This window comes from Crocuta crocuta, unplaced genomic scaffold (assembly GCF_008692635.1).
Source record: "Crocuta crocuta isolate KB4526 unplaced genomic scaffold, BGI_CrCroc_1.0 scaffold562, whole genome shotgun sequence".
Classification (NCBI taxonomy): Eukaryota; Metazoa; Chordata; class Mammalia; order Carnivora; family Hyaenidae; genus Crocuta; species Crocuta crocuta.
The window spans coordinates 73,582-138,201 of NW_027531012.1; the positions used below are offsets into that span (position 1 = coordinate 73,582).

At 38.9% G+C, this 64,620-nt stretch overlaps 2 protein-coding genes and 1 long non-coding RNA gene across 3 annotated transcripts; 1 reads left to right on the forward strand and 2 right to left on the reverse strand.

The window, feature by feature from the left end:
- Positions 1-2,187: 2,187 nt before the first annotated feature.
- NUS1 (NUS1 dehydrodolichyl diphosphate synthase subunit) lies at positions 2,188-32,514 on the reverse strand. Its single transcript, XM_077770850.1, has 5 exons — positions 31,980-32,514; positions 16,054-16,179; positions 15,007-15,156; positions 8,767-8,866; positions 2,188-5,226 (listed from the first exon to the last, which is right to left on the reverse strand). The coding sequence occupies exons 1-5, from the start codon at positions 32,389-32,391 to the stop codon at positions 5,136-5,138; spliced, it is 879 nt and encodes a 292-aa protein (XP_077626976.1). The 5' UTR covers positions 32,392-32,514; the 3' UTR covers positions 2,188-5,135.
- Positions 32,515-32,740: 226 nt separating this feature from the next.
- On the forward strand, positions 32,741-60,469 carry LOC144237183 (uncharacterized). Its single transcript, XR_013336777.1, has 5 exons — positions 32,741-32,804; positions 46,492-46,664; positions 47,637-47,830; positions 59,615-59,669; positions 60,271-60,469. It is a non-coding gene; the product is annotated as an uncharacterized LOC144237183 (long non-coding RNA).
- On the reverse strand, positions 41,439-57,610 carry LOC144237182 (nephrocan-like). The gene is made up of 3 exons (XM_077770863.1): positions 57,422-57,610; positions 51,221-52,122; positions 41,439-41,886 (listed from the first exon to the last, which is right to left on the reverse strand). Exons 1-3 carry the CDS (start codon positions 57,608-57,610, stop codon positions 41,439-41,441), a joined length of 1,539 nt encoding a protein of 512 aa, XP_077626989.1.
- Positions 60,470-64,620: the final 4,151 nt, after the last annotated feature.

Below are 64,620 nucleotides of genomic sequence, written 5' to 3' on the forward strand. Positions count from 1 at the left end.
TAATATATGCCACATAATAGGACCTAAATAAATGAAAATTACATTCAAATTAATGGTCCCAAAGAGATGCATTTAGAATAAATGACCTTTNTTTCTCCACATCCTCGCCAGCATACAGATTCAAATTTAAACTTGATTTGTTTTTTAAAGTTATGTTACAGCTTATTTTATGCACCATCCATCACCACCCCTAGCTTTGCCTCTTTCTACTTGATATCAACAGTATGCCCTGTGTTGTGACAAATAATGTCCCCCAATGTTGTCACATGTCCACTGGGGGGTGTAATCACTCCAGCTGAGAAACGCTGCTTTAAACAAATGCTGTCAAACATCTGTTAAGTAACTTCCACGTTTTTCTTGATGTTCCATGTTTTAATTATCTGAAATCTAATTAAAATATTGGTTTCTTCTAGTGAAAACAGTTGGTTACTATTCCCATTATCTATTTCCTTTTCCATTAAATTTTGTAAAAATAAGAAACTTAAGGGGCGCCCGGGTGGCTTAGTCGGTTAAGCGTCCGACTTTCGCTTAGGTCATGATCTCACGGTTCATGGGTTCGAGCCCCGCGTCGGGCTCTGTGCTGACTGCCAGCTCAGAGCCTCGAGCCTGTTTCAGAGTCTGTGACTCCTTCTCTCTCTGACCCTCCCCTGCTCATGCTGTCTCTCTCCTGGAAATAAAACATTTAAAAAAAAAAAAAAGAAAGAAACTTAAGGCAGTTATGTGTAACTGTTAACTGAGGAATAACCTTGCAAAATATACATTTGCTAAAAAGAAAGGAAGGCTTCATAGAACCAGATCCATAAAAGATACAGCAGTTGAAATAAATCTTTATCAGAATGGAAATATTACTCTGTACACGTAGAACTATGCTGTTATGACTGCCCTACATTCAGATCTTTTCATTCTGCTCAGGTTTTCCTTCTCTGAGCCAAACAACCTATGCTTCTTCCTTGTCCTCATTAAGGCAACTTAAACTATTACTACTAATGATGAGAAGTATAAACATGGTCAATAGCACATAATGCAAATAGTTTGTCCTGGGAGTCTATCTAATTTTTATTTTTTGCATTCATCTGGATGGATGAATCCAGAGGCCAAAATTTATGCATAGTCCTTGAATCTCTACAAGACAGATGGAGGGAAAAAAAGAAGAGTATAAAATTACTTGAAGAATTTGGACTAAAGTGAAATACTCATTAAGGGTAACTGAATGTGGACTGTAACTTCTCCCAAACATTTTATTTTCATGTGCTCATGTGATTGTTATATCCAGACACAATAACTAAATACAAAACAGAATGCAAGACTCTCAATTTATAGTTTGTAGCTTAAAAAGGATCTCTTTATTAAACCTGTTACAGCAGAATTCATTTTTTTCAAATAGAAGTACAAAAAAATTTGATTGTCACCAAAAATGTAACCAATGAATGATGGTATTAGAAATTATTTTCCTTTACTTAGCTTTTTTGAATTTTGCTTTTTTCCCTATAATTAATGAGTGTTTTTTAAAACCACAAGCAAAAAATAAAAAATAAATAAATAAATAAAACCACAAGCAAATTCTTTCTGCACTCCCTTTTCCCACCAATTTTATCAGTTTATGGACTATCGAGTAGGATTCTGGGACAACTGCTGACATTACTCTTGTTTCCTGGGTTTTATTTCAAACTATACTGAATTCTTCCTACACTAATTTTTGTTAAATGCATTTCCTATTAACCAAAGTTAAAAATGTGCCCTTTGATAAACTTGGTTTCAGGTGAAAATCTGTCTTGCAATTAGATACATAGAAAGTGAATATTCTATGCAATGTAAGACAAACCATAGTTCTTACCTTTCTATTTCCTAGTTTGACAAAGACTGTCAAATTTCTGAAAAAAGTACACACATACATTTTTAACTTGGCATTCCATGTTCAGTAAAAACCAATTTGATCTTAATTACTGTGGAATTTTGACAACTCTAGCAATGGCAAAGCTGAATTTTACCTTGCTGTTATCTAGCAAAAAGCAAATACCATTAAGATTCCAAATGTTTAACCTGGTAAAAATGAGAATATATTTCAATCAGGACCATACCATTGGAAAAAAAATAGTATTGCTATCTAGTCATGAGTTTCTTAGTACATTACTGCAGGCCCTAGATGTTTAGAATAAATGTAGCATTCACATAATACTATAGTCCATGAAAAGAGTATATTCTTTTATTGTTTTTGTTCATACATGTTAAGTTTCAACTTTCAATAATAAAATTCAATAAATTTGATTCCTCAATCATAAAAACTTGCTTTACACATTATGTACATGTTGCCAAAGTCTACAGCCATACAAAACATCACAAGGATTTGACTCTATGCGTGGTGCCATCACACAGGAGGGAGCTGATCAAATAATATACATTCAAAGGTTAAATTGTAGATACGCACAGTGTATTTGGCACTGTTCATTAACATCAGAACACCTTCCACTCAGAGACAGGTATTCTTAAGCTTTAGTCCCAATATACCAGAATTTTGTTATTCACATCAAAAGCAGCTTTCAAACTCTATTGTAACAGTAATCAGTTTTAAGAAACAAAATACAACCAGAATTGGGACTGGAATTCGAGCACTCAATCTTTTTGCTATGCTCCAACCTGTCATCCTTAAAGTAGGTAACTACTTTCTATCGTCAGGGGTGTCGGGAAGAAACAATTTAAAGACAAATACCTTGAGTACACATAAAGACAAACAACAGTTTGATTAATCTTTAAGATTATCAGTTCTTCTTGGGAATGCAAAGAGAGTCCTGATGATGCAGAACTTGTGATGATTTTGGCAGGAATTCCAGAATGACCAATGCCATTCAAGTTGTAGAGAAGATACAAGCAGTTAAACTCATGAGGAGAAGGATCTGGAATGCTTACATCTGAATTCAGAATCCTTAGCAACTTGTTTTAAGCGTCTCTTTCTAGGACTATAACAGACTCAAGTCACAGGTCATAGATGTACTTTGACGTGTAATACTACACTGCCATGAAATGGAAGGAGAAAATGAAAGTACAAAGACTCAATCATTACTTTTAGAGAATTTGGCCACATCCCAGTGGGTGGTGTTTGATTAACTTCATTTAAGAAATATTAAATCCCTTCACTTCAATCAGGCCCGTCAAATTTATTCATTAAAGCCATACATATTCCAGAATGTTTATAAAAGACACACACCATGTTTATAAAAGACATAAATTCAGTCTCAAACTAAGGCAAAAAAACCTCAACAGAACATGGATCACAGTACAGGGGAGCAGAAATCAGAAACTGGTAGTTCAGGGATATGCTATAGTTTCACACAAAACTTGCAGCAATACATTAAGACTTAAAAAAAAAGTCTTATAATGTACAAAGGACTATGAGGTGCAAAGTAATCTCACTGAACCAAAATTTAGTTTAATCATTTTATTTCAAGTGTAGTTTTAAAAATCATAAATGGGGTTTTATAGTCCAAAGTTCAAACATTCATTCCTCCTCACAGCTTTAGAATACGACAAGCAATTTCAGACCTTGCTTTCCAAACCCCATCTTCTTTGCCATTTTTCAGATTTCTGAGACCTAGTATTTAAGCTACTCCATCCTAAATGAGTATTTTAGACAACTATTGTACACTTAAGATTTTTCTCTAAACTGTCCATCAAAGATAAAGAATGGTTTCTGTCCAAGGATCAGGAGTGAGGGAAGAAATATTAAACATCAAAAAATCATTTATTCCTTTAGGGGCGCCTGGGTGGCTTAGTCGGTTAAGCGTCCGACTTTCGCTTAGGTCATGACCTCGCGGTTCGTGGGTTCGAGCCCCGCGTCGGGCTCTGTGCTGACTGCCAGCTCAGAGCCTGGAGCCTGTTTCAGTCTGTGACTCCCTCTCTCTCTGACCCTCCCCTGTTCACGCTGTCTCTCTCTCTCTCTCCTAGAAATAAATAAAAAACATTTAAAAAAAAAATTTTTTTTTAAATCATTTATTCCTTTAAAAATAACAGAACCAGTGCTATTCTCTGTCATCAAAGAGAACATGTAAGGTTAACTTAAATTACTTTTGTAGACTTTGGTAGTATTTTAGTACCTACACAGGCCTCAATCTTACTTAAAGATCATTTAGGCAAAGTCCCCCACCATCAGGATTGACTGAATAAAACTCCTGGGTACGAACATAGCCCTAAATATGCTGTTCCAAAGGGGAATAGGTTACTGCTTTTGGGGAAAAGAGCTGCCTTGATAACTTCCCTCAGATGCTTATTTTAAATAAAAAGTTAATGGGAATATTTTTTAAACCAATTTTGGGTACACACTGCCTATCAAATAAAAAAGGAAACTGAACTTTCTTTCCTACTTTAGGAAATTTTCCAACTTTACCTTTAAGATTATAACTTTTTCACCTTTTTTGGACTAATACAGTATTTAAATTTTTTTAATTCTGCATTTCAACATAGTAAGAGTTCTTTTTCAAATGATCTTCACAACTCAGAACACAGACATCAGAGCAACACTCATAAGTCACACTGTTTAACTATAATGAGATGAAAATGGACGGATATCTGAAAATAGGTATTCCCTCTGCTCCAAAGGTGAGCAAGCTTTTAACATGTGACCAACACAGAACTCCATTCCTCTGGAGATCCCTCAAACTCAAAACGGTTCCATTTAATAAGTCAATATATTATTCTTAAAAATTAAGTTTGGTCACTAGGAAAGACTGAACAAAAATTATTCCCCTCCCCTCAAAACAACCAAATAGCTCTAGTCATGCCCTGCCCTCCCCACAAAAACTGGGAAGTAGTTGAGACTGAAGCCTTTAAATCTGAAATCTCAGCTCCTAAAACATTGCTGCTATTTGCTCAAAGTTGCAGGTCTATGAATTTCCTTCTCCAATACTTCCCCCATTTATAAATTTATTAACACACATACACATACATACACACACACACACACACACGCATACATATTCACACATACCCTTACTCTCAAGTAAGACACTTTTTTGTGTTTGTTGATAAATTATGAGGATTATGAACTAGGTGTGTACAGGGTTTCATAGGTGCTTTGTAAACATCAGAGTCACTTGGGTCCTTTTCTCCAAAAGCCTGAAATCAAAATAGACAACCAGGGATCACTACTTTCCCAGACGCTGTTCACAGGCTGCATATTGACGAAGGGCAGAGAAAAAGTCCTCATAACTGATGTTTAGGTGGGAAGGCAAAGAGCTGAAAAGAAAGCACAGGGGAAAAAAGCAATTAGATGATATACTGTAATGGGGGGGGGGACCAGAAGGAAAAAAAAACAAAAGACGTTAAAGACAGAAGAAAGTGAATGATAAAAATAGAGTATGTCAAACCATTTCTACAAATGACTGCTAAACTCACTGTGAAACACTGCAAGTAAAAAACCATCTCTCCTTCCTTCCCCAAGGACAGAAAAGCAACTAGCAAGACAGAGATTCAGAACCCGTATTAAAGCCTAAGTCTAAGTGAATGCAAAACCGGAGACTGTTTATAAAGGATCTCATTCACACTCACTTTAAAAGTCCTCTCTGTCAGGGTAAAGCCAGCACTGCGCAAAGCGGTCTACGACAGCCAGACTGGCCACCGCCAGAGCAGCACAGCACGCTCACACGGCTAGTTGCTGAAGCCATGCAGAGAGCAACCGATAAATGAATGTTTACCTCTACCATTTCTATTCGCTCAAGGAGGCAATTACAGGGTGACGTGAAGACACTTTAGGGGCAGAATGAATGTATAGTCAGAGGGTTCCCTGTTAGGTACTTTAAATACTTAAAATAATTTTCAATAATTGACATAAACAATTCTCTAGTGTACACAGCTTTATTGTGAGGCTTTGGGAATTCCAAACTGTACCAGAGCCAAACACCTGGTGAGAGTAGAAGTTGCACTATGAGCTCCGGGCACGTACATCACAAAAAAAGACTAAACAAAACTACCGTGAATGGACTCCTGACGGTGTGCTGGTTCTCGTAGCTGGGCCTTCTTTATCCTTCCTTTCCCCTCCCTAGCTTTACTGAAATATAACTGACTTTCCATCTCTTCCTTTCAACTGCCAAAAGTTCTGACACATGCCTCCATTTCCTTATCTCTTATTAATTCTGCCATCAGCCTTTCATCTGATTCATTCCACTGCAGCGATAACCTCACAAGGCATCCTCAAAGGACAAAGTCAATGGCGCTCTTCTTGCTGAAGCTTGCTTCACATGTCCTCCTCAAACAACCCACTTTACTACGTCTTTCTCATTTTATCCTCTTCATCAACCGCTTGCTCCTATCACTCCTCAAGAAGCACTTAGCACCACTCCCTCCTCAGTGCCCCAGAGTGGCACTGTCTTGTCATTCCTGTCTGTTCTGTTAGTGCTCTGCCCTTCTATTTCTCCACATTATGATTAAGACATTAAGACACCAGGTGCTTATGGTCTGGTGGGTGGTAGACAAATTCAGAGTAAACCTTAACAGAACGTGATAGGTCTATGATGGATATATGTACAAAGATCTATAGGAAAGCTTATTATGTGCTCAGTATCTCATGTCCATTATCTGACGTAAATCCTCAACTTCTTATTAAAATACCTATTTTACAAATACAGAGAAGTTTAAACAGCTATCCAAAGTCATGTTATTGAACTGCATAGCCAAGATTCAAACTGAGATATATTTGTTCTAAAACACACTCTTCCCTCCAAACTACTCTCAACCTCACAAGGCATCACTGTTACCTTTCTTGGAGCCCAATGCAAAAGGCACCTGAAATGAACTCAGAAAACTGCTGGAGAAAAAACAACAACAAGAGAAACATAAATCCATCATAAGGAAATCCAGAGTTTGGAGATTTGGGTTCTAATTCCACTTTACTACAAGCAATTATTAAGAAGAGCTACATCTCTTCCCCATTTTCCTCACACCTATAAAATGAGGTAGGGCCATATGATCTACAGCCCTTTCTGACTCTAAAATGCTACATGTTTTTTTCTGCCTTTTTATTTGACAACTTTCCCTGTCTTGCCCCTGAACTTGAAGCATTTAGTAAAAGGCCAAAAGATCCCTTGATACTCTTATATATACACTTGAGAAAGTTCCTCTATTTCTCACAGACTCAACTACCATCACTTCTAAGGACTGTCAATCTCCAACTATCCATTTTTAGCCCTGACTTTTCATCCTGGACCAATTCTGCATCTTCATCTGCTTTCCTAAGTGTTTCCATAAAAGAGACTATGGCCTCAAAATCGTCTTATCCTTGAAATTAATGTTTTCTCTTCAAAATCAATGTTCCCTTGACTTTGTAGTTTCTCTCAATAATGTCATAATTTACCCTATTAGGCTTTATAGCTTAGGAGTCATTTCATTTCTTCTCTAACTTTTAGCAGAGTTTTAAACTACCAAGCCTGCAATTATGCTTAGTAAATAATTCTCATTAGAGATAGAATTTATAGTATGTTCCTCTTTAAGACTCAGAATTGAGATATATTTTAAGGCTACTGAATCTCTTTAAAATCAGGGGTCACAACTCATGAGCCTATCACCTGTTTTATTACAATACAGCCACACACATTTGTTCATGCACCATCTGTGGCTGCTCAGCTATACTCCCTATGCTGAGTAGTTGCAAGAGGAATAGCTACTAAGGGACTGTATGGACCACACGTTTGCCAAAAATCCTTACCATCTAGCCTTTTGTATAAAAAGTTTACCTGTGTTCTAAATAAGCAATTTCATTCTCATCACTGTATTATCCCCTAAATTATAGCTATGGCCTCTTCACTTGTCTCTCTACCAGATCCTTTCCCAAATCTGATCTACTCTAGTACACAGGTGCCAAACAAATCTTCTAAAATCACCATTTCCACACGATCTACAGGCTCAGTTGTTTCCTATTTCCTGTCTAAACCGTTATGCATATTCTTTGTGCTGGAACTTAAAGCCTTCCCAACATCAGTACCCCCAAATTATTTGTTTTCACCTTACAGAGTTGACCCTTGAATAACATGGATTTGAACTGCCTGAGTCCACTTGTACAAAGATTTTTTGCTTTTTGTTTTTGATAAATATAGTACAGTACTATAAATGTATTTTCTATTCCCTATAATTTTCTTACTAACATTTTCTCTAGCTTACTTTATTGTAAGAATACACCATATAATACATAGAACACAAAAAATATGTATTAAGTTAGACTTCCAGTCAAAAGTAGGCTATTAAGTTTTTGAGGAGTTAAAAGTTATATACCGATTTTGGACTGCACAGAGGGTCCACACCCCTCATGCCCACATTGTTCCAGGGTCAAGTGTACTACCATATAATGTTATAATACTAACTTTGCTTTGGTAGGGCCAGTTCCCTCACAATTTCTTTAAAATGAGATGTTCATTCCTCCCTTCCCAGCTTTTCTTTTTTCCTTGCTCATCATTCCCTACACTTCTCAGCTTTTCTGTAATTACAAAAATTCTATCCATTTTACACGCCCCAGAGTATGTCATACCTTTTCTTTAAAATCAACAACTCTGACCCACAGGCGTATCTCTCTCACTCCTGGTTTCCTATGACAATGTGTATCAATACCAGGTATCTGCCACAACCATACTCTCTTGTATCTGAGTCTTTATCTTCCACTGATACTGTGAAATACATAAGGGAAAGGACCAGTATTATAAGTCTTTGGGAATTCTCACCATACCTACTGCTAGGCTCAAGGAATACTTGCTGAATTGAACCAAAGTCAGTACACTTTTAATTACTTACACAATCTCAGTCAATCTGATGTGCCAGGGAAGAAAGCCTAGTGTGCTCTCCACAGGACCAAACTTCAGTACTAAATCAGGATCAGGGAAACCTTTTGAACCTTATAAAGAAAGAAACACATAGGAATTTAACATGCATTGCTTATAAATAAAATGACGATGGACAAAATTTGTTCATCAAATTGGCTTTTTATGCTTTATCTGTTTTCTTCAGAAGCTTTACTCATATGTTTCCATACCACCACCCCACTACCCAATATATACTTTAGTATCTACTCGGTTTTTTCTCTAAAGTCCATTTAACTGAATGGATTACCTGATAAGATAAGGTAACTCCACTCCCATCCTAAACCCTATAGACAGCCCCCAAATCCCATCCATCTTTCAAGACTCCAGAGTTCTCCTGGCACCCTGAGAACCACACTGCTTTAGGGGTTCTAATGCTTATTCTAGCCATAGAATCCCAGAACGTCAGAGATGAAAAAGAACAATAAAAGTAACTACAATCCTTCCTTCCCGTATGCCCCTTATTTTATAGCTGAGAACAAAAAGATCAACTCCTAGCCATCCAGTATAACTGTTTTCTCCAGAGCCCCAGCCTAGGGAGGGAAAAGACTATACATCTGCCTCAACAAAGGCATGGCCATTCAGTCTCACAAACTGGTTTCCATAAGAGACCTAGTTTGAGGGAAAAAAAGGAGATAAGGATAGTTCAATTGCTTAAAAAAAAGTAAAATAAATATTAAAATAGTCACTGGTAGAACATAAAAGATGCTGTTATCCAAGAAACCCAGGCTCCAACAGTTTCTAATACCTCAATTCTGCCACTAACTTTTGGTCACACAACCTCTCCAGGGCTTGTTTCATTTGTTAAATAAGGAGACTAATCTAGATTTGACTAACCTAGATTAGACAGGCTCATACACAGGCAGTAATAAAGAATTATTTCCATAAAAAAGTGGCTTTAAAGTCCATATTGGTAGAAGTGCGTGGACTAAGAAGAATATATATTCCCGTGACTGCTGAAGTACAAATTCTCTTTAGTTTAAAAAAATTAAATCAAATATGGCAAGAAGGAACTTCTGGCTAATGGTAGTGTGAAGAAGGTGATGAATCCTCCCCCCCAAAACATGTATTAAAACTGATAAAACCTAACACTTAAGGGTACTGGATACCAACCAGTATAAGAAGCAATTATTCTTTTAATAACAAAAAAATGAAACACCAGCTAGAGCTTCAGGTGAGAATAGTAAGGGTCTTTGTCTTTCCTGCTTGGGAATGGTCCTAACTCCCATGCCTCTCAGCCAAATCAAATGGAAAGAATTATAGCTTTACCAGCATGGAGCTGATAGCAAAACTGGTAGATTTGCTGCTTGTGGCCAAAAGATACAAACTCAATTTGGAACTGGAGACTGTGGGCAGGAGAGGGCAATGATGAAAGCCCAGGGATTTGCCAGCTAAAAGCGGGAAACTCAAAAGGAAACAGATGAGGAAAACACACAGTTTATTGGCCTGATGTTGTGGCCCTAGTTAGGGCAGACAGTCCAATGGTCAGAAATTTACCAGGCAGATCCTGAAAACAAAGGCTCAGCTAAGCCCTCCACATATCCATAGCTGATGAGGAAACTGCATACATGCAAAGGCTGGAAAGAGGGTAAAGAAAGAGGTCAGCAAGGGAGCCCAGGGAAAACTAAACACCAAGAAGACTTGAGAACTGGTGGGAACTCTGCACCCAGCCGCCAACATCACACAGACCAAGGGAGCCTTCTAAACTCAAGCTGTTTGAGCACAACCAGTGTGCAAATCACGGTCCAACACAAAACTAGACAGACATAAGAAGTCACACTAAAACAAAAAATTGAAAATAGAAATTTTGAAAGAAGACAGCAGTTGTCATCTTTATGTAAAGAAAATGTTGGGGTACCTGGGTGGCTCAGTCGGTTAAGCTTCCGACTTCGGCTCAGGTCATGATCTTACAACTTGTGGGTTCGAGCCTCGCATCGGGCTCTGTGCTGACAGCTAGCTCNGACAGCTAGCTCAGAGCCTGGAGCCTCTCTTCTGACTTTGTGTCTCCCTCTCTGACCCTTCCCTGCTCACGCTGTCTCTCTCTCTCAAAAATAAAATTTTTTTTAATTAATAAAAAGTCTTAAAGACTGCAAAATGAACTACCAGAACTAGTAAGTGAACTTCAGCAAGGTGGCAAAATACAAAATCAGTATTTTTTAAAAAAGCAACTGTATTTTCACATGTTATTTATCATCAAACAATCCAAAAGCAAAATTAAGCAAACAATCCCACTAATAATAACAACATCCAAAAGAATAAAACAATTGGGAATAAATTTTGACAAAAGAGGCAAAAATCCCAAATCCTGAAATTATAAAACATGGTTAAAAGAAAAATTAGGACCCAAATACGGAGAGATATACTATGCTCATGGATCAGAAGGCTCAATATTGTTAAGATGGCCATTCTCCCCAAACTGAGGTATAGATTCAACTCAATCCCTATCAAAACCATGTGCTTTGTGGTTTGTGAAACTGACAAGCTGATTCTAAAATTTACATGAAAATGAAAGGGTCCTGAGTAGCCAAAGTTGTTTCACTTCTAAAAAGAGAATCAAAGTTGAAGGACTTAAAGGACATGATTTCAAAGTTTATCAGTAGTAGGCACTACAGTAATCAAGACCTTGTGACATTTGAAGGACAGACCATACAAACCAATGGTAGAGAATAAGAAGTCCAGAAATAAACTCAAAGATTTATAGTAAACTGAATTTCAACACAGGAGTCACAGGAGTAATTCAAGGGAGAAAAAAATGGTGGTAGAAGAACAACTCGGTTTGTTTGCCTCATACCATTCACAAAAATTAAGTCAAAATAGATCACAGATTTAAACGTAACAGGTAAAGTGATACAAATTCTAGAAGGAAATAATGGTGACTTTGGGTTAGACAAAGATTTCTTAGATATGACACCAAATGCATGATCCACAATAGAAAAAAAATGTTAAGTTGGATTTCATAAAGATTAAATATTTTATCTTTTTTTAAGCTTTTATTTATTTATTTTGCAGGGAGGAGAGGGAAAGGGAGAGGGAAGGGAGGGAGGGAGAGGGAGAGGGAGAGGGAGAGAGAGAGAGAGAGAGAGAGAGAGAGAGAGAGAGAGGAGAGAGAGAATCCCAAACAGACTTTGCACTGTCAGTGCAGAGACTAAGGCAGGGCTCAATCTCTCGAACCCTGAGATCATGACCTGAGCAGAAATCCAGAACAGGATACTTAACCAACTGAGCCACCCAGTCACCCATAGATTAAACACTGTAAGGAAAAAAAAAGTAAGTCATGGATTGTGAGAAAATATTCCTAAGTCATATGTTAGTACTGAAAAAAAGATGTGTACTCCAAGTATATAAAGACCTCTTAAAACTCCATAATAAGACAAACAACCTATTAAAGATAGGCAGAATGTCTTGAACAAATCTTTCACCAAAGAAGATACAGATGACAAATTAGCACATGTTAGTCATTAGGAAAATGTTAATTAAAACCACAATGAGATACTATTATACCTAGAATGGCTAAAATTAGGAAACAAAAACAAAAAATTGACAATCCTATGCCTTGGCAAGGACGTGAAGAACCTAGACTCCTCTACATTGCTGGTAGAAGGTAACAATACCTTCTTTGGAAAGTTTGGCAGTTTCTTAAAAAGTTAAACATTCACTCAACCACACAACCTAGCAATTCCCTTATTAGTTATCTACCACAGAAAGGAAACCATGTCTGCACAAAGACTCGGATATGAATGGCCACAGCAGCATTATTCAAACAAACCTAATGCATATCAACTGGTGAATGGATAAACAAAATGTACATCCACAGAACTGAATACTATTTACCAACAGAAATTAATGAACTACTAATACATGGAACATGGATGAACCTCAATAATATGCTGAGGAAACAGAACATTAAAGACTATGTTTTATGTGATTCCATTTATATAAAATTTGTAGAAAAGATAAAAGTATAGTCAATAAAAAGCAGATATGTAGTATCTGTAGACATGTAATGAACTTTTGGGGGTGACAGTATTCAGAGGGCCTGCTTCCACCAGATTTGTAAATTAACTTACGGACTGTGTACATTTTCACTTATCATGGGTTTGACACCCCTGAAGGCAATACCTGGGCTCAACACTTCCGCACTTCTCCACAGCCTCCTTGAATGACCACCTTTGGTCCCTCTATCACTTTTAGGATACCCTCATAAATTAGTCTATGTCTGCGGCCTTACAGAATCCGGGAAATGGTCAACACTCCAGTAACCTACAATGAGTCTCTACAATAGTCTACTTTTAGTCTATTCATTCAGCCCAAACACGGCCAGGCACTGAGAGAGAACACCAGAGTAGGGGAAGAAGGGAGTAGTCAGTGAAAGTCAGGAGTTGGTGAGACCCAAGGCCAGAGAGCGAATGCGCTCTGTGATGGACAGGTGTCAATATGAATGACTGAGTTAGACCAAAAAAAAAAAAAAAAAGCATGATTAATAAGGTAAATGGTAACTCTATTTGAATGAACAAAAAATGTGTATCTGAAATTACATGGCTATAGAAGCTATTAATGGACATGAACTTGTGAGAAGCACTTCCTTTCTTCAAAAGGATCAAGGATAGGGTGCCTGGGTGGCTCAGTCGGTTAAGCATCTGACTCTTGATTTTGGCCCCACATAGAGCTCTATCTTGGGCAAACAGCTTGCTTAAGAGTCTCCCCCCTCCCTCTGTCTCCTACCCTTCTGCCTACTTCTAAACAAAACAAAAGAACCCAAAAAACAAAAAACAAAAGGATCAAGGATAATGCCAGTATGCAGAAGGACCATAAAGTTAAAGCAAAAGCTCCCTAGGAGGTTCTACAGAGAATAAGCAAATTAAAGGCTTTTATAAATAGTTGAAGGAAAAAAACCCTATAATGTTATATTTGGCATTACATGACAAATATAGTAAGTACATTTCATATCATATAATAGAAAGAACACTAAAAATAAAGTGATGAATGCTAATAAGATTATATGAAATTCAAACTTAACAGATAGTTCAAACTAAAAAGAAATAGTAAGAAGAGTGTGATATTATAATAAAACATATGGGTTTGGTCTCTGTCCAGGTTCCAGGCACAGAGCTCCTAAAATTCTTGGAATTTCCTGAATGATAAGAGTGAGAGGAGTATCTTTTGTTATTCATAATAAGCCCCCTTCTGTTAATGGTGACTCTAGGCCGGCCTCGGCCTCTAGATAGCTTTAGGATGGGAGCTAGCTGCCAGGGAAACCAGTCATGTGATTACAGGGCTGCAACTTCTAGCCCTACCTTTCAACCTGCAGGTAGGGAAGAGGAGCTGAAGACTGAGTTCAATCCCTAATAGTCCATGATTTCCTCAATCATGCTAACATAAAGGAACTTGCACAAAATCTCCTAAATGACAGGGTTCCAAAAGCTTCCAGGGAGATGACTGCACTGTGGTGATGAGAGGATGACAGAGCCCAGAGGTCATGGAAGATGACTGCATCCCCCAACGATACCTGGCCCTATGTACCTCTTACACCGGACAGCTCCTGACTTCTATCTTTGGTAATAAACTGGTAAACATAAGTGAAATTCTTTTCTGAGTTCTGTGAGCCATTCCAGCAAATTGTCAAACCTTAGGAGACAGTTATGGGAACTCCTCCCCGCCCCCACACTCCCATTTATAGGCAGTTGATCAGGTGGCCCGTACAGGTGGCATGCACAGGCAGCCTGAAAACTACAACTGGCATCTGAAGTGGGGGCAGTTTTGTGTGACTAAGCCCTTCAACCTACAGAGTCAAACACTACCTCTGGGTGGTGTGTCACAAGTGAACCAAATTGCTGGACACCCATTTGGTGTCTGGAGAATTGGAAAATTCACTGTACAGGAAAACATCCCCCCGGAAGGCTAACAAGCAGAAGTCCGACATTCAAGAACATTCATCAGCCCCCAGCAAAATCCTCTTATATCCTCTCCTTTACCAGTAAGTCCTTTTCCAAGTGAGTGGACTACAAATTTCATTATCTCAAAATCATTTCCACATGTGGGGCTTCAAAATTTCAGAAACGTTACAAGTGTTAACAACGACAACAAAATCAGGTTTTATAGTGCAGGCTTTATAGTACATACTGTACCCTCTTAGGACAAAATTGAAAACATACATATTTGTATATATATGACTTACTAAGTAAACTGTCTAACATATCTACATCCAAATCTGTGGATCTCTTTTGCTGCTGGGCTACTAATTGGCAAAAGTCCTGAGCAGCTCTCACGATATCTGCTTTTCCATCTTCTGGGGAGAGCACCTTCACCGCCGACTGGCAATTTAAAACTGAAGGAAAAAACAAACAAGTTATTAAGAAAACAACCTGTTCCAGACATATTTCAAAATCAGCTTCAAGAAATATTAAGTTCAGACTAAAAGTATAGTTCTTATAGTAAACATAGATCATTTAAGTCCTCCAAATTGAATATAAAACATACTTATCTACTCTCCCAATAGGAACCACACATCACATTTGTGTATATATTTACACACTGCCTTCCTTTCAAAGACTTTGTATCTCTGAATAAATCCTCTAGAAAATAGGAACCATAGGCTAGTTTACACTTTTCATTCACCTAAAATGCCATCTACAATCATAGTAGAGTTAGCAGTAAAACAAAGATAAAAATGAAGAATATAGGGAAAAAATGTGTTTCAATGGAACAGGTACTGTCTAACTTATCAGAATCTGATTCTAGGGGAGCTATTTTATAATTGATAGGATTCTAGGGACCTGAGAGGAATGCCAAATTCTTGTCTGTAGACAAGAATGCAAATTCTTTCTTGTTTGGTAGAGGTTCAATTATCTTCCCTCTAACCCAACAGAAAAATCTGTTTTGCCTCTATTTACATATTCATTGCAATATTCCTGATCCGTAAGTGTGTCTATTCTTGGGACTCTCTTTTGAACTAGTTACAATCTGCCTGGTTCCTGGTTATTTATTGGTTACATAAAAATCTTCAACATGTGTTTATTTTTTAATATCTATGAGAGTCATGGTTTTATTTTTTTTGAAAATTATCTTTGAACAAGATGAAGAAAGAAAAGTCTAAATCTGATGATTAAAGAGCGTGACAATTAACAGGGCAAAATGAATAAATGAGTGACAGAATCTGCCTTGAAACACACCCCAAAAAATACATCTGTGTAAGTTAGATACTCAATTGTATACTCATGCTTACCTTGATCATCTTTGTCATTACTATTCGCAAACTCTGGTGAATATTTGGAACAATCTAAACCCAGAAGTTCCTGCTGTTGTTTTAAAATTTCATCCATCAATCTGGAATTATTTCTTTTGAAAATACCTTAAAAAGAAAAAAAACAAGTAAATCCCAACTAGTTTAATTTATGCTCTTTAAGAATTAATGGGTGTTTGCTGTGAAAACAACACTGCACCCAGAACTCAACAAACTCCATATGAAGCAGTGCCAACTACGCCTAAACTAGAGTCTAAAAGAGAAACAAAACAAAAATGTTATTAACACGAGAGTCTGGAGTCAGGCTAAAGTTAAAAAAAAAAAAAAAGGATAGGGATGACTACCTGGAGTCAATATGAATATGATAAAAATTTGGGCACAGAAAGAAATTTTAAGAGATCATTTACTTGAAATCCTCATTTACAGATTAAGAAACTTGACACCCAAAGTCCTTAAGAGACTTGTCCAAGAATCTGTAAGCTGCAGAGTGGTCTAGAGGCCTCATCTTCCCGACCCTCAGTCTGATGCAGTTTCCTTGCAGACCCACTATGTGCAATCAATATTATTACCTCTATTTGATTAGTTTGTTTAATGGTAAAAGGAACTATTATGAATTATGTAGAAAGTAGACAGAACACACAAAAGTAAAAGAAATGAAATGTAGTAAATTCAAGCAAAGCATGGAAACTGTTTTTGAGCCTTCAACCATGCACAGAAAGATTAAAACTTTTAACTGCTATTATGTCGTTGAGAAAGATGAAGGAACTATGTGGCATACATTTAATATAAAACTAACGAAGAGAGTTCTAACTAAAAACAAGGGACAAGTTTTTAGCTGTTTTCAGAGGGGCAGCTTTTTCACTGGCCATTGCCTTTTCGACCTTTACCAAGTGTTCCTACTCTGTAGTCTCAGTCAGATCTGACTTTAAAGTACTTCAAAGATTGACTGGGAAAGAGAACATAGTAAATATATATAAAATAACCCTGAATCTGCTGTAGAGATGTTAACTTGGTAGTCCATGTATAATAGCAGTTCAAAGATTTTTAAAAAACTCTCCTTTGGTAGGAAAAGCCTTGTAAAATAAGCTAGACTTGAGCTGAGCTTTCCAAAGTTAGAAAACTGAGCTTCAACCTTAGAAAGTTAAAGAAAACAGAGAGGGTATTTAGTTTGGGAAAATGTTTAAGAAAAAACACTGAATATTCAAAAGACAGACAAATGTTGCTGGTGCAAAGGATTTGAGAAAAGGGGACAGATCTAATTTTCACTTCAAGTTGCCTACCAAGTGGGTAACCAACACTTTCTAAGCAACGTGGGAATGTTGGAAATTTCTAACTTTAGGAAAACAAACCTGGAAATGGTATAGAGGTCAGGCAGCAGAGTACGGCAACAGTCCATTTGTAATTTGATGAAACAATTGAAGAAGTTCATTACAAAAGAACTGAGAGAATGAAGAGCATGACTTCATGAGAGGTGAACAGAGAAACATTCCATGTCTTTAATCCTAGCTATAAGAAAATAGTGACTTTTGTTTAAAGTGGGGAATTTCTAGCAGAGAACTGGTCTGAAGGAAAACATAAGCTTAAGTTTTAGACACCTGATGATAGAATATTTAGGCAGCAGTACTGAGAAAGTGATTAAGACACATGAGGGAAGGACACTGAAAAGAGGTCATATAGGGATGCCTGGGTGGCTCAGTCCGTTGAGCATCAAACTCTTGATCTCAGGGTCATGAATTCAAACCCAATGTGGGGCGTGGGGCTTACTTAAAAAACAAAAAACAAAAAGAGGTGATAAGCACCATGTGAGTAGAGATCTTAACTGTGTTTACTCACCAGGCTAGCACAGTGCCTGGCACAGAACAGACACTCAACAAATGTCTGCTGAAAGAAGACAACAGTCAGAGACAGACTAGGGGACTTAATAAGACCTCTTTAGGGTAAGTGACATTTCATGGAGCCCATGGAGAATTGGGAGAATTCTACAGGGGCGAGGCTGGGAAGGCAACGTAACAAAAGATAGAGATACTGACACACATTTGGGTGTCATCATCCTTAAGGTGAAACTCAAACATACCCACAAGAAGTGAAATATAGGATCTCCAAAGGTAAGGAAGCACATGGAGAAGAGCAGGGGGCTAAGGCTGTGGCTCCTTGTGAAAGCCGACAGTCATAAGACCAAAAGCTAGGAAGTATGGAAGTGAACACTGGTAGCACCCACATGCAGAGCAATAAAAACTATTTAGTCCCAAATACAAACAAAAAGTTTAACGGACGGTGATTAATATCAGAAGCTATCTGAATAATAATGCTTAGGACAGCAATACTTGTGCAACAATACAGATGTGTAGGATATAAAGATTATGTTCAAGCCAATCATAAAATTGACATGTATGACACAAAGCATGTACAAAACAGTTATAGGATATAGGCTTATTAATGTTACAAGATTTCCAGGTATTTACACAAGTAAAAAATAAAAAATAATTTAGACCACACTTTGGTCTATATCATAGATGTAAATTATGGAAGGCATAAGAATTTTAAAAACAATGCAAGATCTCCAGAACACTGCTAGAACACATGAACTTACTAGAATGTAGGTTTATTCATTTTAATAGTAACCCACCACTAGGAACCCTTGCTTTTGTCTACTTAACAGCACACTGACCCCTTCCTTTGACACTTCCTTTGGACCTATGCTTCAGTGCTCCCTAATTCACTCATCTCTGCCTTAGCTTCCAAATTAAAATGGGAACACATTTCAGGAACCCTTGTTCTCTCCAAATCAATGGATGACATTCTTTATCACCAAAATGGTCACTACCTCTTTTCAATCTATATCCTTTCCTTCTCAATCTTTCTGAAGTGTTACCATTAATGACCAAGCTCCTCAATTCTCAAAATTCTATCCTTACCCCACGGCTTAAACGTCCTTTCTCAGTTCTATTCCCAGCCTGCTGCTCCTTGAATGGCCCCTTCTCACTGTGCACGAAATCCTTCCCTCTTCCCATGTCTAACTGGAAGATTACTCCTAGAGTTCCTTTCTCAGCCTTCTCTTTCTGTCCATGTGCTCCTCCTTCTCGGAGTCTAGTCACTCATGGGACTTTAAAACCACTCAGGGCCAGGACAAGGGTAAGATGAGTGAAGCAAACTTAAGTTGGCATCAAAAACTCTAAGATAAATAATAACAACGTATTATCTTTAACAACTTAATGCAAAAGCATCCACGATGAACAAAAAATTAAAAGTTTAAGTAAAAACAGGATCAGCATTTAACAATTCCAGTTCTGGGGCACCTGGGTGGCTCAGTTGGTTAAGTGTCCAACTTCAGTTCAGGTCATGATCTCGCAGTTCATGAGTTCCAGCCCCTCGACAGGCTCTATGCTGACTGCTCAGAGTCTGGAGCCTGTTTCGGATTCTGTGTGTGTGTGTGTGTGTGTGTGTGTCTCTCTCTGCCCCTCCCCCACTCATGCTGTCTCTTCCTCTCTCAAAAATAAATAAACATAAAAAATTCCAGTTCATTCAAATATCTAATTCTACCCAGAAGCTCTATAAGCATCTAAACATCCTAAAACATGGCAGCTTATCTCTTAAAGCTCATTCTCAGGGAGCCGGAGTGGCTCAGTCAATTAAGTGTCTGACTTGGGCTCAGGTCATGATCTCACTGTTGTTGAATTCGAACCCCACCTCAGGCTCCAAGCTGACAGTGTAGAGCCTGCTTGGAATTCTCTCTCTCTCTCTCTCTCTCTCTCTCTCTCTCTCTCCCCCCGCCTTCTCTCTGCCCCTCCCCTGCTCATACTGTCTCTCTCCCTCTCTCAAACTAAACTTAAAAAAAATTTTAAGAAAACTAGTTGTTAAACACTTACATCAAGTTCTACTTTAAAATTTTTTTTAAATGTCTATTTATCTTTGAGAGAGAGAGAGAGACAAAGCACGAGCAGGGGAGGGGCAGACAGTGAGGGAGACACAGAATCTGAAGCAGGCTCTAGGCTCTGAGCTGTCAGCACAGAGCCCGATGCAGGGCTCAAACCCATGAACTCTGAGATCATGACCTGACCCAAGTCAGATGCTTAACCGACTAAGCCACCCAGGTGACCCTATAACAAGTTAAAAAAAAAAAAAAAATGGAGCAGTACCATAACTGTAAAACTGATATGCACTTAGGAACTAAGCTTGGAAGGGAAAAGGCTATAGGAGAACAGTGAATGTATAAGGGTGATAGGAGAGTAGGGGATTTAAAACGGTAACTGGGGTAAAACTATATATAATTAAAAGGGGGGGGAAGCCTTTTTTGGTTCTATTTCTTTTTTTTTTTTTTTTAAGTTTAATTTTGGGAGAGGGAAAGAGACTGTATATGCATGCAGTGAAGAAGGAGTCGAGAGAGAGGGGGACAGAGGATCTGAAGCATGCTCTGTGCTGACAGCAGAGAGCCCAATGCAGGGCTCAAGCCCAGGAACCATGAAATCGTGACCTGAGCTGAAGTCAGACACTTAACCAACTAGCCACCCAGGTGCCCCATGTTGTTCTATTTCTAATAAAGGCATCACTACCTGCCCAGTCACCCAAGCATCTTCTCTACTCTCTAGTATTTTCATGATCACTTCCAATGTGCTATTAATATGCTAAACCTATATGCTCATCTACAGCAATATTTCCCCCATCTATTTCCATTTGTCCATTGTCCCCAACTGTTTCAAGTTTTTATTTCCTCATTAAAATATTCCAATCACATGATCTTCCAATGGGTCTTCCTGCCTCTTCTAGCATGTATCACTGGACTGAAAACCAGATTAATCTTTGGGTTCATCTTCAATCCTGACATATTCCAATTTTAGTATCTTCAATGGCTCCTCAAATGCTTAATGTACTAAGAGGAAACTGCTCAGACCAGTATTAAGATTCCAGCCTATGCTTCCATACTTGGTGTATGGAAATAATGTTTATGAAACAAATGAACTGATTTCTCTGTAGTGCTGTATCCCTAGCAAATTCGAACTGTCATATGTCCCCCCAAAGCAGATGACATGAGTCCAACCTCCATTCTTCATGTTACCTCCCCAGCCCCACACCTATGAACTTTTCACAGGCCAGCTAAAATGTCACTTACTCTTAAGAGACCCTTCCCAATCCCCCAGCCGGATATGCCCCATTCCTCCCCTGACTCACCTTTACCTCCACCGAATACACACATTTTGTTCAAACTCCATAATAAACAATATTCTACTTTTTATCATAATTATAACTTAATCCCCTACTGAACTGTAGTCTTCCTTATGAATTTCTGTCTTACTTACTTCTTTTCCCCTAAGGCACCTTCCACATAGCAGGAGTTCAATGTTTATTTAATAAACTGAATTCATCAGTGCACAAAGTGCCACCTAACAACAAAACCTAAATGGACAGGTCACTAAATGGAATTTTTAAGAAGTTTCCAGGAACCTCTCACAATAAAAGCAGGTACTTCCTCACTGCATACAGGCAGAAATTCTGTTAAAAAGGAAGAATACACAAAAGCACAGTTACAAATTATTTTTTATAAAGAAGCTCATAGTTATTTTAAACACAACCTTTGTCTTCGCTAATTTGGATGGAGAAATTAGATACACAAGTATCATCTCTGAGAAGTGTATAGATAAAACAAAGTATCAGAAAGATGATTCCTGATTGTTCAAGGCTTGCCCCCTCCAGAAATCTGATTATATGCTATGCTGCCTATCTCACATACCCATAGACAATACTATCAGCTTGAGATTTTCTTCAGGATTCAAAGTCTACATACACATACTTCACATGATACACAAGAAATGCAAAAAAATGTTAAGAGTGCCTTTGCCTAAGATAGGCAATTCCTCTAATAATACCATAGTATGGTATTAGGCAAGTATTCATACTTGTGGAATTCTTTTTCTCATATCACACTTCATCTTGTTTGCCTTCACAGAATCTACTAAAGCCAAACTGGTGTAATAAAAAAAAACTATGACAAAAGTTATTGTAAAAGGAAGCTGAGATTACACTCACTCAGAAATAACTGACTTAAGAGAAAAACATTTGTAAATACTTTTTGGAGAAAATCATAATTTACAGAACTGTACAGTAATAAGATGAAATAATCATTTTAAACCATCCTTTTACAGATGAAGAGGAGGCTCAAAAAGGTCAAGCAACTGTCCTTGGCCAAGAGTCTAAGACTCTGGAACTCAGGTCTCCTGGATTCTAATTATTCAGTTCAGTAACTATTTCTAACATTGATAAACAAATGATGCTAAACCCACTTTACTAATATACCCATTAAATTCTGAATTCCCCTCCCCAAAAGTTGAACTCTCTTAAATATATAAAACTGGCCTTTTTACAAATAAGCAGTATCTTTTGAAAAAACTAGAATGGGAGATCTTTTTTAAAAGGTTCTGAAGGTTTCACAGGGCTAACAGTTATTTGAGTTAAGAAAAAATAACTCTGGGGATGCCTGGGTGGCTCAGTTGGTTAAATGTTCGACTTCAGCTCAGGTCAGGATCTCACGTTCGTGAGTTTGAGCCTCGCACTGGGCTCTGTGCTGACAACTCAAGAGCATGGATCCTGTTTTGGATTCTGTGTCTCCCTTTCTCTCTCCCCATCCTCTGCTCATGCTCTGTCTCTCTCTCTCTCAAAAATAAACAAACATTAAAAAAAGTTTTAAAGAAAAAAGAAGTTTTTGCAATAATGATTTCAAGAATTTTATATAATGTTTGCTCTACAACTTTATCTCTTGTATTCTCAATTTCATAAATGTAAATTATATATATTTATGGAAAAGATATATGAAAGAACTATCTTTTAAAACACACAAATGCGCACACACACACACACACGAACATCTACAACTTCCATAAAAATAAATAAATAAATATTACACCAGAAAAATGGGATCTCAGAAAGACGTACAATGTTTTTGGTATTTCTTGATAAACATTAGGTACATACTTTTGGGGCCAAATGTAAACTTTTTATATCCTAAGAAATACCTATTTTGAATTCTAGTATTAAAAACTACTTAAGATGCTCAACATTTAGACCAATAATGTAACTTAATGTCCCCTAACCATTCATCCTAAACTGAATGTCCCCTAACCTTAGCATGGTAACACTTCCAATTTTTAGTGTTTCCTAGTCTTTGTTCCCATGCATGTATAATCCCGGCCTATATGAACATGCAATTTTATATCTTGCTTTGGTCACTTATTTAACATGTATCCTTCCTTGGTGCTAATCTCATGATTATTATAACACTTGCATTATTTAACAGAAAAGTCTTTGCTGATTTGTTCCAGCTCTCAAAATATAAAAATCAATACTTCCAGAGCTAAGATCATTACTACTACAGCTACTGCATATTCTCTCAGCATTTAGGTTTTCGTCATATTCAAAGAAAAGAAAAATGCCAATATAACTGGTGAACACAGAAGTTAAGTGGAACGAAGGGCATTATATGAGGCCAGGCAAAGGAGTAATATGAAGGGGTCTCTGGGCCTTGGCAATGAGCTGAGAAAGCATGCCAAGTACAAAAGGAAGCCACTGGAAGGTTTTATTCAGAGATCAAATGGTGTTATCAAAAAAGATCACTTTGCTGGGGAGTAAAGAATGGACTATACAGGGGCCAGAATATAATCAGGTGGCTACAGCAATAATCCAGATGAAAGATAATGACAACTCAAACTGGGGTGGCTGCAATGGAAAACCAAAACAAGTATCCAATTTGGAACATATTCTAGAAGTAAGGCCATGGAGGCCTGTTGATAACTTATAGGTGGAATACAATGTAAGAGACTCATAGAAGACATATAAGTTTTTAGCTTGAGCACATGGCTGAAAGGTACTAGTATGTTTTAAGACGAGAAAAACTGGGGCGCCTGGGTGACTCAGTCGGTTGGTTAAGTGTCCAACTTCGGCTCAGGTCATGATCTCCCAGTTCATGGGTTCAAGCTCCACATTGGGCTCTGTGCTGGCAGCTAGCTCAGAGCCTGGAGCCTGCTTCAGATTCTGTGTCTCCCTCTATCTCTGACCCTTCCCTCCTCACACTGTCTCTCTCTCTCTCTCTCTCTCTCTCTCTCTCTCTCTCAGAAATAAATTTTTTTTTAAATTAAGAAAAGAAAAAAAATAAAGAAGAGCAAAACTGTGAGAGGGGTCTGAGGGGGGTGAAATTCAAGACATGTTTTAGACATGTTAAGTACCTGTAATGCCTAAAAAAAGTATATCTGTTAGGTAGTGAATTAGATATAGGAGTCTGGAATTATGGGAGAGATGGACTGGAGATACAAATCTGGGTATGAGCATTTAAAGGATTTTTAAAATGATAAGGTTAGAGAAATCATCTGGGACAGGGGTCAGCAAACTACTGCTATGGGAACACAACTACACCCATTCTTTTATAAGTTCTTTTTGGCCTCATTGGCAGAGTTGAGTAGTTTTAACAGCAACCTATAACCCACTAACCTAAAATATTTACCATTTGACCCTTTAAGAAAAAGTTGTTGGCCCTTAACCTAGGAGATCGCATGAACAACAGAATGACAAAGGGGTATATGCAGCACAGTACTCTAGGACACCCCAACATTCACAAGTGGAAAAAATGAGAAGCCAGAAGGCTCAGAAGGAACAAACAGCAAGACAGGAAGAAATCCAAGCACACATACATTTCAAAGACAGTGGAATTAAGTATGTTCCAGCCACCCATTAGATTATATGCTGTATTCAGCTGTACTGGAGTCCTTTGAAATCTTTACTATACTAATCAAAATTATATTTTAGAATTATAGGTTTCACTATTTAGTCTACTCTTTCACTCAAGCATGCACATGTTAACTGGCTAATACAACCATGACATATGTACTTTTTTCAAATTAAGGAAGCCAGGTAAGGAGTTTAATTAGACAAGTATTCAGTCAGCAAATCTTATCGCTATTCCTTAAATCCTGCTTCTTCTAAAATTTATGTGAAATGAATATTCAATTCCATAAAACGAAACTTTTAAAGCACATATTTAATATGTTTTCTTTTAAATCTGAAATTATGGGGCATTAGGTGGCTCAGTCAGTTGAGGGTCCGACTTTGAATCAGGTTATGATCTCGCGGTTCAGGAGTTCCAGCCCCCAAATCGGGCTCCGTGCTGACAATGTGGAGCCTGGAGCCTGCTTCCAATTCTGTGTCTCTCTCTTTCTCTCTCTCTCTCCCTCAAAAATAAACGAACATTAAAAAAATTTTTAATGGAAATTAGAATTTTTACCATGGTTATTCCCTACTTTCTACAGAAACAGACTTTAAGAAACAACGAACATCAAGTGTTCATAAGGACACAGGAAGGGAAGAGAGAAAAGTGAGATAAAGACTAAAACAATCTCTCCTAGTTATAAAGCATCTCACCAGCTACGGAATTAATGTAATACTTTAAAAATAAATGCCTGTCCTTCAAAATGGCCTACCTTTTCCCCTTTTAAACTAGACACCTAAGTAGATTGCCTAGTGGCTACACTCACTTAATTTCTCTAACAATCCAAGAGGCAATCTTCAGAGAAGAAAACATATATTTATGGAGCAATTATTTAAAATTAAAAAAAAAACTACCATCAAAATTTTACATGACTAAAGCAGTCCTAACAAAATAAATCTTATACATCATGAAACAATTTTACTTCAAGAGAGAGCCCCAGGATTAGGAATCAGCGTGTCGTAGTAGCAAAGATCTGTGTGTGACGGTGGCACAGCATAATGGAAGGAGTGCTGTGTTTCAAGTCCCAGCTCTTCAGCAGGATAGATGTGTAAAATTAACGAACCATGTGGACTCTCTCAGCCTCTGGGTACACATTTTAAAAATGAGAATATCTTCAAAGACTCTGTTCACCTGACAGACAATTCAACAGAGCAGGTGTACCATGATATTAAATTTAGTTGATTCAGAAAGTGTCCTATGAGTCATAGGATGGACATTTATATTAGTGGTATGAAGAAAATTCTATTTGCCTTCATATATGTTACAAATCATTTCTATCACCTGTAAATAAGTACCACTTAACCAAGGCTTTAAGATAACATGACATAATTAGGAACAGTATTAAAAGTTAGGATTGTAGTCCCATTCTCTTAGGAGAGAAGTCAGTATAGCAAAATCGTTAAGTATAAAAGCTTTGGAATAAGATTTAGTTCAAATTCTAGATCTGCTCCTTTCCAGATATGGGTTCTTGGCTAAGTCTCGGTTTCTTGATCTGTAAAACTGCTAAGGATTTAATGGACTTCCTTGCATAGCATCTGGTACACAGTAAGAATTCAACAAAGACTAATTATTCCTATTAAGTAAAGGTTTATTTTCATACACAGACCTAGTACTATGGTTAAACAGAAGGGCACTAAAGATGAAGAGGTCATTTCAAAAGTTAACAAAAGCTGAATAAAGCTTTTCAAAATCAGCAAAACTGTAGATGGAATAGTAAGTCAAGAGGTTATCTAGGAAGTAACAGTCAGAACAGACATTATAAGGATTGATGATAGCCTTTCGACAGGTAGCAAAGTCTCTGGCACAAAATGAAGAGGACATTCTAGGATGCAAAGATAAATGTGAAATTCTGTACAAGACATGAACTACACAAAGGTGAAGACTAGGAACAGATGTTGTCTTACTGAGGGAAAATAAGTGGCCTAGTTTGTACTGCTTAACATATCAACATGTAATCACAATACAACTGGATTTTCAACACTTCTTCCAACTCCGTATTTCAACATAAGGAGAACAAGAAGTACTTACTAAGACCATACTTCCCAATAGCATCTGTGTCAGTGTGTCAGATACATAACTAGGGGAAACTACATTCATTTCCCTCCATTATGTTAAAGTTCCTGGGTACTTATGTTAGGAAACAAATTACAGGTAGAACACCAAGCTACCTACACACTGTAAGAGAAGCAAAGATGAGAAGGATGGACAGTATCTGTGGAGCTTAAATCTAGTAAGAAAATTTACGCACATATACATGACTACTATTTCAGAAAAGAGAAATACCTTTGAAGATGTACAAAGTTTTGAGGAGATTCAAGAATAGATCAAGATTAGAAATGGAATACTCAAGAGAGACTATGTAAGAGGTGACAGGATAGACTTACAAGGATCAGTGACAGCGTTCTGACAAGTAGATAGCCATGTGTCAGGAAAAGCCATCTGTAGGAGCCATTTGTCTTGGGGAGGGGGGGCGGGGCGGGGGGCTGAGGAGGAGGAACATCAAGCAACCTAAATGTGGATGAGGCAAAAGGTATATAAAATAGTGAGAAGTAGGTTGGGGAACCCAGGAGTACACTGGGCAGACATTTTTAATGCCAGTGTGAGAAATCTGTATCCAAAAACAATTTCAGAAGACACCTAGCACAGATTTACAACCACAGAAGTAACACTAGAAAGACTAAGATGAAAGATTTGTTTCCTTGTTGTGTTGCTAGATTCTCACACAGACCGCAATGCCTTATTCTAGATCATTCCAATTTATAATAAGTAATACTAAGACCCTACCCAGATTTCCTCATTCATGAAGAGGAACATGAAGAATGAATAATTTGAGGCAAGGCAAACAGCAGAGTATCCCTCAACTTGTGTTAGGGTCAAACGTGAAGGTACAGAGGCAGTATACAGACAGATGGGTAAAAAGAGATGCTCAGGTCCCACTCCCCTAAGTCAGTCTGATCAATAACTGTGTTGAATCTGTATTTTTTATAAGTATCCCCCAAAACTCTTTCTCAGATGGTCCACAGGACACATTTAAAAAAAAATTTTTTTATGTTTTATTTATTTCTGAGAGAGAGAAAGAGAGAGCATGAGAAGGGGAGGTTCAGAGAGAGAGGGAGGTACAGAATCTGAAACAGGCTCCAGGCTTTGAGCTAGCTGTCAGCACAGAGCCCGACGCGGGGCTCGAACCCACGAACCATGAGATCATGACCTGAGCCGAAGTCAGATGCTTAATGAGCCACCCAGGCGACCCTAGGCCACATTTTGAAAAATACTGTCCTATATAGCAAGGTCCACAGCATGGCACCAATATATCTGGGCAAAAAAACAGATTTCATCATTGAAGATGATGATACACACCCAGATAATGTGGAGCCAAGCATACTTGGATTAAGATCCAAGCCAGCACAGCACCCCTCAAGTAATAACACCAAAGGTCACTGAACTCCAGGTTTTGTGTGACAAATCAGGCGAATCTCTTTACTGGAATTCTGGACTTAAGAAATCCTGTGAAAACAACTCCAATTTCTAATAGATGAAAGAATTACAGGCAGAAATTATTACAATCAAGAAATATGGCAGGTAAATGAAAATAAAAAGTTCAGTTTGTTGGCAGTCAAACCGAAGTAAATATCAATGGGTTTTTTTGGTCTAAGAATAAAATATAATCTTTTTATATTTTATTATAATTAAATTATAATTAATTAGAATGAATCCAATTATAATTAATTAGATCCAATTATAATTATCCAATTATAATTAATTAGAATGAATACTTATTTAAACTCAAATTTTTAAGTGAAAGCGTACAGGACAAGGAAAAATGTAAGAAGGTACAGTTAGCTTGTCTCCAAGATCTCTGCCATCAATCCCCCTGCCTCACCCCCATCCTTCCCACACTTGTCTCCCTTGCACCTTTCTGGACAAGTTATTATCTCAATGAGAGGTAAAGTCTAGTTCACCACTTTCTTGATTTGGGCCAGACCAGTGACTTCTCAGGAGTACAGCAAAAGTAACACTGCATGATTTCCTAAACTAAGTCAAAGAACCCTTGTAAGCTTTGGCTTCTGGTTAGGTCTTTGGGGGGAGAAGCCAGCTACCATCTGACTACCCTGAGGCCACGATTAATGAGGAAGCCCAAGCCAGTCATGTAGAAAGACTCTGTGAAGACAGACGACTAACCTGCCCTCATCTATTCCAGCTATTAGGAACCAGGTATGGGACTTATGACAAGAAATTTTTATGTCCCAGCCACTATCTGACAGCCACCTTCTGAGTGATGAATCCCAAAAAAGAAATGATCAACTGAACGGAGTCAACGTGTAATCTGTGGTTTTAAAACACTATGCCCTGGGGTAAATAACTAGAACAGTCACGCAAACCTTCACCCTACCTCATTTCTCAACTTTTCATTATAGAAACTTACTTATATTTACTGTTCCCCACAGTACTCAGCACTGTTGGTAAGGCCTGTCTAATAGGAAAGCTACCAAAAGGGAATTCCCTATTCACAGACAGAGGAGGGAGGGAGAGAGAACACTGCTGTTCATGCTAATCCAAATTCTACCCACTTTTGCAAAGCCTAGCTCAAGTGTCACCTCCTTCCTTCTCAGGAGCATAGGGGGGTAACCCTGCTTTGCAGGGATTTTTCTCTTTCCTTAAATAATGTTTCTGCCACTCACTTAGCATATTAACTTACATTAATTTTTAGTAGATATCCTTAACTTGAGAAATTTTAACTTTAAGAAACACAGTGTCTTGTATTCCTTTGTACCCCAGTGCTTTACACCATAATAAGGTACTCAATAGATGTGGCATTTGTAAAGATGTTGATAGGATTTTTTTAAACCTATAAAGAAACGGGTTTAAATAAAAATTTGTTTGGGAAAACTAAATAAAGCTTAAGTGGTCATACCAACCCTGAAAAGGACAACTTTCCTCACATATCCACACAGCTCGTTTTCTCACCTTTTTCAGGTCAATACTCAAAAGTCAAAAGTCAATGAGGTCAATGAGGCTTCCCTTGCCCATGCTACCTAACGCTGTACCCCATCATTGCCTTTCAACATTCCCATTCCCAGTTTGATTTTTCCTCATTTCATTTATGATCTAATTTACCACATGTTTTACTCTTTTATAACATTTGTCAGGCTTCCATTAAAATGTAAGTTCCATGAGGATAGGGATTTTTGTCTGTTTTGTGCACTGATGTACCCCTATGCCCAAACCAATACCTGATATTTAATAGCCAATTGTTACTGTTGAATGAATGAATGAATGAATGAATACCAAGAACAGGTCAATCAAACAATGAAATTATCCCCTAAAAAATAATTAAAACTGCTTTCATAGTGGGACACAAAGTGCCCTATGTCAATTCACTGGAAATAACCTTAAAACTCCTTTAGGTTTTCAATGTCTGGTTAGCATGACTTCTTCCTTCCTATCAACAATCACTCTTCTTTTAGCAAATATGACACGAGATATTTCTGAACCACATCAGCAATTCAAGAACAGGAATTGTCAGAACAAGGAAGTGTGGCAATATTACAATCTGTAGGCACAGTCACCAAATTAAACTATTTAGCTATACATCTGCCTTCCCTACTTGAACCATAAGGGTACTTGCTTTAAAAGACTCACTTATATATAAGGGATGCACTTGTAAGTCAATTCACCCTATTGTTTAATGGCTTTAGCTAATTTCCATTTCTGCTTCACTTCTTTCTTTCCCCACACAATATTTCTGTTGTATTGGTTTAAGCAAAGACTGTGTTGCTTCCTAACAGTCTTGTGATTTCTACTGGTCTGCTGAGTTTGGCAAGTTCCATAAAATGTCAGCCTTATTAAACTTTACCCTATGGGTTATATCATCAGTTGATGATGACAGACTACTGAGTCACTATATTCTTGCTGACTGCAAGGAAGTGAGAGGTCAGTCAAAGATTACTCTAATACTGTGCAAGAGTTACTGTCTGACCTTGACCTACCCTTTCTGAGAAAACCCTGCACTTTCACATACCTATTTGACAAAGACTCAAAGGGAAAAAATCAAACTGTAGTGTCTGTGGGACATACCGGTATATGTTACTGAACAAAGAAGATAGCATTAGTTTTCTTTCCTTCATACCAATACACCTAAAACTCTGTTACTGCCACATCTTTACGTCTAAGGAAAGGAAATTACACTACTTTCAGGATCTGACTGAAATCCAAAACTGACATTTAGAGCCTTCCTCAACCTAACCTCCTAGTCATAATTTCAGTCCAACGGAAAGCCCATTTCCTCTGCATGAACTTCTCAAACTCCTCCAGTTCAAAATTTCTCTCCCCCATTCTCATTGTTGTTACTTACTCCCAACACTTCTTGCTATTAACCAAGAAGTTACTTATGTATCTACTCTCCATAAACCTGAGAATCCATGGAGTTAAATGTAAGATTACAAGGAATGTGCGTATTAGCACAGTGCTTAAGGTTTGTAGCCACCCAATAAATGGTGAATTCTTGTACTTAAAAAATATCCCATGGTGAAATGCATTCCCTCAATCAGAATTTAAAGGAGGGCAATTACTGTATCAAGTACTGTGTTTAGCCACTGAGGATCAAGGATTGCACGCTATCCGAGACCTCCGAAGGCACAGGTGACTATTTTCATTTTGCCTATCCAATCTCTCACATACTTTAGGTAAGCCCAGTTCAGATACTACCTGCCCCCAACCACTCAGCGTATACATAAATCCTTCACAGGCTAGCAGTAATTTAACAGCAGTGCCTTGAATCTCTCGGAAGAAACACTGTAGTATTAAATGGGTGGGGGGGGGAGGGGAGGGAAAAACGTACGCGGAAAAGCGCAGATGCTGGTGACCCTCAGGTCCCTCTTTCGTGAAACACGTGTATACAAATAACATCTACCCTACTGGGACTTTACAAACAGTAAGAAATACTTTTTAATTGCACAGACAGCGACCCTACCAAATTCAGGGACTTAGCAGGTGTTAATAAAGCTTATCTCCCTTCCTCGAAAGCGCTAGCACCGTTAGGGTGCACCGCAGGGCCGTGGGACCGGGCAACTGGAAGAGCAGGGAGCGCTGCGGATACACCTGCCGGATGTGCGGGCCCCCCGGCCGGAGTCGCCCCCGTCCCCCTACGCGCGCCGGACCTCACCTTGGTGGTCGTAGACACTGATGTAGGAGATGCCCACAGCCATACACCACACCACGAGGCTCGCGATATCCGAGAAGCTGGGTTCCTGCTCTTCGGTGACCACCAAGCCCATGTGCACTGGCAGCTTCTCCAGGGAACGGCCGTCCGCGCGCCAGCTCAGCCGGGGGTGGGCGGCGGCCGGGCCCGGCCTCCCTCGCGGATGCCGGTGGTGACGGCGGTTCCTGCCGACAGCCGGGGGCTTGCGGAGCGTGAAGCCGAGCGGCGCTAGGACCGCGGCAGAGGCGGCGCGGCAGCAGCGCCGCCAGATCCAGTTCCAGGTGCCGAACCGAACGCGGAGCCAGGAGGTGAGCGTGCGGTGCAGGCAGAGCAGAGCATGCAGCACCCGCCACACCAACTCGTACAGCCCCGTCATACTCCCGTGGCGTCCAGGCGCCCTCTCCTCCCTCCGTCCCACACCCGCGGGGCGACAGCTTCTTATCCAGCCCGGCGGCCGGCGCGGGCCATTGCTCCACGTTCTCCCGCCCCCCACGCCCGAACCCCTTTCCACTGCCAACACCTCACCTCGCCCCCGCCGCCATCTTCCTCCTGCCTCGGCAGCCCCGCCCCTACTAGTACATGGACGGCTCTGATTGGTCGATGCGGAACTCTGACGCGACTTCTGAGTCCAAGGATGTGGCCTAACCAGGCGCCGCGGAGGAGAGCGCGCTCGTGCGGACTTAGCGGGCTGGGGACCGCGAGCGCCCTCTAGGCGTGTGGAGAACGGGGAGCGGACGCCACCAACCCTTGCCCGCTGGGCTCCACAGACAGGCGCTCAGCGGCTTCAAGGTTGGAATGGGCGACTTTAGGGACTCCGCGTCCCTCGAGGCCTTGGGTGTCTGATACTGCCTGTGTCCTTTCACGGCCCAGCCAGAAACGGCTTCTAAGGGGCAAAAGTGGCCCAACTGGATTACGTTACAAACGCCAGAAATAACCTAGAAATAGAAGGTCGCCCTCAGCAAGTGTGGATGTTGGGGATCAACGAGGGTCCCGGAAAGGAAGTGTGCGGAGACAGAAGCGTGCCCCTTAGAGAGGTCCTGCTACTGTTCTTTGGTCAAACCTTGTACCTGAGGCTAATTCTTCCCAAAATGTGAATGAGGATCTTTAGGAGTGTTCTTAAAACGTAATTCTGCCTATGTCCTTCCCCTCTAAATGGAGTCTTTACTGGCTGTCCATTGCATCATACATAAAAGGGGGTTCCATGGCCTGGCAACTGGACCATAAAGTAGTCCCCCAGGCCAATTCTGTGCTTCCTGTGCCATTTGCCCCCTTTTGCTCACGTCCTTTCACCTTAATCCCTGTTTCCTAAGTAGATCTTGCCCAAGCCCCAACCCATTTCTCAAACGTCATTTTACACGCCCAGTTTCTCAAGTGAAAATTCCCTTGATCCCCAAGCCTGTCATTTCTTCCTCCTTGTAAATCTCACCACTGTTAGCAAATTTCATGGCTCTACTTTCCGTTTTCATATACAGATTACCCTCGAAAAATGTACTGGGTTAGGGTGCCAAAACTCCCCTCCCCCCTCAGTCAAAAATCCTAGTATAACTTTTAACTCCCCTAAAACTTTACTACATCTCCCCGATTCCTCTGCACTTGGTGCTCTGGTGATGAACCAAGAGGAGAGAGAGGAAAGGCAGTGACCAGGAAAGCCTACAGTCTTCCTCACTAGCCATTGCTGTTTATGTGACTACAGGATGCTCTGCTAAGGAAGCTTCCTAGACACCAGCGTCCTTCTGAAATTCTGTATATTCCAAAGAACAGCCACCTACCCACACACACTGCTACATTTCTCTGACATACTCACCTCTATGCCCCAAAGTTTCCCACTTCTGACAAGACTAGAGCCATTAATCTGGTCTCTCCATGGTCAACTCTCAGGTCTGAAGGCACCTGCAGGCTGCAACTTTTGTACTGCTTTGAACTGCAAACTTAAGCAAAGGGGTTCTGGCCCCATCTCTATCTGACAGTACCCCACTGCCACCACCCCCAGCATGCAGACCCTGCCTTCTCTCCTCAATTGTTTGTTTGTTTGCTTGTTTGTTTCCTCCAAGAGTAACCATAGGTAGGTTAACAGGTCTCTTGGCTTAAAAATGTTCAGCCTTCTAAAAGGGGATAGGTAGGGGCTCCCCACTTTTCTTCTTTGGCATCTTTCAGTAGGCTAAGAATAGAGATATCTGGTGGTGGCTCTCAAATTTCAGCTACTTCTCTCCCCCTAGAAGGAGCTGGATTTGGGGGCACCTAGGTGACTCGATTGGTTGAGCTTCTGAATCTTGGCTTCGGCTCAGGTCATGATCTCATGTTTTTGTAAGTTTGAGCCCTGTGTCTGGCTCTGCAGTGCAGCACAGAGCCTACTTGGAATTCTCTCTATCCCTTTCTCTCTGCCCCTCTCCTGCATGCACTGTCTCAGTCTCTCTCAAAATAAATAAATAAATTTTAAAAATAAAAAATAGAAAAGTAGGAGGTGGATTTGATGCCTATTGTTTTCTGCCTCAAGTCTGGAACAATAGGAAAACATAATATCCTCGTATGTATATCCATTCAATCCAAAGCTTAAGGACTTATCTCTTTTCTAAAGAATTTCTAATTTTGTCACTTGCAAAGAAAAAAAAAAGCAATGGATGTGGCACTTTTAGGAATGTTAGGTGTTCATATAAATAAAGTATAATATAAATTTTGGACTTCTTAAGCATAATTCCCACCACCCAAGTTCTATCAGGGTTGGAAAAATGCAGAAAGAATTCCACAGCCTCAGAAAGATGGGAAGTCTCAAACATTATGGGGACATGCATGCTGTGATTCCAAGTGTATGACATTCTTGATATGTCATATCAACATCCTTGTTATATCTCAGTCTGGGTCTGATGCTTACTCTCTCTTCAAACTGTTTTTTGGGTTTTTTTTGGTTTGGTTTTTTTTTTTTTGCCTTTTAAAATGCGTTGTAATTTTTATTTGATGATTCACCTGGATAGAAGGAACAGTCATTTAGTAATGTGGTGGCAAGAGACAGAGGGTGGAAAGTGTTCTGCAATCTTACGATCAGGTCTCAGCCTATTAGTGAGCCTTGGGTCTCTGGTTTGTGAACGCGCAAGTCTTTTTTCAGTCCCCTAACCATCTTATGTGAGCCAGGATGACTAGACAGGGCTGGCTTTGGGTATTTCCCTTCCCCTAGGTCAGATAAAACCCCCATCATTGAGACTGTGATCAAATCGTTTCTCTTGAGAGCACCCTTGTTAAGAAGAACAGAATTATCTGGCATATTTCAAAATGGCTCCTTTTCTCCTCCTGCTGCCAGAAGCATGAGGGGATTTTTTTTCTAATATTCACAAGAACCTGGTTGAGCTCCCGAAGGTAAAGCGTACATAAGTGTGGGGGGGGCCTCCTGTGTCTGCCACCCCCTCCAGACTTTTTAATTCTCAGATGTGTCTGCTTTGAGCCTCTAGCAATTCTCCATCACAGGTCTGGTTTTTCTGCCATACTGGTTTCTGCAGAGGCCTCTGCTCAGGGCTTTCTGCTCCTATATTCTCTGCATTCACCTGGCTCTCTAATGGGGATCTCACTGTCTCTTATGGATCAAAAAAGAGTTGTTGACTTTCAGTTCATTCAGCTTTTTTATTTGTGGTTGCAACAGATTGACAACTTCCAAGCTCCTTACATGGTGGATCATAAACTATAAGTCAACTACGAGTTTCATAAAAGTTATTAGAACACGGCCACATCCATTTATGTATGAATTGTCTACAGCAGAGCTGAGTAGTTGCAACAGAGATCTCAAGGCCCACAAAGTCTCAAATATGTACTCTTAGGTAATTTACATTAAAAGTTGGCCAACCTGGGGTGCTTGAGTGGCTCAGTTGGTTAAGCCTCCAACTTGGGCTCAGGTCATGATCTTGTGGTTCATGGGTTTAAGCCCTGCATTGGGCTCTGTGCTGATAGCTCAGAGCCTGGAATCTGCTTTGGATTCTGTGTCTCCCTCTTTCTTTGCCCCTCCCCTCCTTGCTCTCTGTCTCACTCTCTCTTGAAAATAAGTAAATATTAAAAAATTAATTTAAATTATTAAATTAAATTTTAAAAAAGGACAAAGTGTATAAACATATCATTAACAGAAGAGGAAATGCAAAGGTTAACAAACATAAAAACGTGTTCAACCTCACAAGTAGTCTGTAAAGTGAAAATCAAAACAATGAGATACTGTTTTTTTACTCACCAGATGAGCAAAAGGTAAAGACTTAGGGTAAATGCTGATGACCATGTAGAAACAGGTATCTAGAAACATTGCTCATTAGTTGATACATTTTGAGGAGTTAATATTTGTAAAATGATCTGATAGAATCAATTATAATTAAAAATACACATAACCTTTAACATGGGAATCCCACTTTGAAATTTCATCACATTTCCAAGGGAAGGATTATCATGGGCTGCTTTTCATATAATACATGGACCTTTATTGTCTCTCAGACAGTATTATTTTCAATGGTATTTGTGATTCTTAAAAAAAAAAAAAAGTGGTTGATAGATTAATCCTAAAGCCCAAATGAGTACTATAAGCCTGAATAACAATAATCTGACACTGGGTGGGGCAGCCTGTGTGTGTGGGGGGGTTGTTGTGGGGAGAGAATAGGTGGGAAAGAATGACAATACAGTAGGTATTTTTCTGAAATCAAGATAGACTGTGAATATAATACTCGAGAAGCAATTGTCAGTGACTGTTTTAAAAGTTGATGGCTATTAAATAAAATCCTCTGTATTAGATTCCTAAAAACAGTGCTTTGTGAAAGCCTATAGAGAATATTAGAACAATATTCCACCTTAGAGAAAAAAAGATAGAGAAATCCATCATTGGAACTCTTCCCTGTAAAAAACCGATGCCACCTGGAATAAAGGCAATCCTTGAGCTCAGAGACAATGCTAGTAATGTTACAAAATCAAACTCTTAAGTAACGTTACAGAATGACACTGTTAAGATAATCCATTATTATTACTGGAATGATACCAGTTCCACAAAATTCATTCTTAGAAAATTGCACTCTAGGGGCACTTTCACCAATTCCCTGAGGTTTCAGACTAATAAACTGTCAAGAATCCAGTTTTTAGTATTTACTACACAATAACATGATGGAGAAACATTGAGTTTCTGGTTGACTTGTAAAGGTAGTAGTTTTTCATTTGTGTACATATTTGTTTAAACAAATTTTGCTAAGAACAAAATGTCTAATTAACTAAATAATTGGTGATGTAACTGAGCCATGACGTCTGGCAAAGGAGAGCTTTAAAAACGTACTGATTATTCTGTTTCAGGGCTGGTGAAATCTGTATAACTTGTATTTAAAAGGCATGAAAAAATAAATAAATAAAAGGGATGAAAGCATTAAACGTCAACCAACCTCTTTCCAACCTTTCCCACCCCCACCCCCACATGGCTATTTTACCAGGATTTTTGGCTACAGCCTCAATACCAGAGCATTATTTGATGAGGGGACATAATGAGCAACTATTAAAAAAAAAAAAAGACTTTTTTAAAGAGAGCTCTCTGAGCATTGGCCTTAGAGACATCTTTGTCATCTAAAACCAGAACATCCAGGAACCATGAAGTAAGGGAGGAGATTCAAAGGTGCAACCAAGCAGAGAATTTGAGAAGACTTGTGAGCCCCTTTGCAAAGGCGTTATAGCAGAAAGCCTACACATCACAAGAAGGCAAGTCCAAGTTCCTGCTATTGCATATATTGTATAACAGAAAGTTCTAAAGTCTGTGAGGAAAAACTTTTCAAAGTTGATCAATTCTGAGTATTTCTAAGTAGAAACTAAGTATGCTCCTGAGTGAGAATATCAGCTCGGATAAAAGTATACATTTGCATGTGACCATGTGCATGTGCCAGAAAGGAACTTCAGTGCCTTCTTTTCAGATCATTCGTTTCAGCTATTTATTCATTTTGGTTTTTCTCACTCCCTTTTCCAAGGCTGAATGGAAGACTAGTCTTTCAACTAAGAACAATTAAGCCCTTACAGGGGCAATTTATAGGCTTCCTCCCTTATATTAGCAAGGGAGCAGTCACAGTGGGAGGATTATGACCAGGCAGTGGCTCAGTTCTGACTCTTGACAGGTCTAAGCAGGCATGATTTGAAAAGGGAGGGGTAAAGCAGTAAGAGAAGAAAAATGCCTTCAGTCTGGACACANGGATTTGCAAATTATGGGGGCAGTTAAGGAAATGTTTTTCTTCCATATAAGTTTAATTCAAAAGAACACTAGGAGGTAGTACTACAATCCCCATTTTACAGATGAGGAAACAGTGGCACTAAAAGGTAAAAGGAAAAATTAGACTGTGGAAGTTAATCTTCCCTTTTCCTTATCTACCCCAAAGTAACCCTTTTTTTCAGGCATTAACCAGAAAATTCCAGTGATGCTCAACCTACACCTGTCTTCCATTATCATGAAGCATGTGTTTTACTTCACTGTCTGTGTTTTACTCTTGTTTCTGAGTTTCACTTGCCTTTACCTTGCCCAGTAGCTGTCTTCTCAGGTTAGTAGCTAAATTTCTGATTTTTAAACATCTCTACATAACTATAAATGTGCAATAATTGGGCCTTGAAATTTCCTGATCCTTTTTTACTGTGTCCTCCCTACTTTTTCCCTATTTATTATTTCTTGTTCTTTTTTCTGTATGTATATCAATAAACTTAATCGAGAGCCCAAAACTGAGATAGATAGTATAGGTAGATAGGTAAGTAGATTGATAGATAAGAATGTACATATATATATATATGTACTGTTACAGACTGAATTGTGTCCCCAAGATTCTTATGTTAAGCTCTAACCCCCAATGCAATTGTATTTGGGGATAGGACTTTTAGGGAGATAATTAACGTTAAATGAGGTCTTAACAGTGGGGCCCTAGTCCAATAGGATCTGTATCCTTCCAATAAGAGACACCAAAGATCTCTCTCTCTCTTTTTCCATGTATGCACACACCCATGCACACACAGAGGAAAGGCCACATAAGGACACAGCAAGAAGGCAGTGGTCTACAACTCAGGAAGAGAGGCCTCACTAGAAATCAACCCTGATGACATCTTAACCTTGGGCTTTCTAAGCCTCCAGCATTGTGAGAAAATAAACTTCTGTTGTTTAAGCCATTCAGCCAGTAGTATTTTGTTATAGTCACCAAAGCAAATAAATACACATACTTTATGGAACATTTTTCTATTCTGTACATTGTGAGTAAAGTGTCCTAAGTGAATGTTACAGCAAATTCTGTAGAAGAAGGAGTACTGAACAGAAATAAAAAACAAACAAAACAGGTGCAATCAAGTTCTAGTTCTGCCACTTTCTTTTTTTTAAGTCTATTTATTTATTTTGGTGGAGAGAGTGGGGGAGAGGCAGAGAGAGAGGGAGGGAGAGAGAATCCCAAGCAGACTCCTCGCTGTCAGTGCAGAGCCCAACGCAGGGCTCAATCCCAATAACCACAAGATGATGACCTGAGCCAAAATCTCAGACACTTAACCAACTGAGCCACCCAGGCACCCCTAGGTCTACCACTTTCTATGTGTGTGAACCTAACAGTGACTTCATCCCTATGAGACTGGCTCTCACATCTATAAGACTAAGATTCTTTCTCAAGGCCCTCATAGCTTCGTAATTCTGATTATTAATACCCAGGCTATGGTAGTGGATATATATTATTACATATCACAAATCCCTGGTTTTTCTTAGAATTGTAGTTCAAACACATTAGAAGAGTTAAAATCCATACCATAACAAGGAAAATCATGTAAGAGTTTCCTTATTTCTGAACTTCTGTACTTCTGTGCTTTATGTAGTTGGGAAACGTGTCAGCATGCCAAGGAGTACTAGAAGCCACACTAAAAATAGGGCTCTTTTCCAGGGAATGTCAATTCCATAAAGATTTTGGGAGAAGAAAATGTGGACGTAATACAAATTCCACATAAAATTTTAAAATATGACACTTTGGAGAAAGTTCAAGCTTCTGGTGAGCATATTACGCATCCACTCAATCTCTACCATTTCCTATCACTGTCGTTAGAAGCATTTTGATGGAAAGCTTTGTAAAATGCTGCAATAAATAAATCTTACTAATTAGGAAAGAAGCCAATTTAGATGGGGTTTCTGATTTATATGCCAGTAGATTTTATTTTACAAGTAGATTGATAGAAAACAATGCTAGTAGATTGATAGAAAAAATTGATAGAAAAAAGTTATTTTACAGTCACACCTCTATCACCAGACAGGCACTTTTCAAAAGTATGCAGTTCATCAAAAGCAAGGCAGTGTGGGGATTGTGGTCAACTCAGGGAAAACGGACGATAACTCAAAACACAACTCTTTTCAGGAGCTCCATTGTAGGGACATCTGCAGTGTGTAAGGTGCCAGATATCTTTCCCTTTGGTCTTGGTGAGGCTGCCCAACAAGACCTGCTGTCCCTTAGCCAGAGGTGAACATGTGACCCAAGTTAAATCAATTAGCCTCTTCTACTGAGGACATGACTCTTGAGAAGAGGGAAGCGAACACTGATAATAGCGAGAGCTCCTCATTCTGCACAGAGAAACTTGAAGAAGCTGAGGGCCTCTCCATTACATCCTTCTGCCTGGGGCCCTGGAGCAGTTCTGACCCCTGTTCTTTCCAGGTTCTTCAGCTTTTCCTTTGATTCTGTGGGCTATTCACAATCTTTCTAATACTTTCTTGCTTGCTAAAGTTGGACTCTGTTTCTATTGCTTACAGTCAAAAGCCAGTAGTTTAGGTCTGCAGGCATCATCTTCGTACATAAAAGTCATCACCTCATGTGATAAAATGAGCTACTCTATTTTCAGGAAGTTAGTGAGATGGCCATTTTATTTGGCATTATTATTTGTGTAGATTTCAGTATAAAACACAAATTACTTTTTAGTGGAAGGAATCTTACATCTTCTTACCGTTGTCTCTTTCTCCCTTCCTCCCCCCACTTCAATTTACCTCAATCAACTCTGATTTCCTTCTTAAAGAAAAAAAAAAAACAATGTACAAAAAAGACTCTTGCATATCTAATTTATTGTATATTTCCACTTAGGAGATTGAATGCTATAAAACTTCTGGAGCACAGAGCATTTTTAAGCCAGTGAAACTACTCTCCTAATGATGGATACATGTCATCATACAATTATCCAAGTCCCCAGAATGTAGGCCACCAAGAATGAATCCTCATGTAAACTATGGCCTTCAAGTGATGATAATGAGTCAATGTAGGTTCATCAATTGTAATAAATGTTTCACTTTGGAGGAGGATGTTGCAATGGGGGAGTCTATGCATGTAGGAGGTAGGGGACATAAGGGAAACTTCTATACCTTGGTTGCAACTTTGCTATGAACCTAAAACTGCTCTAAAATGAAGTCTATCAAATTTTTTTTTTCTAAATTGTAGGCAAAGCTCATACTTAATCTATTTCATAATCATAATAATCATCATCCATGTTGATTCTGATGCTGGGGTGCTCTTCTGGTTTTGATTTCTTTTTGGTTTCTTTGTTTATCTCGGTCAGATGTAATTGATGCTCACATTGTCTCATGATCTTCTTGGAGGACATCCAGCTCTCTCCTTGTCGTTCAGCTGGTGCAGCACATTGTCCTCCCTTCACATCCGTGCCCTTGGCCTTCAGGACCTCCCTTGCTCTTATGAGACTACAGGTACAATTCCACGGATTTCCATCCAGATACAGGTGTCTGAGGCGAGGCAACCCTTCCAAGGCTTTGAGGTCTAAGGCAGAAATCTTGTTGTTCCTAAGGTTTAGAACCTGAAGCTGCTTTAGATCCTTGAGGTCCCTCTCCGTAACATCCTTGATGGCATTGCCTTTTAGGTCCAGCCTGGCTAAGGTCCCTGGAAGCCTGCAAAAGGATGGAAACAGGATGTGAGAGGAAGCCATGATCACCATTCCATAACTACCAAGGCAACCCAGATTGAGCAACACCAGCCTTTTCTGTACTGCCATGTCCTGTTTGAAGCTAGAAAACAAGCTTTCTTTTGAAAAATTAAGTCTTAACGTATAGGTCTTTAACTCTTCCTCATAGGTCTTATTTTCTAACCCTCTGAGTTTTCTGGTTTGTAGCCATAAATAAAACTCTTTAATTTATTTCTTTGTCAAATAGGATCATGGAAACAACTTGATAAGAAAAAAGTTCCCCCTTTTTTTTAGTTGACAAAGGCCATGAATCCATAATTTATAAGAGAAGGAAAGGTATTGAATAAAAACATGAAAAAGGCAATGAAACATAAAAGGCAATGGAAAAGTGATATAGTGTTTTATGTATGAAATTAAAACATGGTTTTGGTTAATTTTTTTTAATGTTTATTTATTTTGAGAGAGAGGGTGGGCACAAGCAAGGGAGGAGCAGAGAGAGAGAGAGAGAGAGGAAGAATCCCAAGTCGGCTCCACACTGTCAGCACAGACTCAGACCGGGGGCTCAATGTCACAAACCAAGAGATCATGACCTGAGCCAAAATCAAGAGCCAGATGCTTAACCAACTAAGCCACCTAGGTGCCCTGGTCTTAAATTTTTATTTTTTTTATTTTTTTTAAATGTTTTATTTATTTCTAGGGGAGAGAGAGACAGCGTGAACAGGGGAGGGTCAGAGAGATAGGGAGTCACAGACTGAAACAGGCTCCAGGCTCCGAGCTGGCAGTCAGCACAGAGCCCGACGCAGGCCTCGAACCCACGAACCGTGAGATCATGACCTAAGCGAAAGTCGGATGCTTAACCGACTAAGCCACCCAGGCGCCCCCTTAAATTTTTAAATATATTGCTCCTGAAGATGTTATGAGATAAGAACTTAAACTCTGTTGGTGGGAATTTAAATTGGTACAACTTTGGAAAGGATTTGGTAGTATGTATCAAATTTAAATAATGTCATACCTTTCAACCTAGGAGAAACAGAAGCAAATACAGATTGATTTGCAAACATGTTTGTCACACATTTAATTATATTTATACCAGCCAAAAAAGGATAGACTAATGTCTACTAATATGGAGATTGAGAGATAATAAACTATTATGTGACAATAAAAATCACATATTTAAGTCATTTTTGAAGTACTAATTTTATGAGAAAGCTTTTCTGACTATGGCTTGAAAATCCAGAAGCTATAAAAGATGAATGAATCAACAACATTAAGCATAATTTAAAAAAAAAGAAATTGTGTATAGCAAAAGACATATGCAAAGTCAAAAGATAAATTATAAACTGGGGGAAATATCTGCACCTTAAAACCCTGACAAAGTGCGGCACCTGGTGGCTCAGTTGGTGAAGTGTCTGGCTTTGGCTCAGGTCATGATCTCACAGCTAGTGAGTTCAAGTCCCTAATCAGGCTCTGTGCTGACAGCTCAGAGCCTGGAGCCTGCCTTGGATTCTGTGTCTTCCTCTCTCTCTGCCCTTGCCCCACATATCTCCTCTCTCTCTCTCTCTCTTTCTCAAAAACAAACATTTACACACACACACACACACACACACACAGAGTTAATCTCCCTAATATGTCCAGGACTCTTAAAAGTTGAGAAGAGGAGCACCTGGGTGGCTCAGTCTGTTAAGCATCCAACTCTTTTTTTTTTTTTTANCCCCAAGAATCCAACTCTTGATTTTGGCTCAGACTCATGAGTTCAAGCCCTATGTCGAGCTCCATGCTGACAGTGAAAAGCCTGCTTGGGATTCTCTCTCTTTCTTTCTCTCTCTCTCTGCTTCTCCTCCCCCAAATAAATAAATGAACTTTTTTTTTTTTAAAAAGGTGAAACAAAAGGTTTTAAAATAAGACTGAAAAATGGGCAAAAGGCATGAATGGAAGTCCACATAAACAGAGCCCCACGAGTCAGGCTCTGCGCTGACATCGTGGAGCCTGCTTAGAATTCTCTCTCCCTTTATCTATGCCCTTTCCCCAAATGAGCACCCCTCCTCATAAATTTAAAGAATAAAAACAAAAACACAGAAAAGCAAAGTCCTGAAGTCTCCAACCATACTCAAAATAGAGAAATGGGGAAAAAAACACACACACACACACACACACAGATGCCACTTCTCACCTATCAGATTGGTGAAAATCTTGATATTTAGCAATACATTCTGTGGGCAAAACTGTGAAGGAACAGACATTCTCAAACACAACTTGGTGGGAGACTAAATGGCATAGGCCCTATGGAGGAGAATTCAGCATAAATTCTTAAAATTCTTCTTAAAAGCCTAAATAAATAACCTGTGTATTTACCCTTCAACCCAGCGATTTCACTTATACATAGATAATTCACAAATATAAAATAGCATGTATGTTTTTTTATGATATTACTTATCATGCTGGCTTGGAAACAACCCAGTACAACAGTGAAAAACTACTATTCACCCTTTAAAAAGGAAGGAGCTCATTCCTATGAATTATTACAAAATGATTTCCAGAAAGAATTGTTCAGGGGAAAAAAACTAAAAAGTAGAATAGTATGTATAGTATGTGTAAGAGGGAAGTAAGAATACATGTCCATATATTTGCTTATGTTTGAGGGAAGGAAAGAATGATAAATCAGAAATGAATGAAAATGGTTACTTATAGGAAGTGTTTGCATATGGTTTTAACTTTTGAATCATGTCAGTGTTTTACATGTTCACAAAACAAATAAGATAAAGCAAAAACAAGCCTGCTTTGGATTCTGTGTCTTCCTCTCTCTTCCCCTCCTCCACTCATGCTCTGTCTCTCTCTCTCTCTCTCTCTCTCAAAAATAAATAAAAATTTAAAAATATTAAAACAAACAAAAAAAGGAAATTCTGATACATGCTACAACATGGATAACATTGAGGACATTACGCTAAGTGAAAAAAGCCTAGCACAAAAAAGACAACCACTATAATTCCACTTATATGGGATTTCCAGAGCAGTCAAATTCATAGAAACAGGAAGTATAATGGTGGTTGTCAGAGGCTAGGGACAGGAGACACAGGGAGTTGTTTAATGAGTGTGGAGTTTCAGTTCTGCAAAATTAAAAAGTTTCAGAGACCAATTACACAACAATATGAAGACACTTTACTGAACAGTACAGTTAAAAATGGTTAAGTAAATTGCATGTGTATTTTACCTCAATTTTTGAGCAAGAGAAATAACAGAGTGGCACTGTCCGACTCTTGAGTTCAGCTCAGGTCATGATCTTACAGTGTGGGATCAAACCCTGCATTGGGCTCTGCCCTAAATGCGCCAAGCCTACTTGGGATTCTCTCTCACCCTCTCTCTCTCTGTCCCTCCCCCACTCACAGGTACAAGTGCACTCGCTTGCCCGCTCTCTCTCTCTCAAAAATAAATACATATTTAAAAAATTTTTAACAGAAATAATGGAATCAGGTCTCATGAACACAGGGACCACCTTGGAGAGGCTCCCACTGGACAAACTGGGAACAATTTGAGAATCAAAAGAGACTAGCAACTTCAAATGATCATAACACACTGAATAAATTAAGATCCTTTGGGTCCACAGTGATACTTGGAAAAAGTAGAAAAGGGAAAAGGGAGAGAAAAATAGTCTATAATGTTCAATGGAAAAAAATAGAAAAAACCAAAATTGAATGATCCCAAATACATAAATACAAATTATGTTTAGACATAGGCTCTGGTTGAGCAATTATGGATGATTTTTCATTTTTTAGCAGATGAAGTTTTTAATCTTGAACAGGTACGGCTTTATAATCAGGACAAAAAAGTTTTTCTCTATGGATATCAATGTAAAAAATGTCATGCTAATGCTTATTGATAAAAAGTAAAAAAAGAATCACAATTGTGAAACTGAAAATTTTTTTGCTACTCAACAGCTTCTTATTAAGTGCTATTTCCATAGAGTGTAAACCCCCTGAATGTACACTCATGTCTTTTAGTATTCAGAGAAATTTATTGTGGTGGTCCTAGTCATATGATGATTATATATTTTATGTTTGTATCCTGAACTATACATTGAATATATACATATAAGTATTTGTGATTTTGAGTATTTTGCAGTCTTATTCATTTAAAGTGACTTCTCCTTAGTTGGAATAAAGTTTACCTTAAAAAGTCGAATTTACCTTGGAAAATCACTTTTTTCACTTTAACAGTTGATAGTTAAATTTATATAACATTTATTTTTTATTTTTTAAATTTTATTTATTTTGAGAGAGAGAGAGAGAGAGAGAGAGAGAACAAGTGGGGGAGGGGCAGAGAGAAGGAGAGACAGAATCCCAAGCAGGCTCTGTGCCATCAGCACAGAATCCAATGTGCGGCTTGAACTCATGAACTGTGAGATCATGACCTGAGCCAAGATCAAGAGTTGGATGCTTAACTGCCTGCGCTACCCAGGTGCCCCAACAGTTTGATAGTTCAATTTAGTTTGAAGTCAGTCCCCAAGACAATGTATTTTATGTACATATCAACTGATATAAGGTACACCTGTAAAAGTTATACAGAAAAATCTTACGTATAGCTTTTTTTCCCCAAGGAAATATGGACTATTAACAGATGGTGTAGCAGTAAGCAAGACACTATTACCCTTCAGAGTACAAGGGAGAGAAACTGAGGAAATATATGATAAAGTAAACCAAAGAGTCCAGTCTACTAATTAAGACTTGAGTTCTAACTTTGGCCATTCTACTTACCAGTATGCAACTTCAGGTAAGTTATTTGACTTAAAGTTTCTGATTTACTACCCTATAGATGAAAGTGCCTAGTACACAGAAGTCACATAAATGCTAGCTAATGAAAATTAGAAAGCCAAGTTTTCTTTTAAACAAATATATTGAACAGTTCTAGGATAGCTAGAACTTGTACCTGTTCTTCCATTTTTTTTCTTTCGTGTTTCTATGGACGTTATAACCGAAATGACATTGTAAAAGAAATCACTAATGTCCTGGTTTTGTGAACTTAGGGCAATTATTTATTGCTTGGATATAATTTGTCTTTTTAAGTCTGGTTTATACTTAAAAAGTTTGCCAGATTTTAAGACAAACACGTTTCTAAAAATGCTATTTGTACTTTCGGTTTGTGGCTTTTTAAAGTAAAAAGGGGTACACCCCATTTTACCAGTAGATGGCACCTGAGAATAAGGAAGGTAAAATGATATGCCTGTGTTAGGTTGTAGAAAGCTATTCTGGATGTGAATTACCCAAATTGTGGATAAAGAAAAGGTGATGTGACTAATATTTGTTCACTGAGCTGCAGATTGGTGAAATGAAAAGCAGCGAAAGTGAGACCCAGGTCTTGGGTGTTCTAAGTTTTAAGTAGTATAGTATATTGTTTATAGCAGAGTAAATCTCAGAGGTGAGTGATCGATCACATGATGACTAAAATTCTGGCTCCAGAGTTCGACCACTGTACTTCACCATTTACTGACGATGTGATTTTGAGCAAGTTTCTTGATACCTCCTAACCTTAGTGTTCTAATCTGTTATTTTACAGATTCACTGTTGGTTTAGAGGGTACTTAATGTTATGTTAGGTATTATTTTCTTCTGCTTCTTTTTTTAGTGTTTATTTATTTACTTCTGAAAGAGAGAAGTTACTGAAAGAGAGAAGTCACTGCTGGTTTAGAGGGTACTTAATGTTATGTTAGGTATTATTTTCTTCTGCTTCTTCTTTTTTTTTTTAGTGTTTATTTATTTACTTCTGAAAGAGAGAGAGCACAAGTGGGAGAGGGCAGAGAAAGCGGGAAACAGAACCCGAAGCAGGCTCCAGGCTCTGAAGTGTCAGCACGGAGCCCATTGCAGAGCTTGAACTCATGAATCGTGAGATCCTGATCTGAGCAGAAGTTGGACTTTGAATGAGCCACCAAGACACCCCTAGGTATTATTTTCTATCTCAAATAATGTATTGAGGCAAATGTAGTAGATGTTTGAATATATGTGCACCGAGAACCATCTACTATTATTTCCTTGGTGAAATGTGGAGGAGGATGGTAGGCAAAAGAAGGGGTTTGTGATTTGTGGTAGGATACATAGCTAGCAACTAGCAACAAATTAGGTTCGGTTAGCAACTAGCAACAGGTTGCCTGTGTTTATAGTTTATTGATACAAAACTGAATTTTAAGGTACAATTTTGTGTATGAATAAGACCCATGAAAATAAAAAGTGTACTGTTTTATGCTCATGGATAAAAGTCTTAACATTCAGGGGCGCCTGGGTGGCTCAGTCGGTTAAGCGTCCGACTTCAGCTCAGGTCATGATCTCACGGTTTGTGGGTTCAAGCCCCGCGTTGGGCTCTGTGCTGACAGCTCAGAGCCTGGAGCCTGTTTCAGATTCTGTGTCTCCCTCTCTCTCTGCCCCTCCCCTGCTCATGCTGTCTCTCTCTCTCTCAGAAATAAATAAAATATTTAAAAAAAAAAAGTCTTAACATTCAGAAATGTAAAAAACAGACTGTATTGTGTTTTAATTCTTTATGGGAGGGAAGTCACAGAGAACCTTTTTCTAGGCCATTCGTACTTTCTGATTCAAAGAAAAGCTGAGGCGGTGGGGGGTGATGGGGAATTTAAAAGTCATTTTCCACAAGGAGTAGATTGCTCTCATAACTGGCCAAGTTCTTTGAGAGAGTAGATAGCTGTGCTGCTTAAGTTAAGCCTCATAGGAAAAGCCCGCTCTCATCTCGTCACTTGCCCCATTGTTCTTGCCCATTACTTCTCTACCCTGGCTGCACATTGAATTCATCTCAGGAGCTCTTTAAAAATGCTCATGCCTGGGCACAAACCCTTGGGTGTCTGCTTTAATTGGCTTGAAGTGAGGTCTGGGCGTAAGTATGCTTTTTTAAAGTTCTCCAGATAATTGTAATGTGGAGTCAGATTCAAGAATTATGGCTAGCTCAGGCTTGCAATTCTATTATACACTCCATTGGGTAAAAGCTTTGTGCTTTCTGTAGTCACTTATTAAAACACACAAACGGCCTGGCAGGAGTAAATAATTAAGCTACTTTTCACTCATTAAACTCAGCAGGATTACTTAGCCAAATGCTTTCTAAAAGCTGCCTGAATAGAGAAGGCCACTGGATTCACAGTTTTGCCATGGCTGTCACAGCCCACTGAGAATCCTTGATGAGACAGTCACTCCCCATCTCTTTCATAAGTTTTTAGTCTATATGTGATTTTTTTTTTCTTGGAAAAGGGGGCATATAGTGATAGAAAATAAGGCTTGAAATACAGTAGAGAAATTGTTGAAATAACAAGTATTAGAGTCTTGAAACACTGCAGGCATGTTCTTGCCTTAGGGCATTTGTATTGGCTCTTCAGTCTAGAACACTCCTCCCCCACTCCCCCCAAACAGCTTCACAGCTAAATCGCTCACCCCCTTCCAGTCTGTGCTCAAAGCTTACATTTTCATGAGGGTTACCACGCTTACCCTATTTAAAATTGCAATCAGCCACCCCTACTCTCTACCGTCCTGAAACTAGTAATCCTGCCCTTTCCTGTTGTTGCTAACTATAACAGCCATCACCATGTAAATGTTAGATACTTACACCTTACGTTTATTGTTACTCCTTCCCTGCTAGAATTTAAGCTGGAAAGAACAAGAAGTTTTATTTGTTTATTGCACTGGTGTATCCCAAGTGCCTGGTAAAGTACGTGGCACCAGGAAAACCCTCAAAACTTGTTTATTGAAGTAAATTAATTGTATGCATATGCTTACACATTAAAAGAAATTGCTTAATTTCAAGTAACCCTCAATATATATTTTGAAATCCTGATTTCCATCGGGAAAATCATTTTTTGATGTTTTGCATTGGGTACAGTCACTATACTGTACAACAAAACTTCGTTTTATCAACTAGAAAAAATGAACATCTGGGGGCGCCTAGTTGATTCAGTGGGTTAAGTGTACAACTTCAGCGCAGGTCATGATCTTGTAGTCTGTGAGTTCGAGCCCCCTGTCAGGCTCTGTGCTGACATCTCAGAGCCTGGAGCCTGCTTCGGATTCTGTGACTTCCTCTCTCTCTGCCCCTTCCCTGCTCATACTCAGTCTGTCTGTCTCACTCCCTCTCAAAAATAAACATTAAAAAATTTTTTTAAAGAAAAAATGAACATCTGTACGTATCAAAGATAATTTTTCCCTTTTTCATTCATAACAAAAGTTGTTTATTGTAAGTAGCAATGCAAATAAATAAATTCAGTGCCATAGGATCCTACAGAAGCCGGAAGCTGGTATATTAATTATGAGCAATTTGATAATGATAATCAACAGAGCAAGACGCCTTTTTTTTCTATAAAGCACCATAAGGAAAATGAATCCACTGATAGGCACATATAATAAACAATATACCATCTTTTTAAGGGAATAATAGGGCTTTATTCTCCTCCTGCTTTTTTATCTACTTTACAAATGTAGAACATGGAATAAAGTTTACATAAAAAGGATGAATTAATGTCAACATGTACATTAGTCATAGGTTATGACTGGGTGGGGGAACAGGACAGTGGGCTGGGCACAGAGGGAGGGATATTTGGAAAGAGGAATTAAATGTCAGAGTACGCGGATGTATATGTGTTTGCGTCCATGTGGGCAGGTGCGCGTGTGCATGTGTGGTTGTGAGAGAGAGAGCTGAAGAGACAACTGAGAACACAGGGTAAGACATCCCAAATGGACTCACACACCCACAGGCAGACACAGAAAAGAGCAGAAGCAGAATTGAGTCCTTTAAAGATCGCAGCCCTGAGAAGAACATGAGGCTCCCAAAAACAGAATTCAAGTAAATACAAGATGAGATTATACACTTCTGATTTTTTTCATAGCTACTATTTCAATGCTCTTAAAAATATTAATATTTAACTACATTCCACCCTCATTTTTTTTCATAGCCTTACTTTGCTAGTGGCTAAGCGTGTACCTAGTCTGCCTCTTGCTGGATCCCAGGCCATATGCTTAAAAACCAAAATACATTTTTACAAATAATATCCCCATATTATGTTAGCATACTTCGCCAAAGTGACATTGTATATTTTCAAATATAGATCGCACCTGTTGGTGTCTTGTCCGGCAGGCGAGAGCAATTCGGTTAGTGCAGGATTTAGTTAGAGAGCTGGAGATTCCAAAACCTAAAGCAGGTCTAAAACCTCTACCTTGGAACCCATGGATAGCCTTGATCGGGTCATTTATGTTTGCTCTGTTGTTCTTGCTTATATAATGTGTTTAATTGCCCCCAATCTTCAGAAAACGTTAAAGGTAATCAACATAAATGAGAACTCTCACTTACCTTAGAGGTATAGACAACAACAAGTTCTGTTCCAGGGCCAGGTTGGAGAGCTGGGAACACATCTGCAGGGCTCCAGCTTCGAACAAGCTAACGATATTGTTGTCCAGAAACAAGTGTTTCAAGTCTCGGAGGTCCCGGAAGTCTTGGGCTGTAACTCTCTGAATCAGATTATTGCTAATATCTAGTTTTTGTAGCCTTGCTGGTAGTTTGAGGGGCAACATTTGAACCTGGTTTTGGGACAACTCAAGAGTGGTTAAATTGGCAAGGATCTGTGCCCCATCAATGGAGGAGATTGAGTTTTCTGACAGATAAAGGTGGGAAAGATTCTCCAAGTGTTTCATGTCTCGAAACCTTACCACTTTGAGCTGGTTTCTCTCCATTTTTAAAGAGAGCAGGGATTTGGGCAGATTAATAGGAATTTTAGTCAGAGAGTTACCACTGACACTGAGAAATTGCAAAGCCTGAAGAGAAGCAAAGAAGCTAGCTGGTATAAGATGCAGTTTATTATTCTCCAGGCTCATACTTCTCAGGTGCGGAAGTACCAGTGGTCCAGCTACAGATTCGATAATGTTATCATCCAACATCAAACTCTGCAGACTGACCAGAGAAGAGAGTGTGCTGGGAGAGAGAGAAGAGATCAGATTGTTTTTCAGTTCAAGGATTTTTAATTCCTTCAGTCCTTCAAAATCAGATCCGTGTAGGATATTTATTGAATTATCATTTAGTTTTAACACTTCAAGACCAGCTGGAAGAACACTGGGGACTCGTCTTAACTTATTTTTCCAGAGTTCCAAGGTCTTCAAGGTATTCAGAGTTTTGAAAGTATCATTTTCTATTGACTCTGTTCCACTGGCCAGCAGAATAAATTCTTCTAGAGCTGACATTCGGGTGAAGCTAGATAGCTACAAAAAAAAAAAAAAAAAAAAAAAAGAAAAGAAAGAGAGAGGGAGAAAAAAAAAAGAGAGAGAGAAAGAGAGAGAGAGAGAAAGAAAGAAAGAAAAGAAAATGTTGGAATTATTTTTCTGATCATCAAAGCAGCACTTGTTCTCTGTAAACAATTTAAAAATTCTGGAAAATATGGAATGAATATGAAAATAATCCATAATCCCCCCACTTGGTGATAAACTCTGTTTACATATTTCTTACCCAGGAGGAATTTGAAGTAGCTTCTTCCCTTCCACAAAAGATGTAAAGAGCAATCATTTTGTCTATTTTTTTAAAGTTCACTTATTTATTGAAAGAGAGAGAGAATGAGCCAAGGAGGGGCAGAGAGAAAAGGGGACAGAGAATCCAAAGAAGGCTATGGGCTCACAGCAGAGAGCCCAATGTGGGGTTCGAATCCATGAGCCATGAGATCATGAGCTGAGCCAAAGTTGGACACTGAACCTACTGAGCCACCCAAACATCCTTTACATTTTAACTACTATCGTAGACACATTCCTATTTGTTCTCTAAATGTAAGAGGTAAAACTATAAGATTCTTAGAAGAAAATACAGGCATAAATTTTCATCACCTTGGATTTGGTAAAAGTTATCTTAGATATGACACCAAAAGCAAAAGTGACAACACATCCACAAAACAGGTAAATTGGTCTTACTGAAAATTAGAAACTCTAGTACTGCAAAGGACACCATTAAGACAATGAACAACAACGACGACAATGACAACACAAACAACCATAGAATGGGAGAAAATTTTATTAAATCATGTATCTAATAGGAGATTTGTATTCAGAATACATAAAGGACTCTTACAACTCAATAATTAAAAGAAAAATAACCCAATTTTTAAAAAATGGTTTAAAAATGGGCAAAGGGTTCATATAGACATTTCTCCAAAAAAGATATGCAAATGTTCAGTCAGCACACAAAAAGATGCTCAACATCATCAACCTCTGGTGAAATGCAAGTGAAACCATAGTGACGGGATGCCTGGGTGGCTCAGTTGGTTAAGCATCCAACATGAGCGCAGGTCATGATCTCATGGTTTGTGGGTTTGAACCCAGAGTCAGGCTCTGTGCTGACAGCTCAGAGCCTGGAGCCTGCTTCAGATTCTATGTTTCCCTCTCCCTCTGTTCCTCCCCTGCTCGCGCTCTGTCTCTCTTCCTCTCAAAAATAAATAAACATTAAAAAAAATAAAGAAAGTCAAATCATAATGAGATACTAACTGACACTCACTAGGATGGTTAGGATCCAATAAATGATTAGAAATGTCAGCAAGAATGTGGAGAAACTGGAACAGTCATACACTACTATAGGGATGTAAAACAATGGAAGCACTTTGGAAAACAGTCCAGCAGTTCCTCAAAATGTTAAACATAGTTTAATTTAACATAACTTTCTATATTGCCATGGAAGGCAAAAGAGAAAATTTCAAGAAATAGGAGTGAGCCAATGTCCTGGAGAGAACAGTTTTTTAACTGTATGAAGGAGGTAGAAAGCAGGCAATGGTGAATTAAAGCATAAATGGGAGGTAAAGATGGGGCTCCTGGGTGAGTCAGTTGAGCATTTGACTCAATTTTGTCTCAGGTCATGATCCCTGAGTCTTGGGATCAAGCCCTGAATTAGGCTCAGTGTTGAGTGTGGAGCCTGCTTAATATTCTCTTTCTCTCTCTCTCTGTCCCTCCCTACTGCTCTCTGCAGCTTACACTCTCTCTCTCTCTCTCTCAAAAAACAACAACAAAAAAAGGAGGTAAAGAAGTAGAGACAGTAAGTACAAATCACTTTTTTTTAACAGAGTTATAATAATGTTATTATTATTATTTTTTTTTTTGTAATGAAAGGAGCCTATTTCTCAGCTGGAACAGGGCACTCATAAAGAAAGAGCCGCTGGAGATATCAGTGTGGGGAGAATGATGGAGCAAGCTCCAGGGAGAAGTGAGGAAGATGGACTCCAGGGAATGGGAATGAAGTTGCCTTGAGCAGATAGAAGGAGATCTCACCCTCTCTGTCTGGAGGAAAGAGTTTGCAGAATTGGAGACAAGTTAGTACACAGTGAGCAGGAGTTGAGGGAGATGAAGACTAATGGCCTGGTTTTGTCAAGAATAGTCAATAAAATGGGTGACCAGTCATTGGTAAGAACGAGGATGGCAGGGATTGAGAAGGCAACACAAAACTGTACTGAAGTTTTGGAAGATGTCAAGGGAATACAGGAAAACCTGACCATGAAGAACTGAAAGGGCAGATGGAGGACATTGAAGACCCAGATGAGGTTGGAGACCTTAAACTTGTGGGGGTTCTATCAATTTGTGGTTGTTGCAGACCAGACATATATAAGCACATGTGTGCAGAGAGCTTGTGTGACCCTCTCCAGCAGCACCCGGGTATCCAGGCATGTGAGAAACAAAGGAAAATGATCACCCTAATCTAAAACTGAGGCTATGCTGGATAGATGGTGAGATGATTAATTTTGGGATACAAAAAGGGCAGGGATAGGGAAAGAAGATGGATAAGATATGAACTAATCATCGGAGAAAACATGAGCTAGGGTTCGAAGTCTCCATGAGGTAGATGGAAGAGAAGGAGAGAGGATGGCAGGTGAAAGGAAAAGAAGATAATGACCAGGGAGTGGGGGAATTCAAGATTTCTGAGTGGAGGAATTGGGGTATAATGATTGTGATATAACCAAGAGGGCAGATGGCTGTGGTGAAGTGGAAGTGTAGATGCTTTCTTGTGAGCTCAAGGAATCCTGAGGCTAACACATCGGACCCTGAAGGCACCAAGGAGATACAGGACCCAGGATGGTGAGGACAACCAGGAGCTGGGAGGCTAAGGGGTGGTCAAGGCACAGTATGAGGCAAACAAAGAACAAATGGAGAGTGTTACAGTCTGATGGCATGCCCCTCAAACAAGTAGGACTTTTTACAGACGCATGCATAAATAAAGGCCTTCATCTCTTGAGGGCAGGAACTGTGAATTTTCCATATTTTATCCCTAGTCTGGAACACAGCATTCACAGTCCCCAACAGAAAGCATATGGATAAATAATATAAACATTTTTAATTGTATGCATGTATATATGTATGTGTGTACACATGTATGCGTACACAGTACATGTGCACGGATGTGTATACATATACATGTACATATACATATATGTGTTGTATATATGTGTGTACATGTATGTGTGTATATATATATATAATTTCTATTGCTATTAATCTGAAGGTATTTTAAAGGTACTTTTTCTTGAAATACAGGCCCCCGATTCTGTAGTTCAAAGCAAATGGACAGTATATATAACATATTCACGAGACAAAGCTAAAAGATGGTCAATTTAAAACCTAAGAGTTTTTAAAAGAGAAGTATTATTGCTTAGAGCTTTTTATTCCTTTCACAGAGCAATCCTGTCTTTCATCAACCTTTCTGCCTGGAATTGTCCTTCCAAGAGACAGTTAACTGGGTTTAATTTGGGGAAGAGGCAATACTGCTGTTCAGTGAACCTAAACCCACAACAAATGAACTCATTCAATAACTGAATTTGATGAGAGATATAGTTTCATCTTATCACCTGCAAAGCAACACTGTGGGATCATTACTGGGCTTAGCTGACACTTCAGCTCTTGGCGTCTCAGGTCCTCAGAACAAATATTTAAGCATCTCGCCCTTTAACCAGCTGTCCCGCTCGAATGCTGAGACCTGACAGGGTCAGACTTGCTCTCTGGCATTAGGCACTACTGGATTACAAGAGCAAAGTAAACACGACGACTAGGCAATTTTGGTTATTGAGCCTTGAAATAAACACCATGCCACATACTATAAAGTCTCCGTGTTTAGGTGCACGTGCGTTAAAATTTCTTAACCAAACGAAAGGGGATGGTGCCTCTGTATGATGGGAAAGTACATTCACCTGCCAGCTCCCTACACCTGGATCACAGAGAGGTATTTCCTTATCTCAGGATTTGGTTTATGAGGGAGAAGCAGTGCCTAGTAAAAATTAAACCAGAGAGCCATGGAAACTGCCAGGGAAAAGGAGCCTGGGATCGCCCATCAAACCTAGGCTTCTTACTTCACAAAGGAAGAAAGTGAGGCCCAGAGACTTTTTAACCACTTGTTTAAGATGATTATATTTCCAGCTAGGGAGAAAACTAGGATGAGAACACTTATCTCTTGATTCCTTTCAAAATACCAAAGGCCAAAAAGTTCCTTCATATTACAAAAGTCAGACAAACCAATAGCATTCTTTTCAACACTCTGAATAGTAGGCAAAAATGAAAAAAGTCAGAATTAAAAGCACATAGAGTGAGAACGCCAGTAACATGCCCAAACCAAAACATGTATTTCCTCTGTAGAGGTGTCCACAAAGACACTGATGCCTGGCGGGTTTGTAGGTTTGTATAAATAATTCTCAGATGCTTGGGTTCTTCTTGATGGTCTTATGATGCTCTAAGTATCACCTGCTTTTTAGGGCACAAACAAAGCTACTTTTTCCCCTTTCCCTTCAAAGCACATCTTTTTTTTTTTTTTTTTAATGTTTATTTACATTTGAGAGAGAGAGTGCATGAGCACAGGAGGGGCAGAGAAAGAGAGAGACAGAATCTGAAGCGGGCTTCAGGCTCTGAGCACAGAGCCCGAGGAGCAACTCAAACTCATGAGCCGTGAGATCATGACCTGAGCTGAAGTCAGATGCTCAATCAACCGAGCCACCCAGATGGCCCTGAAAGCACTTATTCTTAATCCTGGGGACAGGAAGTAGCCATTTCTTCTCAAACTCTTTTCGTTAAGAGAGAGCCACTTCCTGGGGTACCTGGGTGGCTCAGTCGGTTGAGCGTCCAACTTTGACTCAGGTCATGATCTCGTGATTTGTGTCACATCAGGCTCACTGCTTCTGGATCTTCTGTCCTCTGTCTGCCCCTCCTCCACTTGCTCTCTCTCAAAAATAAGTAAACATTAGAAAAGAGAGAGAGAGAGAACCACTTCTTTTACTTTACAACAACAAAATTGCATTTTTTAAAAATAAAAACTGAAATAAAATATCATTCATTATAGATTCAGATTTTTTTTAACTGATTCTCTGAAAATAAATATCCAGAGGCAGATACCCATCTATGCAGTAAAGGGCAAACTGATAGTGCTACTACACAAACTTGATAACCACTGGTTTTAAGTTTTGATTATTTAAATTAAGCTTAACAACCCACACTTGCCCCTAACCCTGCCTCAAAAAATAAAATTGCAGCAACTTGACTGTAGAACAGTTACCTGAAGGTGTTGAATTTTGCTGTGGCTAATGTAGAGCTTCTTGGTGGTGGAAGGAATGCCTGATGGTACCTCCATTAGCCTGTAGCATTGTACCGACTGCACTGAATCGCAGCTACATCTTCCAGGACAGTTAGGATGGAAACCATGGGTAAGAGAGAGGAAAGCAAGGAAGGCATAAAGCAGATTCATCTTCCAAATCAGGGCTCTCAGGCAGCAGGCATGTGTTTAGGTGATGTCTCACTCTTTATACCATGAAATCTGATCATAGAATCTTATGAATGTGCACTCTGTCAATGTAAGGAGACAGCAAAGAAAAAATTCCAATTTTGTCTGGGTTAAAATGTTAGCAACCATTACAAAGGGCTTAAACATTGATAAGCTGCCTTAATATTTGTAAGTGAGCAACCCCCTCTGTTATTTATGGCTTGGAAGGCTAATCTGCAAACACCTCTATTATCTGTTGTTTCTTTGTTTTGCTAAATGTGACAGTAGGGAATTAGTGGGGAATGACAAAGGGCTGTTTTATAGCAGGCTATAAACCTTTGGATTTTCTGTGACCCTATATTAAAACGATTTTTGTGGGACTGCAACAGGCAGGTGTTTTCTTCTCCCATTAACTAGTATGGGAAAATGAGCAGGTTTTCTCTTTATTATTGTTGTTTCAGTAACATTTATGGCTAGGGGGAACAATGGGCTACCAAGAAGAGAGCTTCAGAGCCAGAGATAACTTGTTCAATTCATCCATCACTTGATCCACTCAAATATCGAATTCGGACAATATTTTTGCCACTAAAAAATGCTGTTGAACGGATGAGAATAAAACCTCAGAATGGGTCCGTTACCTTCATCTATTTGTAAAAATGAAAGAAAAGGCCTCGAGAGTCTCCAGAGGAAGTTGTGTGTTCTGAAACCTGACTGCAAAGGGAAGGCTTCATTTGTCCCAGGCACGCCTTTGTTGAGGCTCTTTTACTTGCTGTGCTCATCCCTGCTGAGGAATTAAAAAGCATTTTAAGCAAAATATTATATAGAGGAGCTCTCTCCTCCCCAACGGAAGACCTGAATTTCCCTCTGCTGGTTGGTCTGATCCGATTGCTCCCAAGAAATTTCCTAATATTGACAAGCTTTTCTGATGTCCCCTTCAACCTACCTCTCTTTGCTACAGTTTTCATTTTGAAGCCAAAGTTCCTTTGCTCTGATAATCAGTTCATTCTATTTCCAGAGTAAGGATTTCTGTGTGCTTTTCCCAAAAGACTTTTCTACTCCTCTCTTTTGATTTTTTTAAACCTCTGTTTCTTTTTACTGTCTGAGATAAGGAATGATGAAATTTTTTTCTATCAATATCCTGATTTTCAACAAATTTTATTATTTATTTCTCTTGTCTAGTAATAGAATTTTTTTAATTTTTAGAATTTTCAAGTAGGAAAGTCATGTTCAAGAAAAGAAAATTTGGAAGAAAAGAGCAAGGAGGGGGAAAAAATCAGTGTTCATGTTGTCCCCAAATCAGACATGTTTCCCGTTTCTTTTCTCTGCCTGATCTTTGAAAAAGCAAGGAAAAATACTCATGGAACATATTTTTTCCTTCTGTGTTAATTCAGAGTTAATTAAAATGAATAGAGTAAAATTCATAGTTAATTAAAATGAAATGCCTAAAAAAATCCTTCGATGTCATCTGCCATCAGACACAGCTGATTTTTCTGTTATGCAGCATAGTGATGAGTTCCATTTTCCATCCTCTGTTGGTTGCTGCAGGATGCCCTTTTCTTGACTGAGCCGTGAAATGACACTGTACAATATTTTTTTCCTCCATGGTATTTCTATAGCTTTCCTGTAATGCTGACATTATCTCTAAAATGTTACTATTTTACACTGTGAATAGTTCTATGTTATCAATTGTAAACTTACTCATATACTTTATATCCTGTACATTTTACTATTTTATTTTTCATTACTTTATAGTTTCCGTAAATATAAATTTAAATGTCTAATAGGCTTTCAAGAGTATTGTCCAAATTTGATTAACTACGAAGTGTTGGAGTTTTAGGTTGTTTCCTGATTTTAACATTACAAATATAAATACTTTTGACCACAAAAAGTTTGAAAATGTTTTGAAGAATAAAAGCTCCATTTGTTCCCCTGGACCACACCTATTTATTTAGAGTTAAGCTGAGAAGTCTTTTTTTTTTTTTTTTTGAGGTAGAAGGCAAAGTCTTGTTGATACCATAAACTGCAGAGGAAGTATAGTGCAAAGGTACAGCCTGGGTGCTTGAAGGACATGCATGTTTTCTTGTACCTGTTCTGGAGGTGACAGTCCCCTCTGCAGTTATGTTGTGCTGCTAAGCAGCAGCCACAAAACGGCCATCACTGGTCAGCTTCTGGCATGCTTTCTGCTGACTTGTGCAGTTTTCACATGTTGACTAAGGGCCCTGGGTATAAAATTCCCTACCTTTAGCTTGTGTTTTTAGGTCTTGAGTTTATGGGTTCCTAAGGCTAAGTAAGGGACAGACTGTTCTTTTCCCTAGAAAGATTTAACACCTTAGCCGGTCATCATTTCTTGGCTTCTTTGGGCAAGAAGAAACCTAATAAAGAAGCACGGGTGCCTTTCTCAAGAACAGAGACTTAAATGACTCACCCAGCAACTGTTCAAAATACATCCCGGAATCTAGGTTTAATCTTTCAGCACAAGGATAGCAATCTCAAGGAATATGCTTTGCATTTGAATTTGGATTGAATTAGATTTATGTCTTTGTTTAGATTCTCAACCCAGGATCCTCCTTGGCTTGCTTTCTTATCTTCTTTATCTTTATGCCCCCCTCTTTGCCTCCCTTCCTTTCTTCCTTTCTATAACCCAGGAATTCTCAACCAGAGGCGATTTGGCGAGGTCTGAAGACATTTTTTATGACAATAAAAGGTGGTGGTGGCCGGGAGAGGATAGGCCGTGTTATGAGCATCTGGAGAGTAATGGCCAGGGATACTACTAAACACTCTACAATGTAAAAGATGGTCCCACAAGAAAGAACCATGTGGTCCAAAATGTCAATAGTGCCGTTGTTAAACCCCACAATAAATACAAATGTATTTCTCAATTAAATGAATATTGGCCTTCCTTGGTTTATTAAAAGCAAAGGGATAGTTCCCACTCTAGACAGGAAACTGAATTCCAGAGAAGAAACTGACTAACCCAAGATCTTCCTGACTTGGGTCTGTAAGCATTGGCTTGTGATTCCTATTGTAAGACTGATCAACCAAGAACTAAACCGAAGCCTTTAGTTTATGAAACTCTCCTTCTGAGGTAAAAGAAAAGAAATGCTAAAGACCCAAAAAATTATGAATATGATTTTTAAGCTTTTATTTCCTTCTTGACAATGTTGCAGGACAAGTGTAACTTTAAGGTAAGACACAAAAATAATTTTTTCTACTGTTTAACCTCTCTAAATCTTAATTTTTTTCTTCTATAAGTGAAGATAAAATGTGAGGAAATAATGTCCATTCTACAGAAAGGAATAGATGACATGAACTAAAAGCATGTCAAGTCCATGGGTGAAAAGGAAGTTGCAGTACGTGATAGTTGTATCAGTTTGGGTTATTAGTTACAAGCAATTTTTAAAAATGGGGGGAAAAATCTGCCTAATTTAAACAGAAGAGGAGTTCTTGAAAATTGGGTAGCACACAGAATTGGGAAAACCTAGAGAACTAGATTTGGAAATGGCAAGAATAAAAGGAAGCCTTGGTAGCCAGAATCACAGGCAAAATCACACTTCAGTCTGGTGTCACCACAGAATATGGATGCCCCGGGCCTCCACCACTGAACCAGAAATTGTGTGCCACTGCTATTCTCACTGCTACTGCAACGGGATGTTGCTCCCGCACTCCAGGCTCTTCTCCTCACCAGGAAGAATTGTCCCAAGCTTGCCTCACTGTCTCCAGGGTAAATATTCCAGGTGGATTATTTTGGTTAGCTGACCCCAGATCATATGCCTGTGCTCCAGCTGTCAAGAGCTAGGAGAGAGGGCTTGTCTGACATTTTCAGTTCATTAAGGGAATAAGACTCTGTTTACCATATTCAAGTTACATAAGGTAGAGAATTCCCTAAACAGAAGGGAGGGCTCAAATACAGGCAGTCCACCATGTATAGTGACAAATATTCACTATAAAAGTCTTTTCATCTCCACATACTCCCCCTGCTTACCATGGCCACAAAAGCCAAATGAGCTTTGAATGAGTTAGTCATATGGGGCCAAATTCTACGTCCAACAATGCCGTTGACTTGGCTTTTGTGTAATTGTTTCCCTATACTTTTCTGACTTGTTCATTTGAAAGACTATACAAATTCTAAAGAGATACTTAAAGGTATTCTTACAGTTTTAATCTAAGTGAAAAAAAAAGAGGTAACTAATGTTAAAAATGTTTTAAGTGTTCAGAATGCAATACAAGGGGCCCCTTGTAGAATTAATCTAGAAGAATGAATCTATGAGAAACACAAATGACAGGCGCTGATGAGGGGGAGTCTGTTTGATCTGTAAAGTCTGACAATCTGAGATATAAACAGTGACTTGTCAGTGGATGAAAGAAGAAGAATCAATGATTAGTAAACTCTGATACCATTGTTGATAAATGGTGGTTTTAGATAATGCTGTTATCAAACCTGGAGTTGTGGGAAAGGGTAAATAGAGAATTTAAATAGGTAACAGTGGTAAAGGAGTTGTAGTTTGTCTTTGAGAGTGTAAGGAAAAAACACAGTGATAGAGATTTTGAAAATTGTTTTTTGTTGTTTTGTCTTTTTTGTTGTTTAATTTGAGAGAGACAGAGACAGTGCGGGTGGGGGGAGGGCAGAGAGGGAGGAAGACAGAGAATGAGAAGCAGACGCTGAGCTGCTAGCTCAGAGCCCAACGCAGGACTCAAACCCATGAAAACGTGAGATCATGACCTGAGCCGGAACCAAGAGCTATATGCTTAACCAACTAAGCCACCCAAGTGCCCCATTATGTTTTGTCTTTAGGTCTGGGTACACAAAAATGTAGTAGGTCTTAAATTTTAACTATAGGCAAAATAACTCTCAAAGCTTCAATTATACTGAATTTATTATTAGTCAAGTCAACCAGATCATTGTTAAATAAACATTTCTCTTCAGATTGGGAAAAAATGTTCCTTAGATTTTAGAGACCACACGTGTTTTGTAGATATTCCTCACTCTTGAGCCATTATAAAAATATGTTTAGCTGTGCTCTCTGGCAGGTATCAAAGGTATATCTTGAAAAGTGACAGGTTTTAGATTTCTAAGTAGACTGTTGTAATATTTTAAATATTAAACTGATTCCACAAATACATCATTTTTACCATGTTCTATGTTCTGTATTAGGACCTGGCCTTCAAAGATAAGTAAGATACGGTTATTGCTGCAAGGAGCTCACAGTCTGAGGGGCTCCAAAAAACATGATCAGTGCTGTAGCAGGTACTTGGATAACTAGATACCATTTAGTTTAAAAGTGTTGATGGTATCCATAGCTCCACATTAGAAGAAAAAAGGACAGTTTCCTGAAAGAGGTGTCTGAGCTAATCTTCAATCACTGCCTTAAAATTTTAGGTTCTATGAAGAAGGCAAACAGTTTTTTCATATATATATATAAAAGAAATGATCAGAAGGAGAATAAGGCTAAGAAATCACTTTAGGATGCCCAGATTTACTTCTTCAATATGAATATCTCAAATTTTCAAATTGGTAGCAGATACAAATAAATATAAGTAATACATATGGACCAGATATTCCAAGACTTTATCTGCATTGCTCAAGTAAAATGGTAGTGGATTTTCCTTGACTTTATTTATCATACAACTGTTTATAGTGACCAACATCACTTAAATGACCTTTTCTTTTTTCCTGGTGGGGATATTAGAAAGTAAATGAAACATGCATAGCATAGTACAGGGCCTGGCACATAGTAGAGTTCAATAAACGGTAGTCTCCCTCTCCAACCCAAAGTGAATCTTCTATGTCCATTCGATACAGTGCCTTTGCAATTAAAGATGCTTTGATAAATGTCAGAACTCTACACTGACCTCACAGCTTAAGTACCAGTACTCACCAAAGAAATCTTTAGCACCTTCTCTTTTTCCCCAGTTTCCTCAATCCCCATACTATTTATTCTTAATAATACCTGTGGTAAAACTGTATAGGGATGAGTTCCTAAAACAAAACTATCACACTTTTTTTATTAGAGATTTTTAAATCACATAAGCATGATTCATGAAACAGTTATTGGAAGTTTCTGCCAATGCAATTGCAAATAGAAGTATCAAGATTTTATTATCTTTGGGAAAATAAATTCCACAAGAACTGAGATTACATACAAATTCCAAATTCTAGAGTAGGTCAAGATAAGGCAATTAAAAATTAATTAACTAATTAATTAAGTCCATCGGGGGAAGAAAAGGCAATAAATGTAGGCAAAGCACACTGACAACAGATGGCAGCACTTGAATATCAAACCCTGCTTTTTACTTCCAGGTTAGGTTGCAACCTGCAGAAATGCAAATCCCTGGTCAAAGGGGGCAAAAGATAATGTCTACACAAAGGGCACCTCATGAATATTTGAAACAGTCACATAGTACTAAGATAGCAAGCACACAGAAATATGGCAGCTGCTACATAGTGTAATAATGAGAAGGGGCAACATGAGATAATAAGTCTTCCAAGACAGGGAATGTGGTTTGTTGGAGTTGTAGAAGTTGTAATCAGAAATGGAACTGGGTTCTACAAACCAGACAATGTGGTATTCACAGAGGATTGGAGCATTGGAAGCTTAAAGCACTCGAAATGCATTTCAGCTATGCCTACACAGTATAGCAGGAAGTTGAAACTATTCCTTTTTTGTTTGTTTGTTTTATTTATTTCTAGGAGAGAGAGAGAGAGACAGCATGAGCAGGGGAGGGTCAGAGAGAGAGGGAGTCACAGACTCTGAAACAGGCTCCAGGCTCTGAGCTGGCAGTCAGCACAGAGCCCGACGCGGGGCTCAAACCCACGAACCGGAGATCATGACCTAAGCGAAAGTCGGACGCTTAACCGACTAAACCACCCAGGCGCCCCGGCTATTCCTTTTTTTTTTTTAAAGAAATTGAATTTATTTCAACTGTAGTCCAGACAAACTAAAGAGAGTAATCATAGAAAATGAGTAGTATTGTGGCTCAGTCAGTTAAGTGTCCGA

Excerpts from the sequence above, each read along its gene's own strand:
- LOC144237182 (XM_077770863.1), bottom strand. The coding sequence starts at position 57,610 with ATGAATCTGCTTTATGCCTTCCTTGCTTTCCTCTCTCTTACCCATGGT. Across the intron at positions 52,123-57,421 it reads GCAAAATTCAACACCTTCAG|CTATCTAGCTTCACCCGAAT; the intron begins GTAACTGTTCTA and ends TTTTTTTTGTAG. Across the intron at positions 41,887-51,220 it reads TTGTTGTCTATACCTCTAAG|GCTTCCAGGGACCTTAGCCA; the intron begins GTAAGTGAGAGT and ends ATCCTTTTGCAG.
- NUS1 (XM_077770850.1), bottom strand. The coding sequence starts at position 32,391 with ATGACGGGGCTGTACGAGTTGGTGTGGCGGGTGCTGCATGCTCTGCTC. Across the intron at positions 15,157-16,053 it reads TAATGACAAAGATGATCAAG|TTTTAAATTGCCAGTCGGCG; the intron begins GTAAGCATGAGT and ends TTTTTCCTTCAG. Across the intron at positions 8,867-15,006 it reads TATGTTAGACAGTTTACTTA|GTTCAAAAGGTTTCCCTGAT; the intron begins GTAAGTCATATA and ends TTTCTTTATAAG.